The sequence below is a fragment of the Macaca nemestrina genome, chromosome 5 (assembly GCF_043159975.1).
Source record: "Macaca nemestrina isolate mMacNem1 chromosome 5, mMacNem.hap1, whole genome shotgun sequence".
In the NCBI taxonomy this organism is placed as follows: Eukaryota; Metazoa; Chordata; class Mammalia; order Primates; family Cercopithecidae; genus Macaca; species Macaca nemestrina.
The window spans coordinates 45680425-45752513 of NC_092129.1; positions in this window are offsets into that span (position 1 = coordinate 45680425).

A 72089-nucleotide genomic window follows, 5' to 3' on the forward strand; every position below is an offset into this window, starting at 1 on the left:
TGTGATTTGAAATTAGTGTCTTTAATTTTCCTGGAAATAATGTTGCATTTTGAGTTTGTCACAGAAGACAGAAAGGCATATGCCAGGTTGGACTATCAGCTCAAGCAAAATTCACTGAGAAATAGATTTTGTTGGAAAAAGAGATTTTATGTGTCCCTTTCCACACCACTACATGACTCAGCAGAATGTAAGTCTTCATCACGAACCTTATCAGAATTATCCATTGGTACTAGCCTAACATGCTCCTCTTCCATTTCATAACTAATCTTAACAGATCACCCCATTGAATCCTCAGACACATTTAGAAATCCAAGGGCTAATAAGATACAAAATAGAAGGGTATAATATAAAATGAAATGAGAATATTGAAAAAAAATCACAATATAATTTACTTCTAGCCTATAATCAAAGTTTTGTAATGTCTATCGGCAGAGAACTTACATTTGATTACCTGAGACACCTGAACTTAATTTCTCCCCTTAAAACTTTTCTTAACACATAAGCAGTGTTGCAGTTAATTCTGTTACACGTGGCAGATAGTATTTTTCAAAGAGAGCCACATATTCAGAACGCAATCTTCTGTAATAACCAGCTAATGCTTATCATCACATCATTTTGTTCCTTTTACCCAATGTCAAGAATGAGAAAGCTGAATTTCCTTGCTGTCATTTCTGAGGAGTAGGGGCTTAATATCTATTTCATCACTGTTTTTGAGGACTAATCTTATGAATAAGTCTCTTATTTGATGCTTCACCACAGTGTGTCATATGCTATACTTTTTGCAGTCTGCAAAGAGGAAGAATTGAACTTCCATTTTTCCACAGAAATTGTTGGGGCTTGCATTAGGTTGTTCTTGCATTGCTATAAAGAAATACCTGAGACTGGGTAATAAATTAAAAAAAAAAAAAAGAGAGATTTAATTGGCTCACAGTTTTGCCAGCTTTACAGGAAACATGGGATCTTCTTGGCTTCTGGGGAGGCCAAAGGAAGCTTACAGTCATAGTGGAAGGTGAAGGAGGAGCCAGCAAGTCACGTGGCCAAACAGCAGCAAGAGAGAGAGAGAATGAGAATTTGCCACACATATTTAAATGACCAGATCTTATGTGAACTCAAAATGAGAGCTCCCTTATAACCAAGGGGAAGTTCTGAGCCATTCATGAGGGATCAGCTCCCATAATCCAAACACCTCCCACCAGGTCCCACCTCCAATGTTGGCGATTACACTTCAGTATGAGATTACACTTCAGTATGAGATTTGGGCAGGGACAAATATCCAAAGGATAACAAGGCTAAAAAGGTTTCTTTCATCTTTTTTTAATTACAATAATTTTTTGGGATTGTTGAATTTCTCATCATCCCAGTGATGCTTTAAAAACTTGTGTGTATTTGTGTCTTTGTCCATCTGTGCTGCTACAACAATATACCATAGCCTGGTTACTTTATAAATAATCAAAATGTATTTCTCACAGTTCATGAGGCTGGGAAGTCCAAGATCAAGGCACTAGCAGGTTTGTGTGTGGTGCAGGCCGTTCTCTCTTTCAAAAATGGCATGTTGCTGTACCCTCCTAAGTGGACAAATACTTGTCCTCACATGGCTGAATAGTCAGAAGGGCAAAAGAGACTTCCTTCAACCTCTTTTATCAGGTCTCTAATTTCATTCGTGAGGACTCTGACCTTCTGACTTAATCACCTCCTAAAAGCACTACCTCAAATACTATCACAATGCAATGAAGTTACAACATACGAATTTTGGAGGACACATTTAGAACACAGCAGTTTGTTTTGTTTTCAGCATATCTGTTATTTCACTCCATAGGAATTTCCATCATATTTTTAGGAATAAAAATTCAAAAAGATCTTCCTATAAAGCAAGTATTTTAGTGTCATTGCCACTTGAGTGCCACAGCTTGAAACTATTCTGTTGATGATATTACTCTTAAAGTCTAAACTCCTTTACATGCATTACCAGGTCAGCTCTCCTCTGGTCCCTGCTTGCTTCTCTTGTGTATTTTCTCCTTCCCCTTCAATGCACTCATTCTGTTCCAGCTTTCTAGGCTTCTTAAAACATGGCTTCCATTACTTTGTTTTTCTTTTCTTTTTTAGTCTACTTCTATGTAACCTCCATGTGTTTCTGGGGCCCTTTTTTTTTTTTTTTTTTTTTTAGCAGAAACCCTTATCTAGAAGCTCTATTTCCTCATTCCTCAACCCCTTCTATCTACTTGCTGTCCTAAAACTTCGCCTCTTAGAGGATACAGCCAAAGTGCATCATGTCTGCCTTGTTAGTTAACTCTCCAAAGTAGGAAATATACCCCTGGAGAGTGAGTTCATTGCACATCGGTACGGCATCTTTCCTTAGATCCCAGCAAAAGGCCATAAAGATGGAAGGAATTGAGTGTAGGTACAATAAATAAATGAAAGCATCATACCATTATATTACTTATGATGGCCCAAAGAATAAGAGGGTGCACATATGTGGTAAGTAAGTGTGCATGTGTTTGAGATGCTTAAAATTATTATTCTTGTAAAAATGGTTTAAAGGAAGATTTCCTGTTATAATTATTCACTCTGAAAGCTTTTTATTTATCTTTCCTGGCATGTAATTTAAGCAATTTATTCTGTTTCTTGATTTAAAGTTATAATTATCATTATTTGAATTACTTGCTTTGTATCAGTTTTTACAGTATTCCTATAGTCATATATTTAGACAATATAAATAATTATTTATGTATTTTATTACGTGTTGCTATTAATCTTTGGGGCCAACAATTGCAGTGTGTTCATGTCCATATTATACAACTCTAACTGCTGCATTGAACAAACATAACTCGTTAGGATGCAACTATTCCAAAAAAACTATTGTTTTTCACTGTGACCTGGAAATCCACCATGATATGTCCTTCCTCTTTTCTCTGTGAGAAATCTTAGATAGTCTTCATAACATTATTATTATGCCATTATTCTGGCACAATAAGTCTAACAGTCACCCTTATCTGAGGAAAATTTCCATTTTGTTAATTAAATTGTCTTTTGTAGTTGAGCCTTCATTTTCACCTCCCCAAGCAAAGGCCTTCCTCAAGCTAGAACTGTAGTGAGAAGAAGGGATGTTGTCAGTTTCCTCTCCCTTTCCCCAATATTGTGCTAATGCTATTGCTGCACTTCTTTGCTCTCAGTCCCCAATTCCCATCCCACTAGGTTGCCTGGAGCTCCCCATATAAAATAGGGATTGGGGAGAGATGAGTAAGAGATAGTATATCAAATGCATTTTGAATATCAAGAACATTATATATCTCTATTAGTAAATGTGATGGTATAGAGAGTAAGAAAGATATAGAAAGATGGGAAAGAGATTTATTTGTGCAAAATTATATTTTTGATGTCATATTTTTGCCTAGTTTTGGCAGGTAAGGGTTTTCATTCAAGTCACCTCAAGTCTCTTCTTCTCTTACTTTTGCTTCCCTCTGACCATTGGCTTTATTATCAGTAAAAGATTTTCACTCAGCAGCTCCCATATCTCACAGCAGAAGTATTTGCCATCAAAGATAGGATCAGACATGCTACACTTGGACCCAAGTCCAAAAATCAGAGTAGTCTTATACGCATTGCAATGAATATAAATCTTAGGGACAATAAGTTGTGAGGAGGAAAATATAATTTTAAAAAATGTAAATTCCATTGAACCACATATTTGGGGAGAAGAAAAGTGTTATTGCGCAAAAGAGCTAAGTGAGGTATGTTAGGAATTTTAAGTGCAGAGGTCATTAACCATTGTATGGTGATGGATGTAAAGAGAAAATGCATTCTCTTAGGAAACAGTACCATATTTGTGGGTAGAAGTTTGTTGGTTTTGTTTGGTTTTGATGAAACTTGTAGAAAAAAAACAATTCACCCTGGCTTTCAGAAGACTAAATCTTTATGACACATGATTATGTTGAAATACATAACAGATCTTAGTCATTGAAAACATTATTTTGATTTTTTTAAAAAGTATTTGGAGGCAGGGTGCGGTGACTCACACTTGTAATCCCAGCACTTTGGGAGGCCAAGGCAGGTGGATCACTTGAGGTCAGGAGTTTGAGACCAGCCTGACCTACATTTGCCAGGCGTGGTGGTGGGTGCCTGTAATCCCAGCTACTCGGGAGGCTGAAGTAGGAGAACTGCTTCAATCCAGGAGGCGGATTGCTGCTACTGCACTCAAGGCTGGGCAACAGAGCGAGACTCCGTCTCAAAAAAAAAAAAAAAAAAAAAAAGAGATGATTTTGATCAAACTTAGAGCACCTACCTAAATATCTAAACAATAAGTATCTTATATTTATAATAGCATAACACGTAGCCTTTGAGCAGTCTCCAGCATGGGTGGAGTCAATGGCTCAGCATTGTCATTAAGAGCTGGTCCCCTTCTTTCCTGCTCCAGCCTTGACATTGACTTTTCTTTCTTTCTTTTTTTTTCCCCCGTTCTGTCGCCCAGGCTGGAGTGCAGTGGCTTGACCTCAGCTCACTGCAAGCTCCACCTCCTGGGTTCACACCATTCTCCTGCCTCAGCCTCCTGAGTAGCTGGGACTGTAGGCGCCCGCCATCACGCCCAGCTAATTGTTTTGTATTTTTAGTAGAGACGGGGTTTCGCCGTGTTAGCCAGGATGGTCTCCATCTCCTGACCTCGTGATCCGCTCGCCTCGGCCTCCCAAAGTACTGGGATTTCAGGCGTGAGCCACCGTGCCTGGCCGGTGACATTGGCTTTTCTTAAAAGATGGTGGCGATTTGGCTACAGCCATTCAAGCTAGTCCACAAAATGCAAAACTGATTCAGAAGCTGTGAAGAGCTTAATTTTACTGTTGTTCTTATTTAGATATGAGGAGTTAATTTTAGAGAAACCCTCTCACTTCCCTTAATGCCTTTGGCCAGAATTTGTTTACATGCCTGTTTCTGATCATGTGGTAGCAAATGGTTTACAATTATTATGTTGTCCATATTCTTGTTGTCTGATGTTACATGGACATTGATGAATCAAATACAATATATGGTATTAAAATCAGAAATCTTTGAACTTTAGGCTGGGAATTTATTTTTTGAGTTCTTGTTTGAAAGAGAAAAAGTCATTAATTGTTAAAACACACATTAGAATAAAAATATAAATATAAACTCTTACCACCATTGTTTCTATTGACTTCATTATTGGATTTTACTTCTATTCTGAAATAAAAAGAGAGTTGGCTTTAATGCTGGTGTAAAAATAATAAGCTGTTATTTCCCAAAGTTTTAGAATTTTAATTCTGCTTTGTGGTGTTGAGTCATTCCTAATGACCTTTCATATTACAAATGCAGCAAATATTCCAATAAATAAACTGGGCATCTGCACTTTGACTCATAAAATAATAAAAGCCAGAGGAAATTCTGAGATTAAAATGTAATTTATCTAAAATTCTGATAGAAATTTAACCTTTGGGTCATTTAAAAATAGCCAAAACCATTTAATGCCTCCTTTTTATTATTAAATATATTTCATCTTATAGTTCACAAACAAGTTTATGTTTAAAATATCATTTTAAAATTTAATCTATTTAATCGATTTACTATCTAAACTGTTTTGCTTCTTTTAGGAAGTTTCTAAGAAAAACAGGAAGTTGGCATTAGTAGATTCATCATTGAGCACAGTGTATGAAAGCTTGGTTATCATCTAAAGCGGAATGATTAACAGACATGAGTTTTTCCTATACTCTAGCAATATAAATAAATGGTAAAAAATAGTGTCTCATGATTTTGACAGTTGCTTCTGTTAATTAACAATTTATAATTTCACATGAGTAAGTATTTTGGCTATTTAAGTTCTGTTGTTCACCTCTGTATCCATCTCTTGAAAATCTTTCCTAATGCTTTAAATGAATACATCTGAATAAAATAAATAAACCAGAAAAAAAAATCCCAAGGATCAAACCATAAAATACATTTGTATATTAATAGTTAATAAGAAAAAAGCATTCCGAAAGCATGTAATTTGTATAGAACACTGTAGAATAGTGTGCTTCATACCATTTTATGTAATCTAGCAGAGATAAGCAGTCATAGGTCCAAAGGTGTTAACATGGCCAGAAGATGGTGAGCGGACTGCATCAAAAACACAGGATGGTGAAAATTTTTCTTACACTTTAGTCAATTCATGAAATCTACTTTCCCACCATTCTATTTCCTTAACATGTTCAGTTTCTAAATTTCCAGTTTAGTGAAAGGCATGTTTTAATAGAGTAGATTAACTTTGTTCCATGTACCTCAATGATGAAAATTAGAACATGTTCCTCTTTATCAAATAGTAGAAACATATTTGGATGCTGCTAAAGTCAAATATTTAGTGAACATAAAATTTGTCATGATTTACAACTACATTATAGAAAAACAGGATTTCAACAAGCCATTACAAATTGTCCTAGAAGGGTTTGGAAGTTAGACATTAAATCAATCTTAAAACGAGTTGGGAAGTACAAGATTAGGTCAATGTAAAAAAAATACTCTTACTGTAGCACTAGTTGGAGTTGTTATATTGGCAAGTTGGCAGAGAACTGAGAAATATAAATTATATACCACTGATTTTTATTATTAGTGGCTGATACATTCTATAAATTTGCCACAAACACAAAATCAGTCAATATTGAACTATTGTTCCTAGGGGAAATACAGGTTATGGTCCCTCAAGCCTCTGGTTACAAAATTATCAACTGATTAATGTAATACATGACCTTGTTTTTTTGTGTGTCTCTTTGTCTGAAGACAACTTATTTAATATATATTGTTGATTTATAAACATTGACCTTATGTCTACAGCCCTGTAGCTCATTCTAGAAAGAAGCTGCTAACACATGTATTTTCTCCATGAGGCACATTCTTTTGCCTTCCTGTATTTAGGAAAAAGGGCCATAGTTTATCAGTATCCTTGGGGGACATTTTAAGCAGTGAAATCACCAATAAAAAGCCAAAAAAAAAAAAAATGCCTAAAGTGTGGCACTAAACAGATCACGAAAGGACACTTGTTTATTGTTTGTGAGCCGAGATAAGAAAGCAAGATACCATTTTGACCTCAGCTGGAAATGCGCTTGTTGGACAATTCACATTTTTTACTACACTGGACATATCTGTTTATATCCACAAAATTGATTTTTGTATTACAAAATGTTTTACCAAGTAGGCAGCTTCACAAATAGGGAATTTGTAAGTAATGAGGATTAACCTGTACATAAAAGAGAGGCAGAAAAAAAGTCATAATTTTTAACCTCCAAATTTTCAAATTCAAACTCACTACTACCAAAGATTTACAAACAGATTATTTACAATTCAGCAACAATGCAGAAAAACAAAAATCACTCTATGTATTGCTCTGCTTGCATGGACTTAAACCCCTATGCAGAGCTTAGCCAAGGTGATTTGAAAACTCAGGTTTTCAAACTTTAGCATGCATCAGATTCATCCAAAGGCCTTATTAAAAAACAGACGGTGACACCCCATTCCCAGGTCTAGCCTGAGGCTTGAAAATTTGTACTAGCCAGGTGACAGTGATATTCAGGAACTATATTTTGAGAACCACTGGATTAGATCAAGTGTAGATCAGGAAGACCTTGTAAATCTACAGGACTTTGGCTCAAAAGAGACTGCATGGGCCTCTTTGGCCCTGTTCCTTTAGCTTCACACCTCCCATGAGATTGTGTTGCTCTCATGTCAAATATAAGAAAGTTAAGTAAAAATAAAGGAAAGGTCTGCAAAATAAAGAGCTATTCTATTTCAGTCTTGGAGCAGAATCCACCATCCCTAGGTTTCCCCAGTGCATGGGGCTTGTGTCACTTGGATGGTAGCCCAATTTTACTATATTAGACTCGTGGTGGTGCTGAGAAATAGTCCAAAAAGGAAATGAAATTTCAAAGTTACTAAATTGTGGGAATTCAAAGCTGAAGAAAAGCCAAAATTAATATGCCATATGAACTCAAGAGGCTTTAAACTCTCTTGGATACATTAACATTTCTAGTCCTAAATGTCCTAACACTATGGACTTTATAATAGTTCTCAGTTTAAGGGGTTGTTGAAACACAGACTGCAGTTCTCATACTCAGGTATAAGAGGGTACATAATTAAGTGCCCTCATATTATATTATTATTTTACCTTGGAAACATCAACAATTCAATTAAAAAGATTCCTACAAAGAAATCATTAGTGCACTTAATGTCAATACTGGAATTCCAAGCAAATAACAAGAAAATAGCTTATTTTATATTCTCAGAACATTCTCAATAAAGACTTTCTATGTACTAGAGCAAAAAATGTGATGTGCAACCCCTTTTGGAATGTCTATTTCTTGTTAAACAAAACTGATGTATGGTTAGCAATATAGTATTACATATGATTTTTTAAAAATATTATCTTTTATGGGTCAAAGCCGGAAGTGTACAAAGTATTACATGATTTTATTAGTATGGTTAGTTTTATAAAAATAGATTTGCAATATATAAAGAAATCATTAAAATATTTTATGATGAATGGAAAGAGATCAGAAGAATCTGTAAGAGGTTCTCTGCTTATCAAGTGTCAAAATGTTTATAAGAATGGTCAAATCTGAAGACACTGTCAGGGTTTTTTAAATATTTCAAATACGCTTAAATTTTTAGAATGCACAATTGGCAAATGTCTTTTGTAGCCTATATCAGTGGCGTGTGTTCACTACTTTTACTGTAGAAGTGTCTAGAATGTACTTCTAAAGACAAACTATGGAGTTTGAAGAATAGACAAAACATATTTCTGGCGGGACATGGGAATCTCAAGTTCTGGGCTTCAGCTGCTTATTCTGGTTATTTTACTTGGGCTGTTTTTTCTGTCTGACCAGGATGACAAATTTCCTAAGAGCCCTCTATCAGATTAATAGCAGAGAACCTGAGTCAGACTGCATGCATTTAAAAACCACTTCTGACTTTTACTTTATGGTTATCTCAGATCAGTTTATTTACATGTTTCTATCTCATTCTCTTTACTTGCTAATTGTGGATGATAGATAGTACTTTGCAGGGATTAGAAAAGTACCTAGTATATAAATAATAATATCTATTAGTATAGTTCTATTTTATTTTGTCACAAATTGATTAATATTTGTCTTTTTCCTTGTTTTTTCAAATATCCAGTTTCAGATAACTATCAATCTTAATTCCCAAAATAATGGATTAAATGATTTCTCTTGAAGAAAGAAGGAAAAAAAATCTGCTCAGGCCATATATCTTTCCCCCAAGTGAACTTCCTAATTTTCTCTGTAAGTTTGGGTAAGTTGATTTTTCACAGCACTGTTATAGGAGCCATTTATTGCACAGCAGAGTATTCATAGAGCAGTTCAGCTTCTAGTGCTATTAGGGTCCCCAAATTACAAGTCACTATAACTGTGACAGTGCACCTTCCAAACACTTGGCCTGCTAAATTACCTAGATCCTCTTCCTCTAATAGAATATAAATAATTTTATAATAGTTTGAAGAAAATAAAAGCACTTTTTTTTTTTTTTTACCAGAGTCAATCTGACAAAGGTAATTTTGTCTATTACAGGGTTTTGCCTTCAATGTGAACCGCTCATAGAGCTATGTCATTGAAAGTTAATATCACGACAACAAAGTCAATTTAAAGTGGTAGTTGTGTAGCAAACTCACCCAAGAACCTATAGGTACCAATAGTTGGCATGAAAAATACTACAGAATAAAAAAATATGTAAAATTATCCTAATGACTCAGAAGAAGATAAACAGTTCTGTGGGTTATTTTATTAAAGGAATAAAAAAAAATGATGGACTAGCATCACAAGTAAAATATAAATATACCTAGACTGTGAAATAAAAGAAGAGACCCCTAAAGAGAAATCAGAATAAGGTGAAAAGACAGCTGGTTAAGTTTAAATGAAAAGTGTAGAGTAACAGAAAGATTGTAAATAATTTAAAATATAGTATTTTGTTTAAATTGCATGTGGGGAGCAGAACATTAAAACACAGACATGGCCAAAAATCCTGTCATTAATGTAAGGTAGAGAAAGTAGGTAAATATTAAAATAATGAAAACATTAGAATGTAATTATGAGTGACACAAAATGAAGACCAACGCTAAGCATTGTAGGTGCTCTGAGAAATAAAAATATTTGAAAGAGAAGTATCTTTAAATCTTTGATCAGTGAGCAATCATAAAGATCTTTTTCAAATTATTTTGTAATAATCTCTAGTTAAATTGTATTGTAGCAACAGTATGAATTAGGTAATTATATGTTATGGAAATATTAAGGTTCATTTGATGGGCTAGTATATGGGCAACTTACAGAAATACTAGAAGTGCGGTGAAAAGAAGGGGTAATATTGGTATTAGCCACCTTTGTGCAGGATCTGCCTGTGCCAGACATTGTCCTGAGTACTTCACACACACTGAAATATTCAATTTTCAAAACAACACTAATCCTCAAAATAGCAATATTAGTCAGGGTTCTCTAGAGAGCAAGAACAAACAGGAGATATACAGATATATAGATCTAGAATGAGATTTATTGTAAGGAATTGGCTTATGTGATTAAGGAGGCAGAAAATTCCTACAGTCCACCCTCTATAAGCTGGACACCCAGGAAAGGTTGTGGAATAAATTCCAGCCTGGATCTGAAGGCCTGAGGACCAGGAGTTCTCATGATGTAAGTTCTAGTTCAAGGGCAGAAGAAGACCAATGTCTCAGCTCTAACAGTCTGGCAGAGAGAGAGAATTCACCCTTCCTTTGCCTTTTTGCTCTATTCAAACCCTCAGCAAGTTGGAAGATGCCCACTCACACTGGGGATGTCCAGCTGCTTTACTCGGTCTACTAATTCAAATGCCCAGTCCTTCCAAAAACACCCTCATCGACACACTCAGAAATAATGTCTAACCAAATATGTAAGCATCTTGAAACCAGTCAAGTTGGCATATATGATTAGCCATCACAAACACTTACATTTCAGATGAGGAAACTAAAGAAAAGATACGATGAGAAATTTGAGTAAGGACTGCTTAGCTTAGCTTATGAATGGAAGAAGCTTGAATTTATAACTGGCCTCTTGGGCTCCATCATTCATCCCTTCTGATCAGAACTTGCACAAAATATTACGAGAGGGCATGCATTTTTCTATAGCATCCTCTGGCATCTGAAAGAATGTCTGACACATAGTAAGCCCTCACTAAATGTTTTCAGAATGAATAAATACATATTTTTACATCAACCTCATGATTATATTTTGAACAATTTATTTCACTTGCATAATCAATTATGAATGTTAAAACACTGAAAAGTTGTACCCCTCACAAATTCTGTATACATTTGAACAGATTTTGTTTTGGATATTTGGTGCTTTGTTAACAAATAGCGTGGAAGTTTGTGACTATGAAGTTTTCCATTAGTTGCTCCTTTTATCAAAGAGATTGATATCTCAAAATTTAATTTTAGAGAAATAAATTGCCGTCATTGATTTTACTTTATCTTTATCCTAATTTGTCTTAGTTTATTTTTTCATTATTAAATTTCTTTTTAAATTACTTACACATTTCTTTTAAGAAATATATTATTTGACTCTGATTTTAACTTAACCTATAGCCTTCAGCCTAAACCATACGTCTTAACTAATGTGCGTCTGTTGCATATTGGTGTATTTCAAATAATTTATTTCTCTTTCTCTTTTTAAGGTATTATTTTTGTACATTGTTGTCTCCTTTTTAACACTATCTTTGACATAAAATTTAGTTCTATTAATAGCTAACTTAACGCTTAAGGAATACAAATGAAAACAACATTTCTATAATTATTAAAGTGTAAAACAGAAGTGTAATAGCTTGATTTTTCCCTAAAGGAACTTAGCAAAATTGAACTATCCTATTTCCCAGTGTCTACTTCTTATTTTTGTTAAAGTACTGAGGTTATATCTTGAAATTAACATTTGGCATATTTTCTGCTCAGAAATTCATCCATCTTTTCCATTAGGCATCTATTTTCCTCTAGAAGTATTCACCTACTGTAGGAGGGCTTCAAAAAAAAAAAGTCTCTCTCTTTATATATATATATATATATATGCTTCAAAACTGAGTTCTGACACTGAGCTTTTGACAGTCAAAAGGATCCACCACAAAAGGAAAAAAGCAACAAGTTCATGCCCGATTGAAAATTAGAAAGAAAATACAAGGAGGAGAACAGGACTTGCCTCTGCCCAGAGAAGGCTAGACAAGCATCAGCTATAGCAGAAGGGAGAGAAGTGTTGCCACATGACTCTGCAGAAGGACAAAGATTAAAGACCAGATAACTAAACTTTGGTGAAACAGAAAAATGATTTTTTTCAAGGAATATCCCTCTATCTTGTGATGAAACATGACTTTATTTTCCTGTTCACCTACATTTTAAATTATTCGCTAACATTATCCTTAAAATGTATAGCTATTCTCTTTCTATACAATATTCTTTATTCTTCCCTCACGGTCTACTTCCTTTTCTCTCAGTGTTTTTCATCTTAAAAAAGCTTGTCCTCACACAATAAAACAACTTGAAATTTGTCATGAGAAGTCAGACATAGAAAAAAAAATAGAGGAAAAAGCTTCAGAAGCCAAACAAGTCATACTAAATTGAACAAACTCCAGAAGTGAAGGAAAATATTTGCAAGCTGGATTAGAGTAGGGAATATCATCTATTCAGATCAAGCATTATGAAAAAGATTATAAAATAATTGGCTAGGGTTAAAACTTGAAATATGCCCATGGAATGTGGGACACTGGATTTTCATTTACTTATGAAAGGCTCAGGATATGGTCCAGCATGAATATAGCAGACAAAGATGAAGTTTAAGAAGCAGTTCAACATGTTCCGTGTGTCTTGAGAATATTTCTGCAAGTATTTAGCATCCAGCTTCCAATTTTGAGGCAGAAATTCATCTTATTCATATTCAGTCATCATTTCCATGCCTTGTCTTTTGACTTTTACTTTCCTCAATTTGATATAAATGACTATACCAAAGGAAAAGACATAATAAAGTGTCTAATACAGAAATAGATAATATATAATTGGATACATGATAATAGGATACATGAAGTATAACATACATACACCATATGTCTATTACATATTTACATAATGACTACATAATTATACAAAATTAATTATACTATGCTATGTTCAGGAACAAGTTGCATAATTATTAGATAAATATGAGTGTTTATTATTTTAAATGCCTCTGACATTTTAAATGCCTCTCATTTATAAAAATATTAAGCACATTAAATTTGCTGATCCAATGTGCTTGTCAGAAATTTATAATTAAGTTTAGAGAATTTAATTTGAAATATATGAGATTTTCTATTTGAAATATATGAGAATATGATTTAGTTCTTACTTCTTCCTTCATGCACATGTGCACAGTATTTAACAATACTTCATTTACTAAATATATATAATTTTAGTATGAGAATTGTGTATATGCCATGTCAAAATTTAACTGCTTGTAACAGTCAAATACATTAAATTTGCATTTGTAGTTTACAATATTTAAGGTCATTTGTTGTTTCCTTTTTTCATACTCAGGAACATCACTAAAGCAATTCTCTCTTACACTATTTGTTTTCCATTTTTTTCCTTTCTTGTTTTCATCTTAAAGTATTTACTTCTTCCACATTGACAAATTTTCCTCACTTAACTTCCAGGTTATTACACTTATCTACTTTTTTTTTTTTCTTTTGAACATCTATTCTTTTATTTTTTATGTACCCTAGTACCCAGTACTCAGAATTATCTTCTTTTCTATTTACACTCATTCTCTTGATATTCTTCATATAATCCTGAGCCAGCTTGCTAATATTTTGGGTCTTAGTTTTCCATCTGTAAAATGGAGGTAACTGTACCAATTTTATTTAATTGTGTGAACTAATGAAATTAACACATATTTAGAAAAATGCTTAGAATAGATTCTGGTTCACTTACTACGAGTCATACATAGGTTCTGCTGTTATTACTGACTCATCAATCACCCAAGCTCGAGGCTTAAAACACCTTTTATAGATTGACCACTACCAAATTTCTATCTCTAACTCAGACCTCTCTCCAACTCCAGACTCACATATGAAACTTCAGGATCAACATTTCCATTTGAGTGTCTAAAGGGCATCTCAAACACAGTAAGTTTATAATTGAGCTCATACATTTCCCTGCTAAACCTGTTCCTATCTTACTCTTTCTTAGTTAATTGCAACTGCAACCTTTCAGTTGTTCACACCCAAAACCTTGGAGTCATCTTTTTTTTTCTTTCTTGTAAATCCTACAGCCAATCCATCAGTAAATCCAACCAGATTTATCTTCAAAATATATTTAGAATCTCAACCGTTCTTATTACTTTCGCTACCACTACGCTGGTCCAAAACACTATCATCTATCACTTGGAATATTCTAATAGTTTCTCACTAGCAGAGGTAAGGAAGAGCTTGAATTTGGCATACCATTTTATTTCATTTTTATTTTTATTTTTTTATTTTATTTTATTTTTTTTTTGAGACGGAGTCTCGCTCTGTCGCCCAGGCTGAAGTGCAGTGGCTGGATCTCAGCTCACTGCAAGCTCCGCCTCCCGGGTTCACGCCATTCTCCTGCCTCAGCCTCCCGAGTAGCTAGGACTACAGGCGCCCGCCACCTTGCCCGGCTAGTTTTTTTTTTTTTTTTTTTTTTTTTTTTTTTTTTTGTATTTTTAGTAGAGACGGGGTTTCACCGTGTTAGCCAGGATGGTCTCGATCTCCTGACCTCGTGATCCACCCGTCTCGGCCTCCCAAAGTGCTGGGATTACAGGCTTGAGCCACCGCGCCCGGCCTTTATTTCATTTTTACTGCACCTCATTGTAATTTGCAAAAATATCAATCTATGATAAATTGGGGAAAAATAAAAAAATTGGGTCCATCACTATAGACCAGTTAAAAAGCACTGACACCATGTATAGTAAAAAGTGGTAGATAATTTATATGGGAAAAATTAAGTGGGAATGAGAATAAGGAATATGAGCATCAGAAGGAGGAGGCTGTAGTTGAATTTATTTTTGCCTTCAATTTCTTGTTTTAAAAATTATTTTAAATACAAAAAAGCTGAAATTAGATTAGTACCCAGATGCCTTCAACTTTTATGTAACAATTGTTAAAAATCTTACTTACTTGTCTTATAATTCTCTATAAATAAACCTATGCCTAATTTTTCTGTAAATACAAACGTAAGTTGCAGACATCATGACACATAAAACACTCAGCATCTGTTTCTAAAAAATGAGGGCAATCTTTTTCCAAAGGTACAGTGCCATCATCACACCTAAGAAGATGTCAATAAGTCTGTAATGCCATCTTTTATTAACTGTCCTGGCCACTTCTAAAACTGAATGTTAGGGAAAAAATGATATATTATTCCTGAAATCTTGGGTCAGAAGGAGATCTGAATTTGGAGACCAGCTTGCTTTAATATGGTATGGAATTTCATTTTAAATTTATTTTTTCACATTTGTAAAAAAAATTTTAATGCAATCTTAAAATAAATATAGTCCATTGCAATGATAAAAATTTAGAAATGATTTTCAAAGGTGTACAGGCTGTTAAATTCCTATATTTTAAATCCTAAACATTACTGTAAGGTTCTTCTATCCAAAGCATTTTGTTCACACTTTTCTACCAGTAATATAATGTAATTCTTTAGTTCATTCATGAAAACCCACATAAATATGAGAACTCATTTCACATTATATAGAAGAGGTTTTCACATATAGAGGTAGTACAATTTCACTCCCTAATGTTCTTAAACCATTTCTTCACGTTCTATCCTAAAATGATTGTGTATATATATAAAGTATACAAAGGCAAATAGTCAACAATTTATCATTTTAAAGCTAGATGACTATTTCAGAATGTTAGTTCATCTTTCTGATTTTAGTCAGTTTATATTGAAAATGCATGAAATTTTTCCAGAAAGTCAATTTTAGTCTGTAGTTGGCATGACTGTATACATTTCTTTTTACTGAAAATGACATACACATTTAAAAATCTATTAAATGGTGGGGATGTACATTATTGACGGAATTATTGACATGGTGGGAATTTTTTCCCTTCTCACAGAAAAAACCATGGAGTATCTAAAACATTTTGCCCTGTGCATATATCTGCAGATCTCCTGTCTTCTCAACTACAGATAGGGTTGAGCGGAACACAGATGATAGAGGAGTACATTTTTTTTTCCAGATTAAACTAGAGTAAGTACAGAAAAGCATATGTCTGTATATAATTATAATATAGAACTTTATATTTATTTGAAACACATATATGCCTAAATCATCCTGCAGATGTTCAAGAAACTTGTTTACTAATTTGGTCGTTCACTTGTATTTTAAAAAAGAATATAATCTTAAGTTTTTAGATTGCTTTACATTTAGAATTTCTTTTCATTTCTGACTGCTTTCTGAATGAGGAACTCTTAATTTGAAAGATTGTTGGCAGAACTGACTCAAGTACATCAGCTCATGCACAATATGTTGTTCCGTCTCTGGAACTGTACATATTGTTTTTCTTCCCCTTGTGGATGTTTATTTGAAGGATGAATAGGTCACTCTTAGCAGGAGAGCTAGTCATGTGACTGCCAGATACTGAAGACAGATGAGTCAGTTCCACACAGACTACAAATTATTCATGCTGGATAAATCTATATTCATATTTGCATTTGACCTAAGCCTCAACTTTAAAAATAGATTTATCAGAAATTATACAGAAATTCAAAAAATTATTTTGCTAGGAAGCAAACAAGTTATGCAATACAATTTTAAAAAAGAATGTTCCCTCTGCTGGAAAGAGATCACATTAGCAATGAAATACTATATGTCAGTCTGAGCTTAAGCCCAAATTCAAGAACATATTGTACACAAAACTTCTGAAATCTATTTATCTGATGTGTGACTGATAGCTATTGATGCAGCTTGGAGACCTTAGGGCGATACTGACTCCCCATCATTTATCGTTATGGAGTATTCTTTGAATGGAAAGTTGTTTGCCTTTCATGGTCAGGGGAAAATAGTCCTGGTGGCTGGGTGCTAGTTAGAGTATAAGAACGTGGGCTAAGAAGGCAAGGAGCTGGTTTCAAATCCCAGTTTGGACACTTAGCTGATTACATATATCTACAAATTATAACTGCCTTAGTTTATTCATCTGTAAAACATAACATGACTAATAATGATACCTGCTCCATAGGACAAAGCTAAGGTGTGATTCACCTGACAACCTTTCAAAGGATTTAGCACACTGATACATACTTACTTAGGCAGTAATACCTGTATTTTCTTCTCTTTCATTCTTTCCTTTTCCTTTTTTTGAGACAGGCTCTCACTCTGTTATCCAAGCTTGTGTCCAGTGGTGGAATCTCAGCTCAATGCAACCTCAACGTTAAGTCAAGTGATTCTCCCACCTCAGCCTCCTGAGTAGCTGGGACTACAGGCATGAACTAGCACACTGAGCAAATTTTTGTATTTTTTGTAGAGACTGGGTTTCACTGTTGTGACCAGGCTGGTCTCCAACTCCTCAGCCAAGTGATCCGCTAGTCTTGGCCTCCCAAAGTGCTGGGATTACATATGCATGAGCCTCTGCACTTGCCCTGATTTTCTTTGTCTTCCTTTCTTTGTTTTCCTTCCCTTCCTTCCCTTCCTTCCCTTCCTTCCCTACCTTCCTTTCCTTCCCTTCCTTCCCTTTTCTTTCCTTCCTTCCTTTCTTTCCTTTTCTTTCTTCCTTCCTTCCTTCCTTCCTTCCTTTCTTTCTTTCTTTCTTTCTTTCTTTCTTTCTTTCTTTCTTTCTTTCTTTCTTTCTTTCTTTCTTTCTTTCTTTCTTTCTTTCTTTCTCTTTCTTTCTTTCTTTCTTTCTTTCTTTCTTTCTTTCTTTCTTTCTTTCTTTCTTTCTTTCTTTCTTTCTTTCTTTCTTTCTTTCTTTCTTTCTTTCTTTCTTTCTTTCTTTCTTTCTTTCTTTCTTTCTTTCTTTCTCTCTCTCTCTCTCTCTCTCTCTCTCTCTCTCTCTCTCTCTCTCTCTCTCTCTCTCTTCTTTCTTTCTTTCTTTCTTTCTTTCTTTCTTTCTTTCTTTCTTTCTTTCTTTCTTTCTTTCTTTCTTTCTTTCTTTCTTTCTTTCTTTCTTTCTTTCTTTCTTTCTTTCCTTCTCTCTTTCTTTCTTGACAGAGTCTTGCTCTGTCACCCAAGCTGGAGTGCAGTGATGCAATCTCAGCACACTGTAACCTCCACCTCCTGGGTTCAAGTAATTATCCTGCCCCAGTCTCCCGAGTAGCTGGGATTACAGGCAAGCGCCACCTCGCCCGACTAATTTTTGCATTTTTAGTAGAGAGGAGGTTTCACAATGTTGGCCAGGCTGGTCTTGAACTCGTGGGCTCAAGTGATCCACCCCTCCGCCCCCCAGAGTGCTAGGATTACAGGCATGAGGCACTGCGCCTGGCCTGATTTTCTTTTTAATTACATCTTTGTATATGTACTATTGCACAACAAGCCTATAGTGCACACAGACTGTGATTTTTGTAAAATTTTCTATGCATTCTAAGATCTCAGGAACATTTGTCTTGCCTCTTTTTCCAATATACAATAATTTGAAAACTAAACTTCTTTTTAAGAAAGATCTGCAACTAATATTTAAAAAAGAAATCTGAGAAGAACAAGGATGTAATGCTAAATACTGCATCATAGCTAAGTAACAGCAAGTTGATGGTGTATGAGGACTAAGTTCTGATTTTTTTTATCTTGCCCAAATTCCTTTCTAAGGAGGCTGGGAACTCATGCCCTACAAACCATAAATTCTCATCAGATGGGTTTTATTTGATCCCGTGTATCATGACTTACTTTTCAGTCTGACTCTGGCATAAATTTACAAGACAAGGAAAAAATATTTAACCTCACAATATATTTCCTTGCCTTATCTTGAAATTGCCCTGCAAAGTCTCTTGTGGGAAAAATCCACGACCTACAGAGAATCTCCTTTCCCCTTTGTTTTCCTTCCTTTCTTTCTAGATCCAAAAGATAATCGACTAAGAGCCAGGCACCCTTTTAGGTCTGATCAGAAACAATTTACAACCTGCTCTCTCTCTCTGAAGTCTGCTATCTGAGAGATTCCTCTGCACAATAAAACTTGGTCTCCACAATCCTTTATCTTAACTTGAACATTTCCTTTGATCCCAGGTCTTCAGATGGACTCAATCAATTGTCAGCCAGAAAATATTTAAATTGTCCTGCCTTTCTGAACGAAACCAATGTATTTATTGAATATATTTGCCTGATGTCTCATGCCTACCTAAAATATATAAAACCTAGCTGTACCCTGACCACCTTGGGCATATGTTCTCAGGATGTCCGGAGGGCTGTGTCATGGGCCATGGTCACTCATATGTGGCTCAGAATAAATTTCTTAAAATATTTTACAGAGTTTCACTCTTTTCAACAACAAGTAGGATCTGAAAATGTATCACCTTGGTATTCTCTTAAAAAAAAAAAAACTGTAGCCCTCATTATTTTATTCTGAAATCTTTGACTTGAGAGTATAAGCAAATTTGAATTTTAAAAAGAAACTATAAAAAATCTAGTGGTGACAAAATCTGTAAGCATTTGCTTATCTGTAAAGGATTTTATTTCTCCTTCACTTATGAAACTTAGTTTGGCTGGATATGAAATTCTGGGTTTAAAATTCTTTTCTTTAAGAATGTTGAATATTGGCCCCCACTCTCTTCTGGCTTGTAGAGTTTCTGCCGAGAGATCTGCTGTTAGTCTGATGGGCTTCCCTTTGTGGGTAACCCGACCTTTCTCTCTGGATGCCCTTAAGATTTTTTCCTTCATTTCAACTTTGGTGAATCTGGCAATTATGTGTCTTGGAGTTGCTCTTCTCGAGGAGTATCTTTGTGGCGTTCTCTGTATTTCCTGGATTTGAATGTTGGCCTGCCCTACTAGGTTGGGGAAGTTCTCCTGGATGATATCCTGAAGAGTGTTTTCCAACTTGGTTCCATTTTCCCCCTCACTTTCAGGCACCCCAATCAGATGTAGATTTGGTCTTTTTACATAATTCCATACTTCTTGCAGGCTTTGTTCATTTCTTTTTCTTCTTTTTTCTTTTGGTTTCTCTTCTCGCTTCATTTCATTCATTTGATCCTCAATCGCAGATACTCTTTCTTCCAGTTGATCGAGTCGGTTACTGAAGCTTGTGCATTTGTCACGTATTTCTCGTGTCATGGTTTTCATCTCTTTCATTTCGTTTATAGCCTTCTCTGCATTAATTACTCTAGCCATCAATTCTTCCACTTTTTTTCAAGATTTTTAGTTTCTTTGCGCTGGGTACGTAATTCCTCCTTTAGCTCTGAGAAATTTGATGGACTGAAGCCTTCTTCTCTCATCTCGTCAAAGTCATTCTCTGTCCAGCTTTGATTCGTTGCTGGCGATGAGCTGCGCTCCTTTGCCGGGGGAGATGCGCTCTTATTTTTTGAATTTTCAGCTTTTCTGCCGTGCTTTTTCCCCATCTTTGTGGTTTTATCTGCCTCTGGTCTTGATGATGGTGATGTACTGATGGGGTTTTGGTGTAGGTGTCCTTCCTGTTTGATAGTTTTCCTTCTAACAGTCAGGACCCTCAGCTGTAGGTCTGTTGGAGATTGCTTGAGGTCCACTCCAGACCCTGTTTGCCTGGGTATCAGCAGCAGAGGCTGCAGAAGATAGAATATTTCTGAACAGCGAGTGTACCTGTCTGATTCTTCCTTTGGAAGCTTCCTCTCAGGGGTGTACTCCACCCTGTGAGGTGTGGGGTGTCAGACTGCCCCTAGTGGGGGAAGTCTCCCAGTTAGTCTACTCAGGGGTCAGGGACCCACTTGAGCAGGGAGTCTGTCCCTTCTCAGATCTCAACCTCCATGATGGGAGATCCACTGCTCTCTTCAAAGCTGTCAGACAGAGTTGTTTGCGTCTGCAGAGGTTTCGGCTGTGTTTGTTATTGCCCTGTCCCCAGAGGTGGAGTCTACAGAGACAGGCAGGTTTCCTTGAGTTGCTGTGAGCTCCACCCAGTTCGAGCTTCCCAGCAGCTTTGTTTACCTACTTAAGCCTCAGCAATGGTGGGTGCCCCTTACAAGAGACCCTGAAGGAAGCACTAAACATGGAAAGGAACAACTGGTACCAGCCATTGCAAAAACATGCCAAAATGTAAAGACCATCGAGGCTAGGAAGAAACTGCATCAACTAACGAGCAAAATAACCAGTTAATATCATAATGGCAGGATCAAGTTCACACATAACAATCTTAACCTTAAATGTAAATGGACTAAATGCTCCAATTAAAAGACACAGACTGGCAAACTGGATAAAGAGTCAAGACCCATCAGTCTGCTGTATTCAGGAGACCCATCTCACACGCAGAGACACACATAGGCTCAAAATAAAGGGATGGAGGAAGATTTACCAAGCAAATGGAGAACAAAAAAAAGCGGGGGTTGCAATACTAGTCTCTGATAAAACAGACTTTAAACCATCAAAGATCAAAAGAGACAAAGAAGGCCATTACATAATGGTAAAGGGATCGATTCAACAGGAAGAGCTAACTATCCTAAATATATATGCACCCAATACAGGAGCACCCAGATTCATCAAGCAAGTCCTTAGAGACTTACAAAGAGACTTAGACTCCCATACAATAATAATGGGAGACTTCAACACTCCACTGTCAACATTAGACAGATCAACGAGACAGAAAGTTAACAAGGATATCCAGGAATTGAACTCATCTCTGCAGCAAGCAGACCTAATAGACATCTATAGAACTCTCCACCCCAAATCAACAGAATATACATTCTTCTCAGCACCACATCGTATTTACTCCAAAATCGACCACGTAATTGGAAGTAAAGCACTCCTCAGAAAATGTACAAGAACAGAAATTATAACAAACTGTCTCTCAGACCACAGTGCAATCAAACTAGAACTCAGGACTAAGAAACTCAATCAAAACCGCTCAACTACATGGAAACTGAACAACCTGCTCCTGAATGACTACTGGGTACATAACGAAATGAAGGCAGAAATAAAGATGTTCTTTGAAACCAATGAGAACAAAGATACAACATACCAGAATCTCTGGGACACATTTAAAGCAGTGTGTAGAGGGAAATTTATAGCACTAAATGCCCATGAGAGAAAGCAGGAAAGATCTAAAATTGGCACTCTAACATCACAATTAAAAGAACTAGAGAAGCAAGAGCAAACACATTCGAAAGCTAGCAGAAGGCAAGAAATAACTAAGATCAGAGCAGAACTGAAGGAGATAGAGACACAAAAAACCCTCCAAAAAATCAATGAATCCAGGAGTTGGTTTTTTGAAAAGATCAACAAAATTGACAGACCACTAGCAAGACTAATAAAGAAGAAAAGAGAGAAGAATCAAATTGACGCAATTAAAAATGATAAAGGGGATATCACCACCGACCCCACAGAAATACAAACTACCATCAGAGAATACTATAAACACCTCTACGCAAATAAACTGGAAAATCTAGAAGAAATGGATAATTTCCTGGACACTTACACTCTTCCAAGACTAAACCAGGAAGAAGTTGAATCCCTGAATAGACGAATAGCAGGCTCTGAAATTGAGGCAATAATTAATAGCCTACCAACCAAACAAAGTCCAGGACCAGATGGATTCACAGCTGAATTCTACCAGAGGTACAAGGAGGAGTTGGTACCATTCCTTCTGAAACTATTCCAATCAATAGAAAAAGAGGGAATCCTCCCTAACTCATTTTATGAGGCCAACATCATCCTGATACCAAAGCCTGGCAGAGACACAACAAAAAAAGAGAATTTTAGACCAATATCCCTGATGAACATCGATGCAAAAATCCTCAATAAAATACTGGCAAACCGGATTCAGCAACACATCAAAAAGCTTATCCACCATGATCAAGTGGGCTTCATCCCTGGGATGCAAGGCTGGTTCAACATTCGCAAATCAATAAACATAATCCAGCATATAAACAGAACCAAAGACAAGAACCACATGATTATCTCAATAGATGCAGAAAAGGCTTTTGACAAAATTCAACAGCCCTTCATGCTAAAAACGCTCAATAAATTCGGTATTGATGGAACGTACCTCAAAATAATAAGAGCTATTTATGACAAACCCACAGCCAATATCATACCGAATGGGCAAAAACTGGAAAAATTCCCTTTGAAAACTGGCACAAGACAGGGATGCCCTCTCTCACCACTCCTATTCAACATAGTGCTGGAAGTTCTGGCTAGGGCAATTAGGCAAGAGAAAGAAATCAAGGGTATTCAGTTAGGAAAAGAAGAAGTCAAACTGTCCCTGTTTGCAGATGACATGATTGTATATTTAGAAAACCCCATTGTCTCAGCCCAGAATCTCCTTAAGCTGATAAGCAACTTCAGCAAAGTCTCAGGATACTAAATTAATGTGCAAAAATCACAAGCATTCTTATACACCAGTAACAGACAAACAGAGAGCCAAATCAGGAATGAACTTCCATTCACAATTGCTTCAAAAAGAATAAAATACCTAGGAATCCAACTTACAAGGGATGTAAAGGACCTATTCAAGGACAACTACAAACCACTGCTCAGTGAAATAAAAGAGGACACAAACAAATAGAAGAACATACCATGCTCATGGATAGGAAGAATCAATATCGTGAAAATGGCCATACTGCCCAAGGTAATTTATAGATTCAATGCCATCCCCATCAAGCTACCAATGAGTTTCTTCACAGAATTGGAAAAAACTGCTTTAAAGTTCATATGGAACCAAAAAAGAGCCCGCAACTCCAAGACAATCGTAAGTCAAAAGAACAAAGTTGGAGGCATCACGCTACCTGACTTCAAACTATACTACAAGGCTACAGTAACCAAAACAGCATGGTACTGGTACCAAAACAGAGAGATAGACCAATGGAACAGAACAGAGTCCTCAGAAATAATACCACACATCTACAGCCATCTGATCTTTGACAAACCTGAGAGAAACAAGAAATGGGGAAAGGATTCCCTATTTAATAAATGGTGCTGGGAAGATTGGCTAGCCATAAGTAGAAAGCTGAAACTGGATCCTTTCCTTACTCCCTATATGAAAATTAATTCAAGATGGATTAGAGACTTAAATGTTAGATCTAATACCATAAAAATCCCAGAGGAAAACCTGGGTAGTACCATTCAGGACATAGGCATGGGCAAAGACTTCATGTCTAAAACACCAAAAGCAACGGCAGCAAAAGCCAAAATTGACAAATGGGATCTCATTAAACTAAAGAGCTTCTGCACAGCAAAAGAAACTACCATCAGAGTGAACAGGCAACCTACAGAATGGGAGAAAATATTTGCAATCTACTCATCTGAGAAAAGGCTAATATCCAGAACCTACAAAGAACTCAAACAAATTTACAAGAAAAAAACAAACAACCCCATCAAAAAGTGGGCAAAGGATATGAACAGACATTTCTCAAAAGAAGACATTCATACAGCCAACAGACACATGAAAAAATGCTCATCATCACTGGCCATCAGAGAAATGCAAATCAAAACCACAATGAGATACCATCTCACACCAGTTAGAATGGCAATCATTAAAAAGTCAGGAAACAACAGGTGCTGGAGAGGATGTGGAAAAATAGGAACACTTTTACACTGTTGGTGGGATTGTAAACTAGTTCAACCATTATGGAAAACAGTATGGCGATTCCTCAAGGATCTAGAACTAGATGTACCATATGACCCAGCCATCCCATTACTGGGGATATACCCAAAGGATTATAAATTATTCTGCTATAAAGACACATGCACACGTATGTTTATTGCGGCACTATTCACAATAGCAAAGACTTGGAATCAACCCAAATGTCCATCAGTGACAGATTTGATTAAGAAAATGTGGCACATATACACCATGGAATACTATGCAGCCATCAAAAAGGATGAGTTTGTGTCCTTTGTAGGGACATAGATGCAGCTGGAAACCATCATTCTTAGCAAACTATCACAAGAACAGAAAACCAGACACCGCATGTTCTCACTCATAGGTGGGAACTGAACAATGAGATCACTTGGACTCAGGAAGGGGAACATCACACACCGGGGCCTATCATGGGGAGGGGGGAGGGGGGAGGGGGGAGGGATTGCATTGGGAGTTATACCTGATGTAAATGACGAGTTGATGGGTGCAGCACACCAACATGGCACAAGTATACATATATAACAAACCTGCACGTTATGCACATGTACCCTACAACTTAAAGTATAATAATAATAAATAAATTTAAAAAAAAATCTGTAGGCGCATGCTTAAATTTGAATGATGATAATTTTTATAATTATAATTACATATTTTATAATTATGAATTATTAATCAATATTTTGGAGGAATTTGCATATTTAACTCTTATAGTAATCTTTAAATTAGGGGTTATGATTCTCATTTCACAAGTGAAAAAACTAATGTCCAATAGTTCAAGGCTGTTTTTCAGGTTTTCACAAGTACTAGGTGAAGCAATCAAAATTAGAACCAACTTACCAAACAATATTGCTTTGTGATAGGAAAAAAAAGGTTTAATCAAAATTGAGGGCTTGACTTTTCTCTCTGACACTACAGGCAACTCAGGTCAGGCACTGAGGCTGTTTATTAACTAATTCTTTTCTGTGAAGTTATTGAGCTATTGAGCTTCATGGAATAACCAGAGAACCCATTTATATTTGTGTATATTCCAGTAAAGATACTGGTTAACATAGAGCATTTTGATATTATCTTCTGATCTATCCCGAGAGGCATGGAGGCTAGCGACCCTGAATAGATAGTCTTTCTATGTTGATTATCAGAAATGATGTATGCCTTTGGAGGTTTTTAAAAATCTATAACTAAGAGGATATACAGACTGGAACTTTTTGTTCCTGATTCTGAATTCTGATGATACTCAGTTAGTTGAGAGATGGTAGTAGTTACGCAGGAAGAGACCTCGTAGGTGTAGCAGGACGAAGCACAGACAAAACTCCTTAGACACTGAGTTAAAGAAGGAAGGAGTTTATTCGGCTAGGAGCATCGGCAAGACTCCTGTCTCAAGTGCTGAACTCCCGGAGTGAGCAATTCCTGCCCCTTTTAAAGGCTCACAACTCTAAGTGGGTGCATGTGAGGGTCATGATCGATTGAGCAAGCAGTGGGTACGTGACTGGGGGGCTGCACGCACGTGTAATCAGAACGAAACAGAGCAGGGATTTTTACAGTGCTCTTCCATACAATGTCTGGAATCTATAGATAACATAACCGGTTAGGTCAGGGGTCGATCTTTAACTACGAGGCCCAGGGCATGGCGCAAGGCTGGCTGCCTGTGGATTTCATTTCTGTCTTTTAGTTTTTACTTCTTCTTTCTTTGGAGGCAGAAATTGGGTGTAAGACAATATGAGGGGTGTTCTCCTCCTTTATAGGGTACATTAAACTGAATAAATAGTTTTAGCCACATTATCTTGTTATATGATGTTTCTTTCTGTTATCTGTTATAAATACTATCTGGCTCTACTGTATTTCTGTTATCTAAGTACTCTCTTTAAGTACTACAGAGAAGATTCAGCTGGGCTGCAGGAAGATATTTTTTAGCAAGTCATTAATACATACTTGGGTTCATGAAAGTGAACCAAAAGGGAGAGTTCAAGAATATTCCCTTCATTGCTCAAAGTGGAAAATCTGGAGTTGACTTGTAAAAAAAATTACAAACTGCTTCAACCGTACCCAAGGGCATACAGAATAAAATACACCTGTGTAACCATACCTTGTCCAGTTTATAAAATAAAACATTACAAATGGTAATGAAAACCATGGTATTAACCATTCCATAGACCTAGTTCCTCCTTAAGGTAGCCATTACATTGAATTTGATATTTATTATTTCTATGCATCTATTTTTTACCTTACTGCAGATAGTTTTCTTAAACAAGATATAGAGCTGTTTAGCCAGATTATATAATTTTAAACTTCATAGGAATGACATTATATTCCTCATGTCCTTCCACCTTTTTCACTCAGATTTGTTTTTGAGGTGTATCCATGTTGATACACGTCACTCTAGTCCATTCACTTATCTGTTATATAATATTTGTGGATTTAAAATCTATTTTTTCTTGAGTCAACATTTAGAACTTCTAAAATTTATTGTTTTACAAACACTGCTGCTTTGAACATTTTCTACATCTCAATATACAGGAGATCTACAGACTATCCAGCTAGAATAAAGGAGTATTACTATCCTCAAATGCACTAGAGATTTTCTAAATTTGTCTTTCCACCTGATTGTAGCAATTAACATTCTCATGATATAACACAGCCTTTTTGGTACAATTAGATAATGTTAATTTCATGGACACAAAAATTACCTCATGGTTATTGTAATTGGGTTTTTCTGATTACTAGTGAAATCCCATTTCTTATATTTTGACGCTCGAGGTTTTACTTCTATAAATTATCTCAATATTATTGGTTTATCTTGCCATTTATACACTGGACAGTTTTCTTAATGATTTTAATGTATTCCTGATATAATCTATACCATCTCTTTAGGGTTGCATACATTGCAAATATCCTATCCCACCTTGTAACACATATTTTAATGTTTTACTTTTTTTGCACAAGCATTGTAACTTTTAAGGTAGTCAAGCAGTTTTTAATTTTAAAAAATTTCGCTACTCAAGGACAAAAATTCTCCTTTACCTACACCTTGTATAAATCAATAATGCTATTTTATTTTATTTTTTCATATACAACACATTGTTTAGACCTTTCATTTGAGTTCATTATTTCCTCATGTTTGTCATATATCATGTTTTTATATATGAAATGCCTGTTTTTTTGGCTTTATCTAGTTCCACTGATCTCTTTATCTATTGTCTATCCCTGAACCAACTGTACAATGTCCTTGTTGCATAAATTTATGATTTCTTAATATCTATACCATTTACTTTTATAGTCTTCAGAATATTCCTATTACAAGTACACAATCTTCCCATATAAATGTTACAAATAACTGGTCAAATTAATGATTGGCAAAATTTCTAAACTTAAAGATCAACTTGAAAAATATAAATGACTTTAATATATTGCTTCTTTTATCCATGATCATTATTTGTCTCTTCATTTTCTTTAATCTCTAAAATCCTTTAAAAAGTTTATTGAATTTTCACTATCATGGTCACTCATGTTTTTTATATAATTTATTTCTGAATAACTAGTCTATAATTTTATTGTATATTCTAAAGTTATAGATGTATTATCCATCTGTTGCTGAGTTATAGAAAAGGAATTGACATTTATACATTGATTATAAACAACAATGTTGCTGACCTAATTTATTAAGTATAATAAATTGTCTATATATAATCCTTAGTAAACCATGGAGATATATATATATATATATATATGCCTTATATAAAATTTAAAAATATCATTTACCTGTGTGTGTTTTATTTTCTTATTTTACAGTTTTACAAAGGTATCTGGTACAATGTTTAATAGATGCAATGAGACTGGGTATCCTTGTCTGATTCTTATTTTTTAAGAGCTGGATATGTTGGTTCACAACTGTGATCCTAGCACTTTGGGAGGACAGGGTAGGAAGATCACTTGAGCCCAAGAGTTTGAGACTAGCCAGGTCAACATAATGAGACTCCATCCTTAATTTTTTTTTTTTTTTTCAATTAGCTGAGTGTGGCAGCACATGCCTATAGTCCCGGTCACTCAAGAAGGAGACTGAAGTAGAAGGATCATTTCTTCCCAGGAGGTCGAGGCTGCAATAAGCTGTGATCATGCCACTGCACTCCAGCCTGGGTAACAGAGTAAGAACCTGACACACACACACACACACACACACACACACACACACACACACACACAGAAAAAAAAGAGAGATAAAAGAAAAAAAACTTTTTGACATTTAACTATATTATTCAGTGGAGGCTTTTGTTTATATCCTTCACCAAAGTAAGAAAATTTGTATGTGTGTTACCTTGTTTTGTTTGTTTCTAAGATAGAATCTCGCTCTGTCAACCAGGCTGGAGTGCAGTGGCGCGGTCTCGGCTCACTGCAACCTCCACCTCCCAGGTTCAAATGATTCTCATGCCTTGGACTCCCAAGTAGCTGGTATTACAGGCACACACCACCACGCCTGGTTAATTTTTGTATTTTTAGTAGAGACAGGTTTTCGGCATGTGGTCCAGGCTGGTCTGGAACGCCTGACTTCAAGTGAACCACCCTTCAAGTGATCCACCCTCCTCAGCCTCCCAAAGTGCTGGGATTGCAGGCATGAGCCACCATGCCCGGCCTATGTATGCTATCTCATACAGATTTTTGTAATTTAGATTATAAATTGGTTTTGAATTTCCTTGTGTAATTATTCTGAATCTTTTGAGATAATTGTATGCTTTATTTTCTTTCACTTCTCAATGTGATAAACTTATTGATACATATTTATAAAGGTAAGCAATCTTTGCTTTCTATGTTTGCTTATATTTTGCTGGGTTTGGCTTACTTATATTTTGCTTAGAATTTTTGCATTGCATCCTATTTTAATGAGTAAGATGATTCTATAATCTTTTTCCTATTGTCTTGTCAGAAATACAATAAATCAGCACTATCTTTTTGCTAAATATTTTTTGTGTGAAATTCACATACTAAACTATCTGGAGGGAAATGTTTTATTTCTCTTTTTCTCTCTCTTTTTTTAAGTTTAGATTTGTCTACTGATTGAATTCCTTCAATATATTTTTACTATATAGATGTTTGGTAATTCTTCTTAAGTTAGGTTTGCTTAGTTATATTTTTCCAGGAAATAGCCCATTTTATCATATTTCTGAATAATTGTACCAAAGTATTTAATAGTATTCACTTTTTAATTTTTTTACTATTTTTAGAGGTTTCTCTTAATTTTTATTTTTAACAATTTCTGTCATTTACACACTCTCTCTTATTTTCTTGATCTATCTCAATAGAGTTTTATCAATTTTATGTGCCTTATCAATGATTTGAAGGCTGGATTTTTTTACCTTTGTTGTCTCTTTGTCTTTATTCAATTTCTGCTCTCTAAAATACCTGTTGTAATAGTTTTGTGGCTTATTCTACAAACTTTTTGTTTTAAACTTTTAAAATGAGGTATTTACTTCATTTTTCTTTCTTCTTAAATTTTAATACTCAATTCCATAAATATTACTTAGCATTTTTCCACTGGATCCTACTTGTTTACTCTGTATCATTTTCATTAATATTTATTTCTAAATATTTTCTTATTTCCATGATAATTGCTCATTTGATCCATGACTTAAGAGCGTATCTTTACATTTTCATTAAGTATTATTTATATTTACTTCTAACTCAATTATGCTGTTGTCAGACAAAGCATTTTTGTTTGTTTGTTTTTGAGATGGAGTCTCACTCTGTTGCCCAGGCTGAGAGTGCAATGGCACGATCTCCTCTCACTGCAACCTCCGCCTCCCGGGTTCAAGCCATTCTCCTGCCTCAGCCTCCTAAGTAGCTGGGATGACAGGCGTGCGCCACCGCACCTGGATAATTTTTGTATTTTTAGTGGAGATGGGTTTTCACCCTGTTGGTCAGGCAGGTCTTGAACTCCTGACCTCGTGATCCACCTGCCTCGGCCTCCCAAAGTGCTGGAATTACAGGTGTGAGCACCGTGCCCGCTTGACAAAGTGCTTTTTATGACAACTATTATTTGAAGTCTGAAACTTGTCTAATGTGCAACCATGTGGTGCATTTTCTTTAAAATTCCATGTGTCCTGAGAAGAGTGTGGATTTCTAAATTATATCTGGGATCCCATGTATGCTCTAGTCAAGCTCATTACTAATGTTATTTAAGGGTTCTATATACACGAAAGTAACGATCAACCTTCCATTGGGAAATTCCCACAATATTTGTGAATTTGAAACTTCAAATAAATGAATTAATTTTTGCTTTATATATATAAACATATCTGTTATTTTTGTGGTGACAAATTTAGAATTGTTGTTCTTTCCCAAATAAATATATTTATATATATGCAATTTTAGTAATAGTTTTACCTTGTAATCCACTTTATCTGATCTTTTTAAATTTAATGTTATTTTCATTTATTGATTATAATCCATTTATTTAGCTTAACATTTTATGTCCAAGTTTTTCAAGCAAAAAGCATATGGAAAGAGTTTTGTAATTCTATCTAAAACTTTACTGAATTAAGTTCATTTGAACTTCCTGTAGCTACTAATATATTTGAATTTCTGTTAACATATTGTTTTGTTCTTGCTATTTATTCTGCATTTTCCATTCTCTTTCCTTACTTCATTCTATTTCTTCCTTTTGGTATTAATCATTCTTCTCCATCCAGTGTTTTGGACATCACACGTTACATTTTAATTATTTTGATTGTTAACATCAAATCTTTAATATTTTAGCACTTTACAGTTACCATATTTCAATGTCTTTTCTCTTGAACGATACTAGACCATTAGAAATCTTTAACTTCAACTTACTCTTATGCAACCTGCATACTATTACAAGCCAGTGTTTTAGTCCTACCCTATTTTCACCTACAAAATTGACAGTCTTGATTCTTACGTTATTTAGTCAAATTTTGTTTAGTTTTACCAATATGTTTATTTATTTCTTTTTCAGTTAATTGACCCTGTTACATCTTAGTCTTTCCACCTTTCTTCTGGATTTAATTTCCTCCAACCAAAGTACATACTTTGGAAGCTCCTACATAAGGGCTTTTTAGTAATAAATCTCTGGTTTTATTTTTCTGACCAGAAAAGGTCTTTGCTTTGTCTACATTCTTAAATTATTTTCTACATTATTATAAAAATTCTATGTTGACAGACATTTCTGTGTCATCACTTTCAGGATATGATTTTACATTTCTGGATATTATTATTGTTGTTTTAGATATATGCTGTTAGTCTAAAACATTTGAGGGAAGAGTAATTTTCTTGCTGTATTTAAATATTGTTTTGGTCTTTGTGAGTTTTGAAGTTTTACAATGATTTATCTAAATGTGGGAGTTTCAAAAATTTATTTACTGTTGGCCGGGCATGGTGGCTCACACCTGTAATCCCAACACTTTGGGAGGCCGAGGCAGGTGGATCACCTGAGGTTGAGAGTTCAAGACCACCCTGACCAATATGGAGAAACCCCATCTCTACTAAAAATACAAAATTAGCCAAGCGTGGTGGTGCATGCCTCCAATCCTAGCTACTTGGGAGGCTGAGGCAAGAGAATCGCTTGAACCTGGGAGGCGGAGGTTGCGGTGAGCTGAGATTGGGACATTGCGCTTCAGCCTGGGCAACAAGAGCAAAACTCCGTATCAAAAAAAAAAAATTATTTACTGTTTTAGAAATTTCTAGGAACACATATTGTATAAATTCAAATCCAAGATTTACGTGAAGATATGCTTTTTTGGTTAGAGATCAGATATGATCATTTTTACCCCACTCTGATTTCAGAACACAGGTAATAATACTTTGTTGTCTTTTACTTTGGACTTTTTTTTTTTTTTTTTTTTTTTGTATTCCACCATTGAATTAAGGGAATTGCACTTTGAATATTGCTATTTTATGTAGGAGTCTAAGTTACAGCTCTTCAACTTGCCTGGTTGGTCTTTTTCTATAAACCTCTTAATACTCAAATGTTCTTTGTTTCCAAGATTTACAATAGTGTCTGATTACCCACTATATTTTCTGCTCCCTCTTCGCTTTTCACCCCTACGGTTACCTTGTGTGTTAAAAGGTTATTTATTATATTCTACCCAGGATTTCTAGATGTTGTTTTTTGACTTTTTTCATGGTATTTATTTTGGTACATTGCAGATAATTAAAGTCCTCTGCATTTAATTTTAAGATAACCTGCAAGTGTTTTACTTATGTCATCATGGGTAATGAATTTAGCTTCTATAATGCTTTTACATTTTTTCTTTCCTTCCCTAACACTTCTACCTAATTCCACCTAAAAAAAAAAAAAAAAAAAAAAAAAAAAAAAAAAAAAAGTTGTATGCGGATGCTTGTAAAGAGTTTCAAAGGAAATAAAATGGTAAGGAATGCTTACACAGAAAACACACTTTGAATGTTTAGCCTATGTCACTGACACAATGGGACTTATTAAATACTACTTAATAACTACAGACTAAACCAATTTGTCACGCAGTCAATTAACTGTATTTCATACTGTGATATGGATTTATGTGAAGATTTATGTGATGATGGAGCTATCAGCTGGGAATAAAAAAAAGTTCTTACCCTTAACATAAGTTCTTAAAATATACGTTCTGATTGACTGAATTTACTTTAAGATGCCAGAATTTCTAGTACAATTTATGGCCTAAGTAGTACTTTGGTTTAAAAAGAAGAGTAACGTATTTTTAAAACCATAAAGTGAACCTAATACATACTGAAGCTCTTCAATTTTCCCATACATATTGAGTAGCCTTATTTAATTGTGTATCATAATCCCACGTGGTTATGGCAACTTTTGAATGAAAAGTAAATAATTCAAAAGCATATTTTTGTCATCAAAAACATACATTTGTCATGTTTATGGCTCATTTTATAGAGAATGAAGAAGACACTAAAGTTAGCTGATCTTAATCATAAGATGAAACTCTAACATGAAGAATGCATTTTAAATCAAATTTAACCTTAAAATGTGGTCAAAATTAAGTTTTTTCGGTACAAAATACTCATTTTGTATATATAAAATCTTTGATGATATAATAATCATGTGACATGACAGTATATCTTATCACAGAAGATATGTCATATGATAATAGAATAATTATTATATAATAATATGATAATAGAATAGAATATAGAATTCTGGAGAGATAGTGATAGCTTTCAGTTTCTACAGATTCTCCCACAAAATATTAAGCAACTACAATAATAAAACCAAAATGTTCACAGACAACAACAAAAGGTATATATGAAGAAATAGGCAGAAAAAAAATAAACTACTACCAAGACCTTTGTGGTATCATCTTCTTTGCAAGAAAAGGTAAGGGGAAGTTAAAGTGGTTTCTTGTGTCTTGAAAGCTAAAGCCATAAATCACTCTAAGATAGTCAATGGATGATTTAGAAAGACAATTTAAGAATCAGTTGCAATGAGATTTTCTAGATTTACATTGCATTTGTGTGCAAGAAGGAAATGTGAGTGAAGTAAGTAAACCTCACGTTATGGAGATGTCTGGGCTCTATGAATTGATATTAACCAAAATGAAATTTCCTTTCAGGAAAAGACTTAGACTGTGGTCAATCCCTTAGGACAGAAGCTAAACTGACAAAACTAGAGACAACCCAAACATCCACTAGTAGGCACTGGCTGAATAAAGTGTGGCTCGTTTACATAATGCAATAATACACAACTATACCATGAAATAAAGAAAAACTACATAAACTACTATCAAACCTTCAGGATACAAAATAATGTGAAAAAACAAGCAAAGAAAATGTATACTATTTGGTGTTATTTATCTACGTAAGTGGTGAGTGGTTACAAATACATTTTTATATTCTTATTATTTTTTAATAAAAGTCTAAGTCAAAATGATATTGCTACCTATGTAGGGGAGAGAGAGTACAGGATAAAGAAGATCAGGAATAACAGCTAGACTTTTTTTAACTTTTATTTTATTTTCAGGGGTACATGTGGAGATTGGTTCTAGAGATAAATTGTATGACACACAAGTTTGGTGTAATATTATTTTGTCACATAGGTTACAAGCATAGTAGCAAATAAGTAGTTTTTCTATCCTCATTCTCCTTCCAACCTTCACCCTCAACTAAGCCTCAGTGTCTGTTGTTCCCTTCTTTCTGTCCATGTATACCTAATGTTCAACTACCACTTGTGAAGTATGAAAATGCAGTGTTTCATTTTCTGTTTCCTGTGTTAGTTTGCTTAGGATAACAGACTCTAGCTCCAACCATGCTGCTGCAAAGGACATGATCTCATTATAGTTTATCACTGCATAGTATTCCATGGTGTATGTATACCACATTTTCCTTATAGAGTACACCGTCGATGGTCATCTAGGTTGAGTCCATGTCTTTGCTATTGCGAATGGTGCTACAATGAACATACACTTGCATGTGTCTTTATGGTGGAATGATTTATAATCCTTGGGGTGTATAACCATTAATGGGATTGCTGGGTTGAACTGTAGTTCAAGTTCTTTGAGAAATTGCCAAACTGCTTTCCACAGTGGTTGAAAGAATTTATATTCCCATCAGCAGTGTATAAGTGTTTCCTTTTCTCTGGAGCCTCACCAGCACGTTATTTCTTGACTTTCTAATAATAGTCATTCTGACTAGTATGAAGTGGTATCTCACTGTGGTTTTGACTTCATTTTTTTCTAATGATTACTGATGTTGAGCATTTTTTCATGTACTTGTTGGCTGCATATATGTCTTCTTTTGAAAAGTGTCTGTTCAAGTCTTTTGCACTCTTTTAATGGGGTTGTTTAACAGCCACACATTTTTGACTTTATCTTATTTTTTAGATTTCATACTAGAACCAGGTCAATATTTTACACAACTACAAAACAAATTTAAATCAACATGAGAATATATGAAAGCAAGTGAAAAATTTACATCAAGTTTATGGCTTAAAGAGACAGAAAGACATTATTCCAAGTGACCAAAAAACATAATAAATTGTAATACTTAGTATTACAAAACAAAAACTAAGAGCAACAATAACTGTAAAAATATTCCACAGCTATGTTCAGAAAACATATTTTTGGTAATACTGTTTGTATTGTTATTCAGAAACTATTATGTCTACAACCAGCCTTCTATGTTCATAGGTTCGGCATTCACAAATGTAACCAACCGCGGATCAAAACCTGCAGATGAGGAGGACCAACTCTACTACTTCGTTTCATATGAGAGTCTTGAGCATCCTGGGATTTTGGTATCCTCAGGGGTCCCAGAACCAATCCCTCATGGATGCAGGTAAATGACTGTATATAACAGATAAACCAAGTCATCATGTAAAGTCATCAAGAACCCAGATTTTTAACCAAAGATGAAAGAGAAATTAATATAAAATGAATGAAGTTAGGTAAAAGGTGAAAATATCACATTTGATTCATAAATATGAATCTATGATAAACATTATCTTAAAGAAACATTTTCTCATTAGAAAGAAAACCAATTACAGAGAACAAAAAATGGAACAAATTAGTAGCCATGAAGAGCATAGAACAAATTCTGTGTCTCCGTGTACCACAACAACTCATGCTCTTTGGAGATATGGCTAATTTCAGTTCTGGGGCAGGAAGTGGAAAAAATGCCACATGGTAAGGTGAGGAAGCCAGTAAGAACTATTTTAATCTCACCAAAAGACTGAATCAACCTGAAGGGGCTGACATTTATAAAATATAGTATAGTTCGGACTTCATTAAAATTGTATTTATTTAATGTACTTTAAATTGGATTGAAGGTTACAATTTGTAAATTCAAAAATAATACTAAGGAATAAAAACAAACAAAAACTTCTTTAGACATATTTAGAAGACCCTACAGAACAAATTTATTGTCCTGAGAAATGCTAAATGCAGGATACCAAATAATTGAGAAAGTTTCTTTCTATAGAAGAAATTCAACTAATAAAAAGATAAATGGACCTGGTGCGGTAGCTCACTAATCCTAGCAGTTTGGAGGCCGAGTCGGGAGGATTGTCTAAGCTCAGGAGTTCGTGACCAGCCTGGACAACACGGTGAAACCCCGTTTCTACTAAAATACAACAACAACAACAACAACAACAACAACAAAATAGCCGGGCATGGCGGCATGAGCCTGTAGTCCCAAATACTAAGGAGTCTGAGGCAGGCGAATTGCTTCAACCGGGGAGGCAGAGGTAACAGAAAGTGAAGATCAGGCCACTGCACTCCAGCCAGGGCGTCAGAGCGAAACTCCGCCTAAAAAAAAAAAAAAAAAAAGGGAAATGATTAAACTAAAAATATCACCATTTTACAAACATGTACTGAAAAAAATGGATTTCAGCATGTATTCGTAATGGCCAGTGTAACCTCCAAAAAATAGAAACAATTAGATTGGTCCAACAGTAATTGCAGGTTTTACCATTACTTTCAATGGCGAAACCTGCAATTACTGTTCCACCAATCTGATAGATATCATAAGGTTCTTGGTGGGTGTATACACCACCACATATAAAAATCCCTTTCTAACACCTCTACACTGAATTAGATCATAACTCCTAGATCTATCTACCAGTATTAAGGAAATATAGGGACAGAGAAAGATGTTGTTTTTGTTTTGGCTATCGTTTTCCCTTAGATTCTGGGAGGACCCAATGAGCAAAAAAACAGAAAGTGAGAAATTACAAAACCACTGTAGAACCTATGGAACAATGTCTTCAAAGCAGTATTTTTAAAGAAAAAAAAAAAGAAGAGGAAGTTACAGAGTAAAGAAATTTAAAGACGCATTTACCAAACACAATGTTTGGATGTGAATATAAACAACTTATATTAAAAATTAATTGGGCGTGGTGGTGGGTGCCTGTAATCTCAGCTACTTAGGAGGCTGACGCAGAGAATTGCTTGAACCTGGGAGGTGGAGGTTGCAGTGAGCCAAGATCACCCCACTGAACTACAGCCTGGGTCACAGAGGAAGACTCTGTCTCAAAAAAAAAAAAAAAAAAAAAAAAAAAAAAAATTTATCAGGAAAAGTTGAATATTGACTATTGGATAACTTTAAGATGATTGTTATTGTTGAGTTTTAGGGATGAAAAATGCATTGTGACTACCTTTTTTTAAAGATGTACCTATCTTTTAGAGAAACATTGAAATATTTATGAGTTCAATTATATTATGTTTGACATTTGCCTCAAAATAATAGAGAATGATGGTGAAAGTGAATAGGGGTATAGATGCATAAAACAAAAGTGGTGATGATTATTACAGCTGGGTAATGACTTCACAGGATTTCATTTCACTGTTGTCTTCTTTGTATATGTTTGAAAGTTTCCACATACAAAAGCTTCAACATGGGCCTTAAGTCACACTTGTCTCCCTACATTTTCCTGGCCTTGTCATTTCTTTCCACTTCATTATTTATCTAAGCGTAAGAATAGTCCAAGAAAAGCCATGTAGTTGATAGGTAATTGAGCTGATCGTGTTTTTTGAACCAGAATCAAAACTTAGTCTTTATCGTCCTATTTGTGACTCCAGTTAGAATAAGAGCTTCACAAGGACAAAAGCCACATATTTCTTATTATAACATCAAGACTTATCCTAATATACAGAACTTTTAGCTATTCAGTCAGTGTTTTAATTAAATAGAAAAAATGCAGCCACATTATGCACAATTATTTTCAAAAGGACGTCTTGATTAGTTTATTAATACCCTTTTTGCTATTACTGTATTAGAGGATTGTAATTTGTCCAGTTACTCAAACTCTTGCATATTTTGAAAGTTTTGAATCATGTCTTAATAGAACTCATAGTGTATTGGGATTTAAAAAATAATATCACATTTGTTTTAAGTGAAACTATGTAACAATCTTGGCAACATATATTGGTCAGTACTCAGCCTTCACTAGACAAACTTAACAGCTCTCAAATGTTTTATTTTCTTCTGATCAAGAAACTAATAAAATCTTTAGAAAATTGACTAGGATGATAATGGGCAAGAAACTCAATAGCTTATATATAAACATTTGGCTGAGAAACATAGGGAGCCCTCACAATGAAAAAAATAACATATTTTAACCTCCAAAATATATAATTTGATTTTAATTGTAACTAACAAGACTGAATAGAATGTAGAGTACTATGTTCAAAGAAGACATATGTTAAACAACCAGAGGAGGTAAGTTGTATTCAATCATGAAAAAGGAATTAAGTCCATGTGTCTACACCACTGAGCAGATGGGACAGAGCCCTAAAGAGTAAAAATGAGTAAAAGTGCCTACTTGACAGGAATAACTCCAGAATAGACATTATGATATCTTCTCTAAATGGCAATACTCTAGATCAACGAAAAAACTCCAAGAGAGACAGACAAAGGGAGAGAGAAAGAGAATTTGCTCACTAGCTGACATAAGAATTAAGATACCCTCCACAGTCAATTTTTATTGAAATGACTACATCAACGTTGTCCTTGCATGAATATGCTTGTTGTGTTTAATTAGTATGTAAGGCCCTGAGGAAGGAATCACTTTTGGATATACTGACAATAATCATATTTCTGGAACTGCCTTGGTATCTTCATCAAAGCACCTATATACCGTAAAAGTTCTGCTGACCTGGCCATTTTACCCTTCCAAATAACCAATCATAATGCTTTAATGCATAGTCACTGGAGCCATAACCCCTGAGTTCTAATCCTTTTCTCTTTGGCTTATGAGTTGTGTGGCTTATTTTGTCCATTTATAAATCAAATTATTAATAAAGGTTACTTCATAAAATTGTCATTATTACCCCCTTTTTTTTTGAGACAGAGTCTTGCACTGTTGCCCAGGCTGGAATGCAGTGGCGCAATATCAGCTCACTGCAAGCTCCGCCTCCCAGGTTCACACCATTCTCCTGCCTCAGCCTCCCGAGTAGCTGGGACTACAAGCACCCGCCACCACTCCCGGCTAATTTTTTGTATTTTTAGTAGAGACAGGGTTTCACTGTGTTAGTCAGGATGCTCTTGATCTTCTGACCTCGTAATCCTCCCGCCTCGGCCTCCCAAAGTGCTGGGATTACAGGCATGAGCCACCACGTCTGGCCTTATCACTTTTTTAAAAAAAATCTGTAGTACCCATCACTTCCACCTCTTCATGGTTCATTTAAGCCAAGTCAAATAGAAAACCTTTTAATATTTTGCTTTTATGTGAATTATTTCCTGATACAAATATTTATCAATTATCATTGCCATATTTTAAATGTCATTTTAGAAATATTTTTTAAAGTTTAGATGGAGCCAAAATATTAGTTAAAAATTGAGGTAAATTAGTGATTTAAAAGTGCTGTCATCTAAAGAAAAACAATTCTCTATTTTAAGGGAAATTTTATTTTAGAAGACCTTAATTATTCTGTGCTTATTGTACATGTCTATCTGAAACTTTCTAGTACATGTATTATTATCCTCATTTTTCAAATAAAAAACAGGTTTTGAGAGGTAAAGTAACCGGTCTAAGGTCATACAGGTTAGTAAGTGGAAGCTGAAACTAGAGGCAGGCTTGCTACTTTCAGTCATCAGAACCCTTACAACACACCACAGGGTAATTCCAAAAGTGAAAGTACAGAATCATTAAAATGTACAGCCATGCATATGACAATAATGCTAATTTAGGAATTTGCTATGGATGGAAATGCTGAAGCCCTAACCCCTAATGTGACTGCATTTGGACACAAGGCCTTTTGAGGTAATTAAGGTCAATTTGGTTTTAAGGTTGGGTTCTGATCTCCTAAGACTGGTGTCACTACAAGAAGAGACACTGGAAAGCTCTCTTTCTCTCCATCTCTTTTCCTCTCTCTTTTGCAAGTACTCCCGCCAGTTGCCCACAATATAAGGACGGTGAGAAGATTGTTACCTGCAAGCTGTGAAGAGAGTCTTCACCAGAAACGGAACCCGTCAGATCTTGGTCTGAGACTTCGAGCCTCTAGAACTTCCTGAAAATAAACTTCTGTTGTTTAAACCATCCAGTCTATGGTATTTTCCCATGGCAGACTGAGGTAATACAGAGCTTTACTGTCATCCTCAGAAGCATCAACTGGATTTGTAGAAATTATGATTAAAAAGACTTGAAAATTTCACACAGATTAAATGCTTTCACTTTATTTCTCAGTTTTACACTAGTGCTTTCTTTAGACTCTTCAAATTGCATGTCCTTCCTTATGTTTCCTGGGCATTGACTTATTAGTTCCTGGGTGAAATTTAACAAAGGCTGTGCCACAGGTCTAGGATTAGTCATTTTCACAATCTTGGATTTCTCAATAACTATGACTACATTCCCCTTAAATATGAGTTCCTTAGAAAATCTGTTTTTATTATTTGGACATAGTGCCTGGTGATAATAGACAGCCTATGCTTTTTTGTCTTTCCTCTGAACTAGAATTCAAATGAAGGATATGCTAAACACAGCTGTTGCTGTGTATAATGACATTCAGTATGTGGATGCTGCATCCAGATTCCATTTTAAGGCAGCCATCTGTCCTTTAGCAGGCAAAATAACAGAAGATTTATACCTTAATAAAACCACACACATAAGTGCACCCTACACTCCTTCATGTGCCCTCCATGTAGTTTCACATTCGTTAGTGAATTTTCTGTAGGATTTTTCTAGCTTTAAGACTATTTGAGGTTACATTCTGGACCTACTAAGCCTGAGCACAAGGGTTTTAGCATAATATATTTGGACTCATGATTTTCAGTAAATCTTCGTAGATTGACATGAATGTCATGAAATTTAAAAGATTAAGAAACATTCTTTCTCTATTTTTCCAGGCCTATACAGACTAATATTTGTTTAGCACTGCAGAGCTTATAAAACCTTTTCCTTTCTTATTTAATTTATATATCCAGACCTACCTGCAGAGTTGCTCAAGGTCAGAAAATCCATTAGCAAAGAGGCCAGGGCTCAAAATAATAGGTTCTTTCTCCAGATTCCTTAGTTTTCTCATCATCCTGCACAGTTACCTATTAAGCTATGTACTGAATTGTTCTATATTATTTTACTTAGTTATAGATGTTGACAATAATGATACTTTATTGAACCTTCATTTTGTGCAAGGCATTTTTATTTTATATTTTGAATAAGTTATTCTGCTTATTCCTTACAATATCCTGATGTTGTAGACACCATTTTTAAAAATATGCTCTCTAATATAAGAAGTTATAAAAACAATTGTCTACATGCAGAATATATGCCCACATTCTTTCTCAAATACAAATTAACAGAAACGCTTTTTCTTTTTGTAGTAAAGAAAATTTAATACATTTTTAAAATTAGTATAATAACTTTACTATGGTTTAAAAAGTAAAGCTTTAAAACTGTATAAACTCAGAACACTCGTTTGTTTGCTGATTAATTTGCATATTTAAATGATGCCATCCTCTTAACTTCCCGTTAACTCTAGTTAATATTTGACTTTTCTATTTGACTTTCGTAATTCTGAAGCATAAAAGTATATAAATATTGCATAGGAAAGGAACTATTTTTCACCTTCCATATAATAAAATATTTCAACTAGTTGACCTTTTACTCAGTAAGTAAATTGAGTGTCTATCATGTGCTAGACACTGTTATGAGCACCAGAACTAAAGCAGGGAAAATACAGACCAAAAAACCTTCCCTCATACAGTGTCTTCTCTAGTGGAGGCATCTACTGTTTTCATGCATGGCTATTCTCTTGTCATTGTATGAAAAGCTGGCATATCTTTCTGTTGGTGATCTGGAAGGTGATTGGGTCGTTTATAAACATGTGTACTCTAGAGCCCTGCTACTCAAATTGTAACCTACAGACCACCAGCATTGGCATCATTTTGTTAGAGATGCCAAACCTCAGGGCCCACAACAGATCTACTGAATACAAATCTACATTTAAACTAGATCCCAAGGTAATTTTTGTTCATATTGAAATTTAAGAAGTGCTACTGTATAGGTATTCGATAAATGTTTTCACCTGAGATATGTTTATCTCTAGATGATCCTCAAACCACCCTTTGTGATATACAAATGCATATCAAAATGCGTTTTCAATTTGACCATAGTACGTGCATTATCAGTCTCTCTTACAGTTGCAAAGAGCTAACAACTAATTTTTTATTGAATGAATAAAAAATGATCAAATAAATTTCACTTAAATTATATATTTAAAAAATAATTGCTATTAAGTTAGCAATTTTGAATTATGCAATTTATTAAAATGGGGAACAATATACTCTGTTCACATAAAATCCTTTTTTTATCTATACACTGTAGAACCTGATATATAATGAATGCTAAATCTGTCAAAAGTTAAGTATTCCCCTAAACTTAAAAATATAGATATCTATGTATGTTCCTGTCTACCTGTATTTCTTGACATTGTTAAAAAAAAAAAGGACAAGCTTTTTTTAAACAAATATATGACTGCTTCTCCAGAAATTGATGTACAACCCACAGAAATGTATTTGCTATTTGCTTACCTTTTGAACTCTACATACCAAATAAACAAAAATTGACGTACTTGCACTAGCAGCTTTGCATCTATCTATTTTTAGGACAGACAGCTACATCTTTCTCTCTGCACTGCAGGGAAACTGAACATTTGTGGGAAAGTGTAGTGCATTAATCCTGTTTAATATTCCAGGACTCACACAGACAATTAATTGTGTACTGAAAAGGCAGACTAATAAATTTTTTCTTCTTCAAAACACAGTTAATAAGTTTGTTTAATTGTATATTTCTCACAAACACAATTAAATTGTGAAAATGACCAATGTTTGAATGTCATATTCTTTCCTTATTATATTTTTCCTTCCATGTGTAATTTGCTTATTGTAATCAATTTTGGAAAAGTTGAAAAAAAAGTGCAACAAAATGTATAAATTATATGTGTTCTATGATTCTGCACTATGAAAATATATGTAACTTTTTATCTGTGGAATGATTCTGAAATCTTTTAAGTGTAAATCTGTTTTGTTAACTTTTTATTTTATAATAAATAAAGACCTAGAGAAAATGGCAAAGAGGGGAAAAGACAGATCCACATATCCTTCACCTGGTCCCATCTTAGATTTCCCTAATACTAACATCTTCTTAACCATGGGACAATAATCAAAGTTAAGATACTGGCATTGATATAATACTACTAATTAAGCTACAGACATTATTCAGATTTTCTTAGTTTTTCTACTTATGTGTTTCCTATTTTTACGTTTAGGATCAAATCTAAGCTACCATGTTATGTATAGTTGGCAAGTATTCATTGCCTTCTCTAATTTGTGACATTTTCTCCATCTTTCTTTGTTTTTCATGGCCTGGCTTTTTTTTTTTTTTTTTTTTTTAAAGAATACTTGCAGTTGTGTAATAAAATGTCCTTCAATTTATTCTTGGCTGATGTTTTATCATATTAGATGTAGGGTATGCATTTTGGGGAAGCATAGCATAGAAATGATATGCCTTTCTCCTTCTCTTCTTCTTGCTTTGTTTCAGGGAACACATGATATCACTCTGTCTTACTACTGGTGATGTTAACCTTGATATCTTGGCAAAAGTGGCATCCAGTAGGTTTCTCCTCTCCAATGTAGAGTGGCTTTTCTTAAGCCTGCTGTACTCTTTATTAGAAGGGAGAAAGTAAGTACATAGCCCATACCCAAAGAGAGGGAAATCAAGCTTGCCTCTTGAAGGAACCATAGAACTCACCATAATAATTAGTAAATATTTTAGAGAAGAACCTTTGAGGACGTGCAAATATCCTATTTCTTCTTAAAGTTTCTTAAGTTTCTTCCACTAATTCTAGTTGTCCTCTCTTGTATGCAGCATTGTTTGCTGTGATGTTTTTGCGTTGATTTTTGTATTCCTTCACTCCTACATGTATCGGAATTCTTCTGGAAGTTAAAGTTGTTCCTTTCCCCTGCCTTATTTATTCACTTATTTTCTTATATCACTATAGATTGAAGAGAATTTTATTCTTTGAGTTATAATCCAAGACTGTCATTATGTACTTTATGGCTCAAATTGTTCCTGAGTTAATCTGTGGGAAATTTTTCCAGTTGACTTCTGTGTGGTGGTCGTCCTGCTCCTCCTCCTCCTGCTCCTCCTCCGCCTCCTCCTCCTCCTCCCATTCCCTCCTCCTCCTCCTCCATTGGCTTCTGTGTGGTGTTCCTCCTCCTTCTCCTTTCTCCTCCCTCTTTCTCCCTCCCCTTTCTTTCTCCTCTCCTTCTCCTTCCCCTTTTCTCTTACCTCTCTTCTTCTGCTCTACTCTTGTCAAGTAGTATATTTTTAAAATACTACCTTACCTTCTGGCATGGCAACTTGTTTTGGGTTTGTCTTGTCTTTCCCTGCCACAACCCCAGCACCAATAATTTCTCCAAGAAACCCTGGTTCAATTAATTAGAGAATTATCTTTAGAAACTATAATATGGGTTCTAGGTGTTTTCTTTGCTGGTGGGGATCCTGGTTCTAGGCTGTCTGTGTATAGGACTAAGAAATGTATATATGTATTCTAAGTCATGTATGTACACATATCTGTGTCTATTTCTGTATCTATGCATGTATTATAATAAATGTGTTCATACCAATATCTCCAAGTTCAACCCAACACTACATCTATTATTCCCCTTTGCTTATTTACAACTTCTTTTTCCTACAGTAAAAAACAAACAAACAAACAAAAAACACGTGGCTCACATTATCTATATTATATTTAAACATTTGTTCAACAAACGTTGTTAAGTATAGTAGCTCACAATTGCTAACCTATGCCCTTTAGGTTTTCCTTTTTCATGAAGGCACAGTATTTGGATGCAATTGTATCTGCCTTTTGCCTTATGGTATCTAGTAAGAAAAATAAAACAAAACAAAACAAAAACACCATTTTATAAGTTACTTGAGGTAGCTGTTTTATTCTCCTCTTGCTTCATTGTGATTATATCACACATTAACAATACAGTTAGATGTATTGGCCAAAGTCTGCATTTCATATTAGGCTTCTCCTGTCAATTGTGTTTCTTTCTCAATACTTTGCATACAGTAAAACTCACTCTTTTGGGTGGATAGTTCCGTACATTTGGCAAACGCATTGATATATGTGTCTACCATCACAATATCATACAGAATAATTTTATTATCTCCAAAAGGCTCTTGTGTTGCTTCTTTGTAGTCAACTCGTCTTCTCACACTCAATTCTTAGCAATCACTGACTTGTTTTCTCTCCCTATAGTTTGCCTTTTCCAGAATGTCATATAATTGAAATCATACAATTGGGGCTTGTTCCTTTCATGGTAAAATGCATTGAAAACATATCTATGTTGTGTAAATCCATGTTAATTATTTTTTTATAGTTGAGTAACATTCCACTGCATGGATGTATCTAAGTGCGTTAGTCAGTCATCTTTTGAAAGTCATTTGGGTTGTTCCCAGTTTCAGTTATGATTGAAACTCGTATAAATTATTGCATACAGACTTTTGGGTGAACATGTTCATTAGGTTAATGTATCAGTCCATTTTCACACTGCTGATAAAAACATACCCAAGACTGGGTAATTTATAAAGAAAAAGAGGTTTAATGGACTCACAGTTACACGCAGCTGGGGAGGCCTCACAGTCATGGTGGAAGGCAAAAGACATGTCTTACATGGCAGCAGACAAGAGAAAATGAGAGCAAAGTGAATGGGGGAACCTGTTATAAAACCATCAGATCTCATGAGACTTATTCACTACCAGGAGAACAGTACAGGGAAAACCACCCGCTTGATTCAATTATCTCCCACCGGGTCCCTCTCACAACATATGGGAATATGGGAGCTACAATTCAAGATGAGATTTGGGTGGGGACACAGCCAAACCACATCAGTTAAATAACTTGTGGTGGAATTACTAAGTCTATGGTTAAGTGTATAACTTTATAACAACTATAAAAACTGTCAATTTTTATTCCAAGGTGGCCATACCATTTTTCCATCCCTTGTGGCAATATATGAGAGTTCCAATTCTCAGCATCTTGAAAAGCTCTTATTTTGAGGTTGGTTTTTGTTCTTTTGGTTTTAGACATTATAATATATGAACAGTAATATTTCATTATGGTTTTAGTTTAGATTTCCTTGAAGATTAATGATGTGGAGCATCTTTTCATATATTTATTTGCCATCCATATATTTTGTTTTGTGAAGAGTCTATTCAGATTCTTGCAAATAATGTTGTAGGAATTGTTTGTTTTATAATGGTAAGTTTAACAATTCTTTATATTCTTTTAGCCTATTCTAGAGAGAATTCCTTCATCAGGCATAAGGGTTGCAAATATTTCATCCCAGATTTGACTTGTCTTTTCATTTTCTTAACAGTATCTTTCACAGAAAAAAAGTTTTTAATTGTTATACATTCTGACATAATTTTTAAGGATTCTTCTTTTACTTTCATATCTAAAATGTCTTTGCTGAATTCAAGGACATAAAGATTCTCCCTATGTTATCTTCTAAAATGTTTGTAGGTGTACATTTAGACCTATCATTCATTTGAAATTAATATTGTACAAGATGTGAGATAAGATTTTTAAGGTTTTAGTTGTTCTTCACTGAATTACCTTTAGAACTTCTTCAAAAACAAGTGCATTTCCCTCTAAACACTGCTTTTACTGCATCTCACAAATTTTGTTACATTTTCCTTTTCATTTAGTTCAAAATAGTTTTAATGATCTTGACACTTCTTTAACCCATGAGTTGTGTAAGAGTGTGTTGTTTAATTACAAAATATTTTGCAGTGTTCTACCCATCTTTCTTTTATTGATTAATAATTTTATTCCATTATGATTTGAGAACATAGTTTGCAGAATGTTTTGTATTTTACAATTTTCAGTTTGTTTTGGAGGTTAGAATGTTATCTGTCTTGTGAGTGTTCCCTGTGAGCTTCAAATAATGTGATGTGTTGGTGTTTGATGGCAGAAGGGTTTTGTAAACATCAATTAGGAAATGTTGCTTAATAGTGTTTTGAGGTCATCATACCCTAATTTTCAACCTACTTCTTTATTAATTACTGAGATAGACATATTGCATTTTCTACCTATAATTTTGAATTTCTCTATTTCATCTTTCAGTTCCATTCTTGTCTCATATTTTTTAAAACTATTTTTTTTGGCTAATAGTCTTTCTTTAAATTATTATTATACTTTAAGTTCTTGGGTACATGTGCACAATGTGCAGGTTTGTTACATGTGTATACATGTGCCATGTTGGCATGCTGCATCCATTAACTCATCATTTACATTAGGTATATCTCCTAATGCTATCCCTCCCGCCTTCCCCAACCCCACGACAGGCCCCACTGTGTGATGTTCCCCTTCCTGTGTCCAAGTGTTCTCATTGTTCAGTTCCCACCTATGAGTGAGAACATGTGGTGTTTGGTTTTTTGTCCTTGCGATAGTTGGCCCAGAATGATGGTTTCCAGCTTCATCCACGTCCCTCAAAGGACATGAACTCATCCTTTTTTATGGCTGCATAGTATTCCATGGTGTATATGTGCCACATTTTCTCTTTAAAAATTTAAGATTGTTATGTCTTGTTGGAGAATTGACCTTTTTATCATAAAGTATTGTTCCTTGTTACCTCTGATAATGTTTCTTGTTTTGTTGTTGTTTTGTTTGATATTAACACAGACATTCTAATTTTCTTCTTCTCCTTCTCCTTCTCCTTCTTCTTTTTTTTTTTTGGTTTTTTTTTTTTTTTTTTTTTTTTTTTGTTTGTTTTTTGAGACAGGGCCTGTAATAGTATAGTGCGATCGTGGATCACTGCAGCCCCTACTTCCCAGGCTCAAGAGATCCTCCCATCTCAGCTTCCTAAATAGCTGGAACTACAAACATGTGCCACCACATCTAGCTATCTTTAAAAAATTTTTTTGTAGAGATTGGGTCACACTATGTTGCCCAGGTTGGTGTTGAACTCCTGGGCCCAAGTGATCCTCCTGTCTCAGCATCCCAAAGTGCTGAGATTACAGGCATGAGCCACTACAGCCAGCTATAATTCTATTTTTTATTACTTTGTGCATTATGTACCTTTTCTAACCCATTTGCTTTTCATATTTTTACATATTTATACTTAATGTGGTTTTCTTGTTGAGAGCATTTACTTGTGTCTTACATTTTTATCCCATTTGACAATGTTTTAATTTAAACTGGTGTGTTTAGAACATTTTTATTTAAAGTAAATTTGATATAGTTGGATTAAAATGTACTTATCTGGTAGCTACTTTGTATTTGTTCCTTTTGTTCATTGTTAGTTTTTTCTTCTTTCTCATTTTTGCAAATTAACTGAGCATTAAAAAATCCTAGCTTGCTTTGCTCTGTTGGCTTACAGTAATCTAAATTAGATTTAGTAAATTTATTAGGGTTTATAATATGCATTTTAAATTAATCTGATTCTGTGTTTCTATAACATTGCACTATTTTATGTATGGCTTTAAGACCTTACACTAAGTTTTTTCAATCAGCCTCTCCTATCTTCCTAATGTCATTGTCAAATATTTTAATTTTGCTTGTGCTATAAACATAGAGTACATAATTTCTGTTTTTTTTTCTCAGTTTTTGTTTGTCTAGGAAAATATTTATTTCTCACCCATTTTGAAAAACCTATTTTTGTGTGTGTGTGTTCATTTAGCACATTTAAAAGGACACTTCATTGTCTTCTTGGTTGTGCGGAATGTTTGAGAAGTCTGCTGTTATTTTTAACACTGTTCTTATCTAGGAAATATGTCTTTTTCTAAATACCTAAGAGACGTTCTATTTGCTTTTGACTTTTGGCAGTTTCAACATGGTAAATCTAGGTGAGGTTTTTGTTTGTGTTGTTGCTGTTGTTTTATTTGTTTGTTTTTATTCTGCTTGATGTCTTGAGCTTCTTGAATCTGTCATTTGGTGTCTGGCACTGATTTTGCAAAATTCTAATAGTGTATTTTTTTTTCAGCCCTTTCCGTCTTTCTTCTCTTTCTGGGTGTCTACTATGTGTATGTTAAAATATATTATATTGTCCTATAACTTTTCCTCTTTGCTTTTTTCTTTTTCATTCTCTCTTTTCACTCTTTGTATTTTATTTACAGCAATTTCTATTAGGGTTATCCTCAGGTTTACTGACTTTTCTCTTGATTGTATTGAATCCACTAATGAGTGCTTCAAAGCCATTCTTCATCTCTGTTACTATGCTTCTACTTCTAGAATCTTCATTTGCTTCTTTCTTATAGTCACCACATTGCTGAAAGTACCCTTCTGGTCTTTCATACTTTATTCCATTTTCATTAAGGCTTTTAATATGTTAATCACAGTTACATTAAATTCTTTTTCTGATTGTTCCAACATCTTCATCATATATTAGTCCTGTAATTATTTCTTTCACTCATTAGAGTGTTATTTGTTATCTTTTCATATGCCTCTTAATTTTTAGTTGACAGTCAAATATGTTGTATGGGAATTTAGAGACTGAGCATTTGGTGTTTAAAGCATACTTGTTTTCCTGCTTAACCTTTATTATACCTGTTTGCATTAACCTTTCAGGAATTGGGCTGAGTTTAAAGTTTGTTGTTGTTATGTGTATTTTGAGTAGAACACAGGCTTTAAGGTAATTTACTTAATCATATAATTTCATTTCAATTCCTGTTATATATAATAATATGTGATTTACTTCAAATTAGTAAGATTTATGCAAACTGCTCTCTTTTCTTTTGTGAAGGATGTTATCTATGTAACTGTACAAAATGTGTTTCTGAGTGAGTACCTTTGGGAATGTTCACAATGTAGATTCTGTACTTATCCTGAGATATCTGAAACAATCATACTAAGTTATTGTATTCAGATGAAAGATCCACCAAAAATTTAACTGTTATACTTTATTTATGACAATACACAATTTTCTAGTAGATAATTTGAATGCTTATGATTCATGTCCTAAAGGAAAATATTTAAATGTAAGAAAATACTTTAAAATAATTTAAGTCAATTAGTCTATAATGCACAAAGCAAAACCTTCTTTTTATACCTAAATTAGCCAATATTTAATTAAATTGTCATAGAGTAATAGTCTACACCATTATGTAAGTTTTAAAAATCTTATTTTGCCTAATAAGTAAAACATCTTTTAGAAAATGCATTTGACTATATCCTTGAATATGAAAATTATCTTGCTAAGTTTATTATTCTTTCAAAAAATTATCTTTATTGAATAACTATTGTTAAATATTTCCCAGGAGTGCTGTTAAAAAGTGATGGGAATTAAAAACAAATAATCCTCAGGGGTAGAATATTCAGAGAAGTAAGATATTAGCATACTTCACATTTTAATTGTTTTCTGTTAAGTATTAGTGGCTAGTGCCACTGAATCTGAATCTAGGTCAAAGCATAAAAGGTATCAGATGTAAAAGACAAAAGGGAAAAATAACTGAACTACTGTTTATTTAGACATTCCAAACATTTAATTTCTAAATATAATGAATGTGTATCAAGATGTATTTAAAATGGAGCAATGAAAAACTTAAAGAGAATAAAAACAATTTTACATTCTCCTTCATCATCAGTAACTTCCACTAATAACACACTATGCCCTGTCTTTTGGACTGGCTTTTAAAAATGTTTAACATTAGTATGTTATGTGTTTACATGAACAATCAACATTTTAGGCTGATTTGTAGGTACGGCAATGCAAAGCAAAACACTACATGATTCACACAATGCTTGTTTGCTATGGGTTCTAATTATTTTTCAGGCACTAGCTCTAGGCTACATTTTGGCCAAGTTGAAGTTTGTTTTCAATTCCTTTATTTTCCTAGATACATTTAAATAACAAAATTGTCTTTATAATCATAGTTAATACTAATCACATAGATTTTAAGCCCTGGAATTAAAAAACAATTAGCCCCAAATAATAAACTTTCATTGTTGAAACTGAATAACAGTTTAAGACCAGAAATATAAGGACGTGTAGTCTCTATAGAGTCCCTTTCATTTTACCACATAGAATGGATCTACCTCTAATTAATATTATTGTAAATACACTAATGCTGAGGTACCATTTTATCCATGTGAAGACACTTCAAGATATCTTGGAATACAACTGTTTTTAGTTGAGACAAAAAATTCATGTTTTAATACCATGTGGACAAAAACAGTTTACTTAAACACAAACATTTACAACCATAATATTGACAAAATAAATCAAACTAAATATTTCGTCCAAAGCTTTGGTTTGGAAGATCTTTTTGATAAAAATTCCAACTAAAAATTGCTTACTGTCCATAGAATCTTTTAAAAAGATTGAGAAAACTGGGTATATTTGAGTTTTATTCAATTTTATTAAAATACAATACTATTAGTATTTAAGGTAAGAATGCTAGTTGAAGTATAATTGCAAAATGCCAGAATTAATTTATCTGATAAGTAATTTCCATATACAAACAGTTTGAGTAATACAAAATGAAAATAATAGCTTAGAAGTATTGAAGTCTTAGTATAGTATATTGAAAGAAGTCCATTTGTTACATTTGGGGGTTTTAAAGAAATAGTATTGCAATGATAATTTTTCTTTAGAAAGCAGCATTTTTTAAGCACAAGTGAATAATAACTATAACATTCATCATGTCATATTTTTCAGAATTAAATATAAGATTGAGCTGACCTTTGAACAAAAACAAACACATAAACAAAACCATTTAGAGCCTCACAGATGAATAATCCACAGAAAAGAACGATGCTGATACTCCTGATCAGAATGCCCCTATAAATCCAAAGGATGTATACCCTGAACTGAATACAGAGATCACAGCAACTGTCAACCAAATACACTAAATGGCAGTGGTATGCGAGATGGGGATTGTGTTGTGTTGTGGGTAATGGGGATATAGGAATGAACAAGACAAACAGTAAACTTGTCTTTAATAAACTTATATTCTCATGGCAGGAAACTAAATTATCAAAGAAACTACTCAATTATTTTAGGGACAGTGTACCATCACAGACACAAATAGGGTAATGTGTTAGAGAGAGACTCAACGAATGAGAAGCAGCTTGAACTAGGGAATGAACAAGATTCTTCTACGAATCGATGAGTTTGATCTAAATGATCAGAAGAAAACACTCATGAAATTGTTGCAGGACTTTCCTTAGTTCGGCTAAAGACAGGGTTCTTCTCCATTCCACAGCCATGAAAATTAAGGATCACAGACGGTTTAAAGGGTGAGCAAAGCAGGGTTTTATTGGGTGAAAAGGGGGAAAAAAAAGGGTGGGGGAAACCGAGATCCTCAGCAAGGCCAGAGTCCTCTGCTAGAGAATTTCCCACTTGCTGTTGGAATCCCCGGTTCCACACAGGAAGAGGAGGGGCCAGGCAGGCCACTCTGCAAAGGATGTGAACTTCCCGAGGCTCCACCTCAGTGGGCAGGGTGGCTGGAGTTTCTCTGAGGACCCCCTCCCACCTGGCTGTCTCATTTCCCCCTCTAAAGAAGTACATCTTTAGAAGTACATCTTTAGATTAAAGGATAAGGATGAAGACCGATCTTAACTGCTTCCAGCTGACAGGGGGAACTGTTTTGGGGAAATGGCAGCCAGAGCTTTCCGAGAGGCCTATTTAAGGGTTCCCAGCAGGAGAGGCCATTGTCAGAGCCTCTGGTTGCATGACTGTTTGGAGTCTGATGGCCTGAAGGCAAGAACAGACAAACTGGGTTATTAGAAAACGTATCACTAAAGACAGCTCTAAAATTCTGAGGTATTTTACCAGTTTACACAGGGAGAGAGAGGCCAAAAACACTGGTAAAACAAAACAAAACAAACAAACAAAAAAATCTTTACTCTTTTGCCGTCATGTTGGGCTTTTGGGTTCCTGTCCCCTGACCTCAATCCTAAGCCAACCAGTGAAAGTTTTGGGAAATTAACTGTTTCCAGTTTGGAGAATGCATCTGAGGGGAGTGTCTCATAGTACAGAAGCATAATTACCTATTAGTGAAAAGAGAACTGAGGAGGAGAAAGGAAAAAGAGGCCATTTTTTCAAAGGAGTCCTAGGGGTTCAGGATGCATTCGAAAGGGGTACAGACTGAAGATGAATGGTTACACATCTATAAAGAGGGGAGCAGCATCCCTGGTTCCCCTCTCTTTCTAGCAAATACACAGGGTATGTGAGGGAAATGGAGAAGTGTCCTCTTTCCATCTTCCATCCTTGCATGTCCGAGTTCCAGTGACATTTGCAGGTCTCCTCGTGAATGTCAAAGTGGTTTGCACCCGTGAAGCAGGGAGGTCCTAGAGAATAGGAAATTATCTCCTCTCACCTATGTCTCTTTCTCACCTACTGTCAGCAGCCTTGGAGTTCCCTAGACTTCATTTAGGCCATGGATATTAACGTGGCCTTTATCCATGAAACAGGAAGCTTGGGGTTGGCTTAACTGACAGGAATCAGCCATGCTCACCTGCGCTGTGCCTTGTAACCTCTGTTGTCATCTGCCTCTGGATCTTTTAGATTTGATCTTTTTTAGATCTTTTAGAATTCTTTCAGAATTGAGTTTAGGACAAAAATGTGTCTTGGGGCAGTTGCATGGACTCCTTATCATAAGCCGAATGCTAAGGAACTAAGTCCTCCTCCAACAAAGGAGACAAAGGGATGTCTTGTGACATAACCCAGATAACTGGTAGCTATAGTTATGCTTGCTATAGGATATGGAGTCATGTTTCTTGGCTTTAGTTAGTTCCCTTGGTCTTACTTTCCCAAACAAGAAACCTCTGGGTGATGGGCACCCTATTTATTCCATCACCTGGAAGGATTCGCAGGATAATTGCTCAGAGCTAGCATATTGATCCTCATTTTCACATTTCTCACCCTCTTGTCCATTCTCAGCTGCAGCCAGAGATTGCTGGGTGGTCCACAGGAATAAGCAGGGTTAGTCTAAAAATGTAGGTAAAAACTGAAAAACAACTAGTGAGTTTAGAATTTAATGAAAAATGTACGATAAATTTTGAAACATGATCTCTCTCTTTCCAGTCCTCATGTTTGTTAATAAAAGAAATCATCATAGGACTGAGCAGTTTGCATTTAGTTTTATACTTGCCCTGATTATCTGCATAAAGTGCAGCAAGAATAATTATTTTTACACAGGCCTTTTAAATTGGCTTTCATGGAATTCTGTTCCATAAAGAATCTTAGATAAAAATCTTTTAAAGTCGAGCATGGGTCGGTATCCTTAAATTCTTGTACGTTGAGTGATCCTCTCCTCTCAAGGTCACAAGATAAACTTGGAGCTTCTAGACCTGTTAGAAAGTGACATTCTTTACTGACCACAGGCCAGGAACTCTGTATATGGACTGTGCAGATGAAGGCATGAGACCAGTCTCCCATGGGGCTTTTATTGGCTCTGTAAGTAGAGTTTGACTCCTTAAAGGGAAGCATACCCTTCCAGTCAAATCCTCAAATCCTTGGTAACCATTTTCTCCAACTGTGTCCTGTTGCAAAAGAAAAAATAAATTATTATTGCACTGATGCAAACAGCTATATTGCCATAAGTTGAGTACTCCCAGATAGGTTCTAAATTCTGCAAGACCCAGACAGAGAGAAACAAACATGCTCCAAATTTTGATCACAAGAGTGTATACCTTACTTACTTATTAAATGCCATAAATAGTTCAAAATATGTTCACTTGACTCTGGAAAAACAAAATGAGGATCAGAAATATTCCAAGCAAAGTTTCAAAAGGTTGCTTCAGCTTTCTGAGTTCAGTTCATTTAGTTAACTCTAGTTTTGCTGAATATTCATGAACATTTCAGCTCTTCATGAATCCTATACATTTTCTTTTATTCCAATGTTAAAACCTCTAAAGTTATCAGAAACCTGATTGTCTCAAGTGCAATCAGAAATTATATTTGAGAGCACCTGTCAGTGTCCTATAGCTCATTTTAAACCATCTTTTGAAGCAGACTACAACATGACAACAATTGTCTGTGAATAGCAAAATATCCACAGTAGTCACAGTTAGAAACATGATTTGACAAAGAAGTTTGGTTATCTCGGTGGTTTACAATAACTTAAACATAAAAACCTTAATTTTAATTGATAGCATATCCTCAGACATTAGAATTTTAGAAATCCCATACAATTTTGGAATGCATATGAGCATTATTCACCAAGATACAACCTAAAGACGACTGAGCATCATTTGGCAATTCCATGTATCTAAACATGTTAAATAATCCTATTTAACTTCCCTTTTCTGAACACTTCAGGGGCCCTCTGAAGTATTCAAAAAGGCAAGTGCCAGGGAAGACAATTTTGAAACTGAAGTTTTATTTTGGGAAGGCTGTTAAATGCTTCAGGTTAAAAACACTTGATTTATAAAATAGAATTTCAGATTATTGTAAGTTATTTATTTTGTCAAAATGATGACAAAAGAAACAAAGACGTTTTATAATCCTTTACAAAGTTCGCCAAAGAGCAGATTAGAACCTTAGGAAAACCCTATTATGCTTTTATTTCAATGCTCAATTTACAGAAAAACCATGTAATACCCTTTTTAAAATTTAGTCAATATGTTCACACAGAGAATCTCTTCTGCAAGATTATTTTCCTCAATTCTTCTACCACTTCTTTGAACTTTCAACTTTTTCCTAAATTAACTCAAAACAATCCTTTGACCTTAGGCAAAGATTTTTATTTCCATCCCTTCTTATAACAATTTACTCTAAAACACATTTTATTATTGGTCTTAGACACCTTGCATATAAATCTATTTTCAGTAGTTTCAATCACGTGTTATAATGGTAACACTTAACAATTGTTAGCTTTAAGGTAAATCCTGGTAAATTGCTTTAATTGTGCTAACTGGAGTCAATGTTTACCTTCTTAGTTAAGGGTGTGTGTAGTTTCATACATCTCCAGGCCTAATTGTGAAGCAGGCAAGACAGACAGTTCTCAAAATCCATGAAGCAATTTGTAACCTCAAAATGCTTAGCAAGCTTGCATCTGACCTGCATTTAAATCCCCAGTAGTCTTTAGGGCTGTTTTTATTTCTGAAAGATTAAAGTCATGTGAACCCAAAGGCACCACAGCTTTTAACTTCCCTTCAAAAAAAAAAAAAAAAAAAAAAAAACCTTGATCCAAACACTTCCTTCTTTAGGCCAAATTATTAGAGCTCTTTTTACAAACATCACACATAGTACATACACAGACAGCCAGAAGAAAACCCAGTCACTAGGTGGGGCCCTATAAGAGACAGGGCTAGGAAAACATACAGTTATCCAACCTGAGAAGGCTCGTTCCCTCAAGTGGGATTGCCAAATAAAGCCTTGCCAAGCAGCTGCTGGCCATGCCCCCAGGATGTAAAACAAAATGGAAGCTTGCAACCAAACCATCCAGAAATGCAAAGCACACCAGATTGGCCACAGCCCAAGATTAGCCTCACAAATTCTTTTTCACAATCAAAACTTTACAGTGTACAAACAGTGATAGTTGGAGAACGGGGCCTTTTCAAATTCAGTGAAAATGTCTTCTAAAAGGAAAAAACAAACAAAAAAAGTTACAGGTTAACTGCTGTTGGGGTAGAAAAGAGGAAAGGGGAAGAAAAAAAAAAGGGTTAAAAATGCCTTGGGAAGAACTTCTTATTCTTAAGCAACCGGTTCCTCCACCAGAGGTAAAGCTTAATTACCGTCCGATAAAGCTAAACCGTTCTCCCAGGGAAGGGAATGGCTGCCCTGGCTTGTAGTTGGGAACCAGCCAGCCAGCTGTGTGGGACCCTTGGGCCATGCGTCCCAGCCCCAGCAGGGCAGGGAGCTGCTGCTCAGCAATGGGTCCCAAAGAGGGAAGGAAAGGCCATGAAAAGGCCCGGTGTGTCCAGATTTTGTTCCTTCTGGTGGGTTCTTGGTCTCGCTGACTTCAAGAATGAAGCCGCAGACCCTCGCGGTGCGTGTCACAGTTCTTAAAGATGGTGTGTCTGGAGTTTGTTCCTTCAGATGTTCAGATGTGTCCCGAGTTTCTTCCTTCCAGTGGGTTTGTGGGTCTTGCTGACTTCAGGAGTGAAGCCGCAGACCTTCTCAGTGAGTGTTACAGCTCTTAAAGGTGCATGTCTGGAGTTGTTTGTTCCTCCTGGTGGGTTTGTGGTCTCGCTGACTTCAGGGGTGAAGCCGCAGACCTTCACAGTGAATGTTATAGCTCTTAAAGGTGGTGCATCTGGAGTTGTTTGTTCCACACGGTGGTTTCATGGTCTGGCTGACTTCAGGAGGGAAGCTGCAGACCTTCGCCTTGAGTGTTACAGCTCATAAAGGTAGTGCAGACCCAAAGACTGAGCAGCAGCAAGATTTACTGGGAAGAGCCAAAGAACAAAGCTTCCACAGCATGGAAGGGGACCCCAGTGGGTTGCTGTGATTCGCTCGGTGGCCGGTGTTTATTCCCTTATTTGGCCCTGCCCATGGCCTGCTGATTGGTCTTTTCTACAGAGCACTGATTGGTCCATTGTACAGAAGCATATTGGTTCCTTTTTACAGAGTGCTGACTGATGCATTTACAAACCTTTAGCTAGACACAGAGCGCTGATTGGTGCGTTTACAATCCTTTAGCTAGACAGAAAAGTTCTCCAAGTCCCCACCCAACCCAGAAGCCCAGCCGGCTTCACCTCTCACCAGGAGCCACAGGAGCGGGGGCATGGTTTCTCCCACCCTCAGAAGTCCCAGGATGAAAAGGCTTAGAAGCAACAGTGAGAGCTTTTGAGCCCCCACCTTACTCACCACTTTTGGAGCTCCCTGGCTGCATGCCAAAATGTCACAGGACCTCAGCTAAACATGTGGTTCTTATCTGTCCCATGGCCACAAAAATTTAGGCTCACAGACATTTTAAAGAGTGAGCAAAGCAGGGTTTTACTAGGTGAAAAGGGAATAAAAGGGGGAGACAGGGATCCCACGGAAGGCCAGTGTGCCCTGCTAAAGGCTTCCCCGCCTGCCATTGGAATCCCAGGTTCCACACAGGAAGACGGGGGCGGGGGTGGGGGTGGGGAGGCAGGATCCTCCCCCATGCAAAGGGCATGAACTCCTCAAGCCTCCACCTCAGGGGACAGGCTGGCTGGAGTTTTTCTGAGGTCCACCTCACACTTGGCTGTGTCAAAATCAGAAGGAGGAGTGGTATAGGCAGAAAAAAAATAGTGAAAAATATAAAAGAATTCCCTAATCTGTAAGTGTTAATAAAGTTAGCAAAGTGAAGATTTCAGGTGTTAAATTTGACTTAAAGATTAAGTTATATATTTAAATGCTCTTAGAAATATCTAATAATTTATCACAGAAAAATTTTCTGAACATTATTTGGTTACCTTTAATAGTTCTATGCATTCCAGTTCTGTCAAGAATTTAGGCTTAAAACGTTTATTCTGACTTCCACCATGAAATCAACATTGTTTTCACCTCAGTCTTCCCTGGCATAATTATTCCATACAGCCAGTCACTTTGATTCAATTTAACTGATCTCTATGGCTGTTTTTGTTGTTGTTGTTATTGTTGTTGTGTATACTGACCCAAGCTTTACATTATTTCCATTCCTTCTAGTCCTGAGTATATCTAGTACTTGAAACTTCATAGTTTTCATTCACACACAAACACCCTCTTTACAATGTAAAAACTAGTTAACTCTGGAGAGAGATCTTGGAGGCTTAGTCATGAAGAGTGGTAGATCCTTCTCTAGTATTATCTTAATTCATCATCCATTTCTAAGGAATTTTTTCTTCTGAGTTATCAAGAAATTAAAGTTTGAGGATATCAAAATCATTGTATTAAACAAACAATTCTACAAATATTATAAATTCTAATTTTGAACACATAATTTATGTGGAAAATGATTAATAAGTAGAAACAGAGTTTCTTAACTGATATATGAAATATTTCAGTATAAATGAAAATAGAATAGAAAAGTACCTAGAATAGTCGGGTAAAATTCATTTTAACCCAATTTTCTTGGCTATTCATTGAGTTTCTTAAAAGAATCAGAGTGTAAAGAAAAAAATTGACCTTATTAGTTTGTGTCAATACAATTGAAAGTGCTTAAATATTTACAAAGACCCATTTTCTTTCAGTGGGTTCTGATCCTCTGTCCTGAAACTTCTTCAGAACTCTAGTTAGTGACCACTTGCTTTTATTGATTATATTGATACAGTTATATACATGAAATAGGTGAACTTTGGCTTTGCCAATGGGATAATTCTACTCATTTCAGACAAGATTTTAATACCATTATTTTACATTAAGAAATATTTTACTTTCAAGCTTATATCTGCTGTGAGTGATTATACTATAAGTGAAAGAAAAATCATTATTAAGTGCATTTTTGTGGTTTGGACTTCATCTTCTGACATCTTCCCTCCTTGTAATTGTAGTTTTCCTGTCTAAAATTCTGACTAAAATTAGTAACCACTAAGATAAAGCAGAAGTAACTTCTTCTTGATATTCAGATAAATGATTCACTGTAATTTCCAGATCCTAAGAATTGAAGAAGTATCCTGCAGTTCTTTATGACATCTAAGGACACGATCTTGACTTATTTGTTAATACCAATACCTGACTAGTCTTAAGGCTTTCCTAGATCTAATGCATCTATTAATTATAGTAATAACTATATCAGTTCTTTCTATAGGAGTTCAAGAGCCTTGCACATGAAGCCCTTTTCATTCTAAGAGGTTGCTCACTCTCTGTTTTCTTGTGAGATGTAAGATCCATATTATACATTTTAGTGGTTGACAAGAATTCAGTATATATAGTGTCACCATAAAATGGCATAAAAGTAAGAGTTAAAGAACCTTGGTTTCTTCTATCATTATTTTTCTATGTTACCTTTAACAAAATTCTCTAGACTTTTTTGAACTTTGGGATATCTTGCCTTCCTGTCATTGTGGCTAGTGGATGGTCTTCTATATTTCTACCTGAGCCTTCTATGGGTCAATCTGGTTACTATGCAGATGTGGTGCTATTTCAATTATGACACATAAAAAATTACTTGAAGAAATTAGAAGACTTAGCTGGAAAAAAAAACCAGTAAATATTAACTCATGGGTTCTCAGACTTTATGCTACTCATTGCCTATTTCTTCCAGAAATATTTTCCACATTTAGAAGAGAGAAATATAATTTTCATTAACATTTACAAGTTCATAGGTGTACCACTCTCCCTGAAACAAAAGAAAGATCAATAAGAGAAAAGCAAGCGGAAGGATATTAATATGTGTGCTTCCCATCACACAGGAGAAAAGTAACTGTCTCTAAAAGTAACTCTCTCAAAGCAGTGGTTTAGGAGCTTTGTTTAAATATTTTAACAACAGCAGTACATTTTATAGCAAGAAAAGAGAAAGAGGAGAACAGTTTCAAGCTCCCAAAGACAGGAAAATTATGAAAGGGTACTAAAGTTTGCTTCATTATTACTCTGGCTTGGTTGGTGCCATTTCTGAGCTGATAAAATCCCTACACCCTCTCCAATAAAATCAAAATTTACATCCTGACTTTAGAGCAGAAAGGAGATAAGATAGGGAGAGGTTGTGTTTTCTTTCTTTGTTTATTGCTTCTTAATTGCCTTTAGCTAAAATAGATCTACATTAAAGAGACACAATTGGGTAAAATATTTTGGTTTCCTTCATTTCTAAATGTATTTTATCAAGTCCACACAATTATAATCGTCATTAAAAAAAAAAAATCAATCCTAAAATTCACATTTCATTACATATCTACTGATTAAAAAAAAAATTATGTTTTACAATTTAGAATAGGAAAAAAAATGGATAACTTTGGCACAGGATTTTTCTCGGTCACTTTACAAGTGGAACCTCTGGCCAGTGATGCCCATGCCCAGGCCTCACTCAGCCATGCTACCTGCCTCAAGAGATGGCCTACCCACTCAACCCCTTTTAGCTGCACCTGGCTTGCACACTGTCTCAGCCCATAGCTTGCCAGGTAGGCCCCAGCCTGCTCATGTTATAATAGGTCATACCCATATTCGGTGGTTCCCAAGTTCTTGTCCCACATCCAAGAAGAATGAGGATACATTGCCAGTTGAAGGGTGAGGAGGACAGAGAAGAAATTTATTAAGTAACAGAACACTTCTCAGCAGAGAAGGGACATAAGGGTGATCAGCCACTCAGAGTCAGGTGGTTTCTCTCCCAGTGTGGCTGAGTCCAGGGCTTTTATGGGTTCATAAGGAGGGTGTGCTGATGGTTTGTGAGTATGCAAAAAAGGTCAAAACAAAGGCACCACTCAAAGGTGGGCACCAGAGTGTAAAAAACCAATTAGGGAAGGGTAGGTATATGTAAAATAGGTGAAGGGTGAGAATTAACTAGATAGAGACCTCAGCCAAACCTATAAACTCCTCTAAAGCAAATTCAAAAGCCATTGCACATAGTAAATATGGTTAAATGTCACTAAGTTAAAATTAAGAATAACTCTATCAAATTATGTTTTGAGGAAAGTGAAAAGGGAAATTACAGTCATGAAGAAGATATTTTCCCTTGTAAAGCAAATAAAGAATTAATGTGAAGAGTGTATGAATATAAAATGTTGTTGATGGCCGGGCGCGGTGGCTCAAGCCTGTAATCCCAGCACTTTGGGAGGCCGAGACGGGCGGATCACGAGGTCAGGAGATCGAGACCATCCTGGCTAACACGGTGAAACTCTGTCTCTACTAAAAAATACAAAAAACTAGCCGGGCGAGGTGGCGGGCGCCTGTAGTCCCAGCTACTCGGGAGGCTGAGGCAGGAGAATGGCGGGAACCCAGGAGGCGGAGCTTGCAGTGAGCTGAGATCCGGCCACTGCACTCCAGTCTGGGCGACAGAGCGAGACTCCGTCTCAAAAAAAAAAAAAAAAAAAAAAAAAAAAGTTGTTGCTAAAATAAAAGGAAAATAATACTATATAAAAAAGAAGAAACAATATTGGGTTAAGAAAAACTCAATGATTCTCATTAGTAACCAAAGATGTTTAAATTACGTGATTTGCACAAATAAAAGTCTGACAATACTAAGTACTGGGAATAATTAAGAACTTTTTATAAGCTACGCATAGCACTACAAATTAGTTAACCCATGTTAGAAAATACATGTCATTGTTTAGTAATGTTAAATGAATGTATACCATCCTAAGACTTGTCAGTCTCACATTGTGTTATTTTTTTTAGAGAAATTAGAAGAATGTTCATGGCAAAAAGTAAAAATGAAAGCCAAAACAGGCCAAGCATGGTGGCTCATGCCTGTAATCCCAGCACTTTGGGAGGCCATAGTGGGCAGATCACGAGGTCAGATGATCGAGACCATCCTGGCTAACACGGTGAAACCCTGTCTCTACTAGAAATACACAAAATTAGCCAGGCATGGTGGCAGGCGCCTGTATTCCCAGCTACTCAGGAGGCTGAGGTAGAGAATGATGTGAACCTGGGAGGTGGAGCTTGCAGTGAGCTGAGATAGCACCACTGCACTCCAGCCTGGGCAACAGAGTGAGACTCCATCTCAAAAAACAAAAACAAACAGAAAACAAAAGAGGGAATGGAAAGTGACTCAAATATACATCAGTTGTAAAATGGATAAATGAATTGTGTTGCATAAATTAATTGTGTGAAAATGCAAAACTGAAAAGCAATGGAAATAAATAAATCATAGGTACAGATATCAACTTATACGAATAAAGAAACATTCTTTTTTCAAAAGAATGCCTATAGTATAAGGCCATTTATATGAATGTTAAATCAGGTAACATTGAGTAATATATTGTTTAGGAATAGACACCTAGGAGATAAAACCATCAGGAAAAGCAATAGATAGAGTAAGATAAAATTCAGAATATTGATATCTCTGGTGAGAGGGAAAGGAATGTAACTGAAGGGAAGCACAGAGAGTTGGTAATATTCTAGTTCTCAAGTGAAGTGGTGTCCAAGTGAGTCTTCATTTCATCACAATTCTCTGAAATATATATATAGTAAATATTCTTTGATGCAAGAGCTTTCAATTAAAACATTTAAAAATAAAACACATGAAAAATAATAATATAACAGATATAGGATAAAAGCCACAGCAAGTTAAATTCCAGAGAACCATTTCTCATACATAAAACAAACTGAATTTCAATCACATCATTCATTATAGATATGCCAAAATATCTCAAAGAGTATATCCCAAATAAGTGAAACATTTAACAAAGGGTTCTAAAAAATAACTGATAAAACTTTACAATTACTACAATTTTCTAAATTTTTCACGTTTTTCTATCTCAATAACTTTTAAGTCATTCTAAGGTAGACATTAGTCTTACAGTGAAAACACACATACACAATATAATATCAGAAATAAGAGAAAGTTTTAAAGTCTCAGAATAAAATATTCTTTTATATACAATTTTTTAGTATTTGGACACTGACAAAGCATATAAATAAGTCACAAAGTAGGAAAAGTGGCATTTTTGTTTTAACGTGATCCTATAAAAATAATGTCACGAGATGTAGCTTATGTAAACAAAAATGTTAATTGTGCTGAATTGTTTTTATTTAATGGCAGAGCATTTTAAATCCAAATTTGCATTTGGTAATTCTTTTTACGCTATGTCAACTGACTTAAATTAATATCTGAATTACATAGTATATATAGTATATACCCAAAAATGAGATGAGAATTGACTATCTTCTTGAGGTGAAATGTTTTGTACAAAATTCAAAACAATAAACTCTGTGGAAAGGTTAAATTTCAATGATTTTTTTTAAACTTTAAGTTTTTATTTTTAATTATTAGAGAATTGTCCAGAAGAGAATAAAGTTATTGCAATTACTTCTTAAAATAGCATATTTTAATTAGCTGTTGACAAAAATATGTAGATGTAGGAGGTTAACTTGCAGGCAATTAGAAAAATATTTATTTTAATAATATGTAATTTTTAATTATGAGAAAATCACATTAAATTACCACATTGTATTATACAATATTAGCATATTATGTAAAAAAATTACTACATGACAATTTTTAATATAATAAAGTAATCTATTTCTGACCTTATTTCTCATCAGAGATTGAGAATTCTCCAGGGAAAACTCAAATCAGTTAGTTGCATGAGTGCTCTGGATATTCATGAGCATTTACGGGCCATTGAAAATATAACTGGCTTGGTGCTGTAGCTTATGCCTGTAATCCTAGCACTTTGGGAGGCCAAGGTGGCTGGATCACGAGGTCAAGACATGGAGACCATCCTGGCCAACATGGTGAAACCCCTTCTCTACTAAAAATACAAAAATTAGCTGGGTATGGAGGCACGCACCTGCAGTTCCAGCTACTCAGGAGGCTGAGGTGGGAGAATCGCTTGAAGCCAGGAGGCGGAGGTTGCAGTGAGCTGAGATCAGGCCACTGTACTCCAGCCTGGTGATGGAGCGAGACTCTGTCTCAAAAAAAAAAAAAGAAAGAAAGAAAGAAAGAAAGAAAGAAAGAAAGAAAGAAAGAAAGAAAGAAAGAAAGAAAGAAAGAAAGAAAGAAAGAAAAAGAAAGAAAGAAAAAAGAAAAAGTAAAGCATAACTGATATTAGAAGAAAACATAAGGAAAGGGGAACAAGATTTTTCTATACTATAAATTTACTTAGAGCTGGTTGGGGTAGCTAACACCTGTATTCAGCACTTTAGTAGGCCAAGGCAGGAGGATCCCTTGAGCCCAGTAATTCGAGGCCAACCTGAGCAACATACAGCCCCTTACAATCTCAACTGTTAATACTGAGGGGGCTGAGCTTGGGGAATCAGTTGAGCCCAGGAGTTTGAGGCTTCAGTGAGTTATGACTGTGCCACTGCACTCCAGCCTGGGTGACAGAGAGACACTCTGTCTCAAAAAAAAATAGTAAATAATATTTAACATTAAATTTCTTCATCTTTTCCTCTACTTCGCGAATACATTCAGCACTTTATCTTAACTATTGGTATTTTTCAATCATAAACAGAAATCCAAGTGCATTAATATTATTATAGTTGTAATAAATGTATGTATATAACATTTTGTCTCCAAGGAAATTATTTTTTAACCTACACTCTTGCTTTAAAAAAGAAACACAAGAAGTACAAAACAATAACTTTTAAGGAGGAATATAAAAATTCCTGCATAAAACATCTCTCTCTGAAGTGAAGACATAGTTTCAATTTACAAAATAATCCACGTACCTTACCATGTCCCTGCATATTCCTCCTCCATTACTGCTAGATCCCAACATTTCTGGATTTGTTAATGGTGATACGTTGGTGCTTCAGGCACTCATTGTATTTTTCAGTTAAAAAATTCAATATTAATTATTTTTCTTGCCAACACAGTGCTGATTTTTTCTTGAAACTACTAAATGGAGATAAAGGTAAATGAGTGTTGAATAAAATTGAGAAAGAGGCACAAAGAATCTTTTTCTTCTCCTGAATCCAGTCAGGTTTCTTACTTCATGGAGAGTGAACAGGCATCTGCAGGATATAATTCACTAAGTGACAGGAAAAATATTAACTGCTATTTCTAGCCTACATATAGTGAGGGGAGATAATTTCAATGGCATTTTCCATAGAAATGATAGTAGAGTTTTCAGATGAGTAAAATATGTGGGTGGCAATATCATGACTGGAGTTTGGGTAATTGAGAAAACACAGAGAATTGTTGAAAATCTATCTCTGGATAAAAAATACAGACAGCTAAGTCTGAAAGAGAGAAAGAAGGGATTTGTCTCAGTTATGCGAATGGAATACAAGGAAAATCTTAGTTCTTTAAAAAAGTCTCAATATAATACTACATGCAAAGCATTTATTTTGGTACAAATAATTATAAATTTTTACAAATTTATACAAATTATTTGAATGGATTTTTCAATAGTAAACGTTGAAACAAATGCAGTAAGCAATGTATGGGTGTCTCTTTAGCTTGCATGTCTGTGACAAGAAGCTACTATGGCTGTTTCCCAAAAGTTATGGTTTCCTAAAATATGTAGTCCTGATGAAAAAGCCTCCATGGAGTGCTGAGCAGATTCACCTTCAGATTTGGGACATGATTTTTTCCCCCCTAAACTTCCAGGACTAGAATAACAGATTCCAACACATCATCCAACTCACTGATCAGCAATTAAGATATAGATTGAGTCAGTTCTGTTGGTCTATAGCAAACTACCCTGACAACTAAACAGTAGGAGTTGAAGAAATGCAGCACTGTTATTAATGTTTATTATTGTTTTCACTGCAACATATAATAGTTATGTCTGCTTAAAATAGCAGGGAAAATATTAGTCATCTTTAATAGGATTGACAATGCTGCAAATAGGATATTAGTTAACTAGGTTTCAAGGAGAAATAATAACAATCACTTGTAACTGTTGTAAACAAAGGTATTTGGGAAATCTAAAGTAGGGAAACATCATTTCCATGCAAAACAAACTAAAAGACAAGCCTACTTGTCCTTTAGAGTGAGGGGAATAAACTGTATCAATATCATTTTTGTTTTCTGAACAGTTTCACTCTGCCAGGCTGGAGGGCAATGGTACAATCACGGCTACCACAGCCTAGACCTCCCAGGCTCTAGTGACCCTCCCACCCAGCTGAGACTACAGAGGTGTATCCCTGTGATCAAAAAAATAATCTGTTGTAGAGATGGGGCCTCCTTATGTTTCCTAGGCTGGTTTGGAACTCCTGAAGAGCCGAAAAATTAGATAATTTACTATATCCATTCGTCTTCATTTATTCTAAGCCTGAACTTTTACATACTTTGAAATCTAAGAGTCAACTTCCTTTAATGTACTTTGGAAAGAGTGAGGTGTCGTCTGTGTGCTCTTCAGTCATCTATATTGTCATGGGGTCTGTAGGGTGTCACTTTTACAGTTAGTTGGAAACCTCTGTGACTGATGGCACATTTACCCTAGTTTTGCTCAGGTCTGCTGGGCTTCTTCTGCCCACTTGGCCCGGCATTGTGGTCAGGAGCACTACCAGCCTGAATCCCATTCATGCCAAGGGCGAGCCAGGCACACAGCAGTGAGTGGTGTGTGAGTGACTGCGGGGCCCGACCACAGTGCTCAACTAGGTGTACGAACTGCAGCGTGGCAGACTGTTCCAGGCGCCAGCATAGGAGCTGCCTCCATGTGAGGCTGTGGCTGGGTCCGGCATAACACAAGTGGCTTCCACTGCAGGCACCAAGGACCACGGTGGCACCGGGAAGCTTGGAGATGACAGGAACCACAGAGTCTCAAAGAGGGCGTCACATTTCTGGCTCAAGGATCCCCTAGGTGTGGGATCCCTGAAGGGCTGCAGCTCTTCTTTCCTTCTCATCACCCATAACAACTGAGTAGAAGTGTGAGGAGGACATGTTTCAGCCCTGTTTGTGTTACAGCTCTTTCAGTCCTGCCATTTGGCAGGTTCCAAGTTCTTGTCCCATATCCAAGAAGAATGATGTGTGCAGACAACTGGAGGGTGAGCAAGGTGGAGAGGGACTTCATTGAGTGACAGAACAGCTCTCAGGAGACCCAAAGTGGGTGGTTCCTTTCCTCAGGCAGGTCATCCTGACAAGAGTTCAGCTCTCAGCAGAGAGGATACTGAGTAACTAACTTCCTACCACAGGCAGGTCGTTCTGACTTCTGTCAAGTTCTCAGTGGAGAGGAGACCTGCAAAGGGTAGCTCCTTTCCGCAGGCAGATCATTCCAAGGAGTGGCCAACTCTCAGTGGAGAGGAGACTCACAGTGGGTAACTTCTTTCTCCAGGCAGATCATCCCTACATCGGTGTTAGTCTGGCTAGGTCTGGGGTTTTTATGGGCTCACAGGGGAGGAACTACATGCTCATTGGTCCATGGGAGGCCATGAGTGTGACCAGAAAAAGCATCATAATTTCTTACTACTGCTGTGGACTCCACTAGAAACTGATAGCTCAGGCCCCAGGCTTCAGACCAACCCTGGCTTGAAGGTGAGGCTTCACCAGGCACCTGTCTCTTCCTGCTCAGGAGTCTGTCTGCCTCCTGCCCATCAACAGGTAGTCCATGGTGCCCAGGCTATTCATGTTGAGGGACTTCTGCAGACCCATGCCAAGCTACCATCAGCCCCCTCTCAGCCTCCCTCCTGTGCTCGGTGCCCAAAGTCTGGAGGGGGAAGAAGTGGCAGGGGGCTGGCTTGTCAGTACTGCACTGAGCGCTCACATAGCCAGCCAGGTAATGACAGGAATGGGTTTAGCTTCAACTTTGCTCCAAAATCGGTGTAGGTGTTAGGAGCAGGGAGAGGCCAAGCAGCAGAGGCAAGCACTTCTGAGACTGAAGGGGCAGGGGGCCTCCTGGGTCCCCAAGAGTGGGTTGCCCTGGTCCATAGTCATGGCTGGGTGGGTCCAGCTGTGCCTGGGAGTGTGAGGCTCCTGCCCTGCCAACTTGAAAGGGGGTGGGGCTCCTGCCTGTTCCTGGGTCCCCTGGACTCCCTGGAGCCCTGGCCACCCCTTCCCTGCTGCAACTGGTGTCTTTGCAGCAGTTGCTCCAGTTGGGCCACTGCTGCCCTCAATATCACAATTACTCTTCATATTATCTCTCAGCTTTGTTCAAGGGAGGGATATATCATCACTTTTGCATTCTTTTGGACAACAGACCTTCTTGTATGAGAGGCTATCTCTGTGTTATTTAGTCTACAATAATAGCATGGCCTAATCCAAAGTGTACTTTGCTGCTCTAAATCCGGGTTCCTTCCAATATTTTCTGTAAGTAGTGAGAAGATAAATTTATGTGTTATTGTTGGTTGGTTGAGAAGCAACATTTGCATCTAACACAACAGTGACAATAACAATACCAACAACTATCCATATACAAGCAGACACAAATACGCACACACATTCACTTACACACAGACCCTCTGAGAACATTGACAAAACAAAACAAAACCCAAAACTAATGAAATCTAAATCTATTGTATGGAAGAGAAATTTGGTCTAATTTAATCAAAATCTCAAAATCAGAACTGTTGTCCTGGCCAGGGAGGAAAGAGCATTACGTCATCATGCACAGCAGAGCTATTCATGGATGACCTCTTATGATTCACATTTAGTTCTTCATCCTATTTTGGACCCATTGGAAAACCACACATACCTGGATGATTACTTCATAACTTGGAGCAATAGAAAAATTAAAAGTCAAGCTTATCTTTATTCTTAGGCCATATAATTTACATATATTAATTGCATAATGCAGTGCTGTTAAAGCAAGGAAAAAGGTTCTTTCCGTCACAGAGGAGAGAATAATGAACTCTACCTAAGAGACATGTTTCAAAAATTCCATCTAGGCCTTGAAAAAAGGTTGGAAATTGAATGGCCTATATAGTGAGTGAGAAGAAAATATCATAGGGAAAATGATGAATCAACACCAAGAGATATGAGACACACGGCACCTTTCAGAAATATCAAAGAATCTGGAGTAGATAGAATGAAAGTTTGGAGGCAGGGAGCAGTAACAGCAGTAATGAGAGATGACGTTGCAAACACAGATTGTGACTTCCTACAAAAATATATTTTATCTTTTAATTGTTATAATTGGTATTGTTGAAAAATAAACATTAGTCATAGCTTTAAAATAATTGAGTCAGAGAGTTTGGTATATTTTTGCAAATGACTCAATGTGAACATATAACTACATTTTTCTTGCTCTTTAAAAAATGACTGATCGTTAACAATAGGCTCACATTTTTTACTTATTATCCCTTCATTTGTTCACTTTCTTTAAATTCTAATTTCAAAGAATAGGGAAACAATTTACTGAGCTGAAGTTAAATTCCATAACAGATGACCTCAAAGGAATTAGTCTTATTACACAAAATTGCTTTGGGTAAAATGGTGCAAAGGTCTCATTCATTTGGATGAGCTGTTGCTTATTAAAAATAATATGCATTTATAATATGAACAATCTCCTTTTTAACAAGGGGTTGCTGTTATCTTTAAAATTTCAAGAAATTAAAACACTCATTTGCAAGTTACATTCACTATTCTTAAACAATCCTAAATTCTATTTTATTTTAAATTCAAATGTTATTGTGAATATTATTTATGAAATTTTATTCTACATATAATGAAGAGGCTTGATAAATTGACTAAAAATTACGCCACAGATTTTCAGAAACAAATTGTCCTAAGCAGTGTCAAACCAAGGGTGGAGGGGCAGGACCAAGAGAACAGTTTTACTCTGCTTGTGGAAGATAAGGGAGTGTGTTTTAGGAACAAAATTTAAAACAATAATAAAACTGACTAAAATTGCTCTGCATTATATTAACCTCATGCACTGACAATTCTAAATATTGTCAGTGACTAAACTTGACTCTCTGAAAATCTTTTGTTGTTCTGTTAATACATTTGCTATGATTACTGCACACACACACACACACACACATAATATTAAGTTTATATATATGTAAAGTTCAAGAAGAAGAGAAGAGGAGAAATGGAAAGTAGGGAATACACAAAGAAATAGTGACAGAGAATTTCTAAAAATTGAAGAAACCTATTAATCTTCAAATTGTAAAGACTCATACTAAATAGAAAGATTGTGCAAGGGTTGACACATATAGATAGCATAGTGAAATGTAAGAACATCAAAGACAAAGAGAAATTTTTAAATTTCTAGAAAGATCAAAACAGAATACCTTCAATGGGAAATGTGATTTAAAAATCAAAATTCTCAATTGCAACAATAACTTCAAGAAGGCATAGACTTATCAATTTTATATTTCATGGAGTAAATTATAAATTTTGTATCCAGAAAGAATGGCATTTAAGTGTAAAATAAAAATATTTTTAGTTATGATACCACATATCGAAAATTTTATGAAAAGGTCTGAATGTTTGACTCTATTAAATGGAGCATTAAAGCAGTGAAATTTCTCAAATAATTATGCAATAAATAATACATAAACATATCCATAATGATATTTTGCTAACATTTATTATTTATTATGTGCAAAGGACAGATGGAACACTTTCATATATATTGTATATTTAAACCTCACCAAAACCCTAGGAGATCAGCATTATTATCATCCCCAATCCACAGACACTCAATTTGGAAATGAAATTCTACATTACATCAATATAAATTAGAATGAAAGAGGATGAAGAAAAATAAACTTTCATTTGAAATTTTGTGAAGGTACACACTTGTCTGTGTCATAAAATAAGTTATTGTTCAGTTTTAGAAAACAATAAGAATACTAAGGATAAGTAGAGATCACAATTTTATTTTTTTTTTTTAAGTACAGAATAACTTTTAAATCAACAGGAAAAAAAATTTGATCTGCCACTGGAAATTAGGAAAGGAGAAAGTCAAGAAAAAAAAATGAAAGACCTAATAGTTTTTTGTGTGTTTTTTGTTTTTTGTTTTTTGTTTGAGATGGAGTCTGGCACTGTTGCGTAGGCTGGAGTG